The sequence below is a fragment of the Gossypium arboreum genome, chromosome 3 (assembly GCF_025698485.1).
Source record: "Gossypium arboreum isolate Shixiya-1 chromosome 3, ASM2569848v2, whole genome shotgun sequence".
Lineage (NCBI taxonomy): Eukaryota > Viridiplantae > Streptophyta > Magnoliopsida > Malvales > Malvaceae > Gossypium > Gossypium arboreum.
The window spans coordinates 121,039,572-121,111,660 of record NC_069072.1 but is presented as its reverse complement, the minus strand read 5'-3'; the positions used below and the strand labels follow the sequence as shown (position 1 = coordinate 121,111,660).

General features: G+C 34.3%; 1 protein-coding gene, 1 long non-coding RNA gene and 1 other non-coding gene across 3 annotated transcripts; 2 read left to right on the top strand and 1 right to left on the bottom strand.

Moving 5' to 3' along the window:
• Nucleotides 1–8,817: 8,817 nt before the first annotated feature.
• On the bottom strand, nucleotides 8,818–8,924 carry LOC128290869 (small nucleolar RNA R71). The gene has a single exon (XR_008280651.1). It is a non-coding gene; the product is annotated as a small nucleolar RNA R71 (small nucleolar RNA).
• A 28,142-nt stretch (nucleotides 8,925–37,066) lies between these two features.
• LOC128290389 (uncharacterized) lies at nucleotides 37,067–38,572 on the top strand. Its single transcript, XR_008280207.1, has 2 exons — nucleotides 37,067–37,096; nucleotides 38,206–38,572. It is a non-coding gene; the product is annotated as an uncharacterized LOC128290389 (long non-coding RNA).
• A 12,127-nt stretch (nucleotides 38,573–50,699) lies between these two features.
• LOC108471189 (GEM-like protein 1) lies at nucleotides 50,700–53,421 on the top strand. The gene is made up of 4 exons (XM_017772797.2): nucleotides 50,700–51,275; nucleotides 51,357–51,458; nucleotides 51,789–52,060; nucleotides 53,023–53,421. Exons 1-4 carry the CDS (start codon nucleotides 50,987–50,989, stop codon nucleotides 53,203–53,205), a joined length of 846 nt encoding a protein of 281 aa, XP_017628286.1. The 5' UTR covers nucleotides 50,700–50,986; the 3' UTR covers nucleotides 53,206–53,421.
• Nucleotides 53,422–72,089: the final 18,668 nt, after the last annotated feature.

Sequence of the window (72,089 nt, the reverse complement as noted above, 5' to 3'; positions counted from 1 at the left end):
GGACTATATGGTATGAAGGCCTCAGTGGAAAATGGAGTGCTCAATCTGGGTAAGCATATCATATTTTCTTTTAAGGAAAATACGACAAAAACGAACGGGAAGGCCTTCATGAAAAAATATTTCAGTAGATTCAGAGAAAGGTATCTATATAGGTAAAGGGCGTGGATTAGGTGGTAAATTTGATTCGAGCAATAGTGGTAAGGTCCTTAATAGAACTCTTAGGGGTCGTGGCGATAAATTCAAGATGTATGGGAATTCACGTATTCCTATCTCGGAGCCATGAATTCTATGGTGGAACTTATAAAGTCCCAAGTGGATGATGTTGACGATAAGGGTGTTTCGGCAAGGAATGGGACATGTTTGTAAAGTTCTTCTCCCTCTAATCTGTAAAGTTTGTATGCACTTAATTTTTCTTATGGTTTTGTTATGAATTTGTCAGTTTTTTCATTCAATTGTCAAGGTTGCGCAATTACAAAATTTTCACGTATTTTTTGAAAGTGCAATCTAGAATATAAGCCGAATATAGTGAGTGTGCTAGAAACAAGAGTTAGTGGTACGAAAATAGATATCATTATTTCCAAATAGGGTTTTTAGTTTTCTCATCGAGTGGAAATTATTAGGTTTTTCAAAAGAATTTGGGTTGGATGGAAGAATTTAGTTCAGGTTCAGGTTGTTCATAATCATCCACAATTCATTTTGGTACAGGTCTTTGGTCCTTCTCAGTGTCAACCTATCTTTATAGCTTTTGTTTACGGTAGTCCTAATAGACAAAAATGGTAAATGCTATGAAAGGTTTGATTTTTACTATTCCACCAGGTAATGTCCCTTGGCTTGCTATTGGGAACTTTAATGCTATCTTATCTGATAGTGAGGAGAAAGATGGACGGGTTATAAGAAGGAGATGACCTTTTTTGAGGGTTTTATGGATTCTACTACATTACATGATTTGGGATTTAGAGGCCCATCTTTTACTTGGTGTAGAGTAGGGATTTTGGAAAGACTAGAAGGAGCTATTGGAAATGTAACACCTCTAACCCGTATCCATCGTCGGACTAGGGTTAAGAGGCATTACCGTATATATCAGAGTATTTCGTAATCATTTCACAATAAAAAGTCATGCATCGTCATATTATAGTCATACATCAACATTAAGTCCCTTTCTTAGGTCAATGAAACCATAAACATGCATTAGAAAGAGGTTGGGACTAAACCGAACACATACAAATTTTTTTCGAAACTTAATAATTTTTCTAAGTTACAAAGGTCACACGCCTGTGTAAGTAGGCTGTGTGCCTTGCACGTCATTAAACACGCCCATGTGTCTAGGCTGTGGCAAAATAGGGCATACATACTGACTTAACCACACGGCCACAAGACACGCCCGTGTGTCTAGTCCGTCGTCGAAATTGACTTGGCCACACGGTCTGGCACACTCCCGTGTCTGTGCAACTGTGTGATCTGCCCAGACTCATTTCGAAATGGCCTTCAAGCAACACGACAGAGGCACATGCTCGTGTCCCTGCCCATGTGAGCAAAAATAAGCCATTTACAAGGCCAATATGCCACCCATTTGGGTCCTCCCTACAATTTCAAAATCAAGCATCATATATGCAACATTTTCAGCCAAATTCAACTCCAAACATGTATCAATCAATCCATAATATCATCAACAATTTCATACTCATTCTCTATATCAAAGCATATTAAAATCACATGCTAAACATTACAAAATTCCCAACCGTGATATACCAAAATGACTATTTCACTTGGTAATATACATATGTATATATCTTTAAACATATCACATTATTTTCCTTTTCAAACCATACTCAAATAACTAATGCATCATCAATGTTATACTCATCATATTACTTATAGGAATATGAACCTTAAGTCGAAAATACATCCAATATTTTATCTCAATGTTCAAGCTAAATCATATAACCAATTACACCATACATATGACCCATGAATCATACTTCCCAAAATGATCTTAATACATAACCAAATATAAACCATATTAGCATCATAATTAAGCCATTTTCGCATGGCTATATAAATACACAAATCAAATGAACCATCTCAAAACTAACCTGTACATACCACATAACCAAAACTCAAAGCTTTTTATTTATCGAAGCGATAACCGGATAGTGTGATGACGTCTCCAACAACTTCCAACCCAAGCAATTCTCTGAAACTCTATAGACATAGGAAAACAAAAAGAGTAAGCTTTGAAAGCTTAGTAAGCCATAAGAAAATAAATTATTTCAATAATATCTATAAACCAATATCACTAAACCTTATTTATCAAATTTCAATCACATCTACATTTATTGTACTTATAAATTCATATAACCATATTAAATAACTCCACTTATCTTATTTATCAATGAACATAAAACCATGGTTTCAAATTCGAATAAAAACCATTAACTCAATCATATAAGTCAAGCTCACACATATTCATTACATCGCCGATCAAACTATGTTCATTTATTACAAATCATAAATAAAGTTATGTCAACTTCTTTATAAACACTTCCAAACTCGAACATTCATAATTCCCTTATTCACATAAACCAAACTGCATATATGAATCATATAGCCAACTCAGCCATTTTAATTTCAGTGTCTATTCAAGTTTTCAAACCAAGAAATCATACATCAAAGCCATATTTCATATTTCATAAATCTCATGTCCGAAACATAAAACCACATATGGTCATATGATATATACTCACCTTTCATTTCTGAATTTCATTACAAATCACACATACCTAAATCGGATACAATGTCACATGGTTATTCATTTCTCGGAATGCTCGTTGAACTGTTCCGAATCAATAAGGATACTCGGATAGCACATAAGCTTGTACAATGCCAACGTCCCAGACGTGGTCTTAGATGTAATCAAATATCGATGCCACTATCCCCGGCAGGCTCTTTCACGAAATCATATATGATGCCAATGTCCCAGACATGGTCTTACACGTAAATCACAAATCGATGCCAACGTCCCAGACGTGGTCTTACACGATAACACATATCGAAATCCTATGTCATGACATATGTATCCTAACTATTCCTATGGTTCGTACGTGGCTTTTCAGACGTTGTCACATTATCAAAACTTTCTCAATTTCACCTATTCGAACAATCCATGATAGGAACATATTCTCCAAAGCTCGATTCAATTCTGCATCACATATATATATATATATATATATATTTCTTTAAAACTCAATTCATCACATATAATGCACATACATTTCAATCTAACAACATTTATTTACTTATGAACTTACCTCGTAATAACACGGACGGACCGGAACGACTATTCGATAATTTTCGACTTTCCTTGATCCAAATTCGATTTCCTTATTTCTTGATCTAATTCAATACAAATTCAACTTATTTAATTATATACTCAATCAAATTCATCCAAAAACACATAAATGGGCTAATTACATTTTTGCCTATGACATTTCATATTTTTCGTAATTTAGTCCCTATTTTAAAAAACACAAAATATTCAAAATTTGACCACACCCATGCTAGGCCGAATTTCACTAAGGTCCTAGCAGCATATTTCTTTCATTTATTTCACATTTTGACCCCTCAATTTACAATTTTCTCAATTTATTCATTAATACACATTTTTATCAAAAATCACTTAATTAAACATGAAAATCAAGCATCAAGGTTTATTCTTCATCATCAAAAAACAATTTAATCACATTATCAACAATGGAAAATCACAAATTCTTCATCAATTCTGAAAATTAAAGTATGGGCTAACTAATTTACAAATCAATGATCTCAAAAACGTAAAAATTATCAAAAACTGAGTAAAAACGAACCTTGAATCAAGCTTGGATCATGGCCGAATATTTGAAAGCTTAAAACCCCTTTTTCTTTCTCAAGTTTCGACAATGGTGATTAAAAAGATGAACAAATGATGTTTTGTTTTATTATAATACATATTATTCATAATTTACCTTTTTAACCTTTATAAATTAATATGAAAACTTTATAATCAATGTCCATAACCGTCCATACTTATGTTCAATGGCTAAATTAAAACATAAGGCCCTAGATAATAAAAACCATATTAATATAGCACTTTAACAATTAGCAAGTCACTTTTGTATTTTACGCGATTAAGTCCTTTTTCACAAATTGGCACTAAAACGATAAAATTTTCGTACAGAAATTTCACACATATCAATTCACATACTTTAAGCATAGAATATAATATTAAAATATTTTTTGACTCGGATTTGTGGTCCCAAAACTATTGTTCCGACTAGTGTCTAAACTGGGCTATTACAACTCTTCCCCTTAAGGATTTTCATTCCCGAAAATCTTACCAGAAAGTAGATTAAGAATTATTTTCCACATAGTACATTACAAATTCACACATGGCTTCAAATTTCATGTCTACTTAATCTCTCAACTAAGAATCTGATCTGTCTTTCGCTATACATCATATCAAGTTGAAACTGTTTGTAACTATACTGATTTACTTTCATTTTTTGCTCAATTTCCATTGATGAATTAAAACCCGTGAATTCTTTTTTTCACAAAGCTCTGTCCCGAAACAACGGAGTTCAATAATTGCAACCATACGATACCTCATACAATGTCATTTTTATAATGATATGTTAGCTTATCAAACAACAATAGTCTTTCTTAGTTGCTGTCAAACTCTAAAACACCGTGGCACATAAATATTTCGAAAATTTTCAAAACAACCTCGTACTCATAGCTTACTGTAGTTTCTCCAAGAATTACCAAATAAATTTTAGATTTTTAATCTGAAACAATGATGTCTGACACCATGTGCAATCTGACAATCTCTGTATGAGTAACTCAGCTAATTTATCAAAAGAGAAATCCAAATGTACAGAAAGACTTATTCAGACAGTTAACAATAATTCAGATAACATCTATCTCTTTCAATGATAAGAGATAATTCCAATACAAAATTCATCAAAATTCTATTTCACCAATACTTAGATATCAAAACATACTGAAGTAATCCTGAAGACGCTTAATAATTAACTTTAACCTGTTGATAACTCAGACATTTAAACGGGAGGTTAGAAATATTACGTTTTATACCCAGTATCAATACCACTTTCTCAGATTATCATGCATCTTGTTTCTCTTGTATGAACAATATAACTGACACTGTGAGCCTCTTACAACAATGGTTATATGATCTTAGAGCTTCTTGGTATACACACTCTATTTCAAAGCAACAAGCAATCATCAATTCCACATCTGAAGTTCTGAATTAGAAATCAATTTATGTTGAACCCCTTTTTAACTTATAATTTTATAACACCTTTCTAAGTTTTACGAATTCACTTAGTAAGCATCAATTTAAATTCTAATCCAACTAACATATAATTATCCTTTGATAAGATTAATCACGTATTCATTGCTCGTAAAGCACGCAAAAGTTTCTTATTTCAGATCAAAAACTATAATCATTTCCCTCAGATAATAATATTTACTTACAGAATCAAAAGTTGTTTGACAATTCGAGCTAGCTTTGCTGTGCCAAGTTCAGATCTCGCTCTGCAACGTCAAACATTTTAAACCCTTGTAATCATCAAATATATCACATAACTCTTTTCATGCAGCTTTAACCATATGGAATCACATGATATCTTTGTACACTCTATTATTACCCTTCAAATCGTTCATTGACGCATGACTGAAGATCATAAACTTTTTCTTCAAATTAGATTGAACCAATACTGATGTTTCGGTCGACAATATCTCTGTGCAAAAAGGAAAACTTCAACAATCGAACTAACTTTAATTTACCATAACATTTCTTAAATAGAACTGTTTCGATAGACATAATTTTGTATCAAGTCTTCAAGAATACGAATTCTTCCTTCAGACTATCCTTCAATTTACAGATGTGTGTTCAAAGTTTATTTCCAATCCGATGGATAGATTCAAACACATATAACCCAATTAACTTTTCAATCAAATACTTTTAGATCAGATTAAACTATTGAATCATGTATTTTCGAAGAAATCTTTTCTTCTCGTTAAAAAGAATAACCCAGACATATCATTATACATATGCCACTATCATCAAATAGAAATCATAATGTCATAATAAAATTGACGTCTTACCCGTAACAATAGATAATATCCCAGCTGTTAATAAATCATTTGAACCAAGAAGAAAATCAAATATGATTTGAACAACAACCAGTGCAGAAGTACTACTTTTATAGATCTGATAATGGTACTAGAGTACTTCCCAAATTTCAGAGCAGAAATTATGATTATAACAGATATAGCCATTCCCGTCAAATAGATATCTCTTATAGATAATCACATAGAATCATAAGAAAACCAGAATAGCGAAATTTTCAACATCTATAGCTACATTGAATATCAGAAAATTACAACCCATATAGAATGATATCAACTCCGATGATATCCCAGAAAATGTCCAGAAATAACAATATCACGCATAAATAATGGAATCCACAATAACAGAAGCGATATAATCTTCACATATTTTCAACAGAGCAATAGCCAGCAGAAACAGAGTATTAACATCATACAGATTTTACCGTTGACTTTCATATCCACATAATGGAAGAAATATTAGAGAAAGATATAGCAATATCGAACATAACTCAAACAGACCAACAATACTTTCGTCTATTAGCATGTTTAGCTAATATTCTCATACAATAAGAATTCCTTCTGAAATTAAATAGTCATTATAAACCGTAAATTATACATATTTTTACCCCATGTTTAATGTATTTTATGGATGAATTCTCATTAGAATTGGTGAATTCGATGCTCCTAATGCTTTAATTTCATATTTTATACTTAGGAGAGCATAGGAGAGTGAAAGGAATGAGAAACAGGCCAAAAACGGAGAAAATGGGCCAAGGTACGAAATCAACATGGCCTGGACCTCCTCACACGGGCAGACCACACGGCCGTGTCAATTTGGCAGGCTCGAGCACGGCCTGAAGTAATCAAACACGGGCGTGTGCCACGGGCATGTCCCTGCTGAGCCCAAGTTGAGTCCAATTCGGAAAAGGCTAATTTTGAGGGCTTCTAGGCATTCCAAAGCCTATAAATACACCCTAGAGGAGGAAGAAAAGGAGACGGAGAATAGGGAGTAAGGAATTACTCCAAGGAAGCAGATTGATTCATCTCAGAAGACGGATTCATCATCAAGACTGAAGATCTCTCCTCAATTCCATTTCAGGAGTTTTAGGTTTTCTTTATGTTTTGTATTCTTTATTCTTCTGAGATGTTTTCTTATTTAGTTATGAACTTAATCCCCTAAATACCTAAGGGGAATGAAACCTAAGATGAATCTTGTTATTATTTTCTAAATCGTATGATAAATACTTAACTTGTTCTTAATTATGTGTTCTTAATTCTTGTTTTGATAACCTAGGATATTGATTCAAGACATGCTCTTATTCAGAGGAGGAATAGACCCTATCTAAGAGTACATTTGTCATAATTAAGCGGAGTTGATTGCACGCCTAGACATAGGGTGACAAGATTTTGCCGAATTACGGTGAAACCTACTAAGGGGATCCATAGATCGAGTTAATGCAACCCTAGAGTGTTAATTAGAGAAAAGTCTCGGTTATTCAATCTAGGGATTAGACATTATTAGTCTTGAATAGGGATAATAACATAACTTAGGGATCTCTACGGAACAAGTTGAATGAATAAATCGTCCAATTCGGAGCTAGAATAACAAGTAAAGTCTAGGTGGATTTTTCCTTAGGTATTGTCTTAAGTCAATCGATTTTTCCCAAAAGCAATTCCCCACTTCTTTTCTCTGTGAGTTCTTAGTTTAGATAATTAGTTAATTCAAACAAAACCCCATTATTCTTAGGCTAGATAATAAAAAAACAGTTATTACTAGTACTTTTAGTTCCTTTGGGTTCGACAATCTGGTCTTGCTAAAACTATACTACTGTTCGGTAGGTACACTTGCCTACATTGCGATAATAGTTAGTTCAAGAACGAGTAATTATAAATATTTAAAACCTATCACGAAATATCGCGATCAACTTTTTGGCACCGTTGCCGGGGAACTAAGATATTAGGAACGCTCAATTTTTATTACTTTAGCTATTTATTTATCTTGCAATTTAATTTAATTTAATTTTATTATTATTTATTAACCTACTCTTTTTTTCTCTTGGCAGGTTTTCATAGTTTATGACTAGAAGAAACCCGTTAGGGCCACTACTTTTTGACGAAGAAATCGATCGCACAGTTCGTAGAAACCAAAGAGAAATAAGATGAAGCTTAAGATACACAGAGAATGAGCAAGAAGAAGATACTTAACCCCCAACCAAAGAGATGGCTGAAAACCAAGGCAGTCAGCTACCTCCTGCAATTGCGGTTAATCAAAATCCTACTCCACGCACTATGTATGACTATGCTAAACCTTCTTTAGCAGGAACTGAATCTAGTATAGTTAGACCTGCTGTAGCTGCAAATACTTTTGAATTAAAACCTAACACTATTCAGATAATATAACAATTTGTTCAGTTTGATGGTTTGCAGGATGAAGATCCCAACGCTCACTTAGTAAACCTTTTGGAATTTTGCAATACATTTAAAATCAATGGCATTTCTGATGATGCCATTCGTCTTCGGTTGTTTCCCTTTTCATTGAGGAACAAAGCTAAACAGTGGTTGAACTCGTTACCACGAGGGTCAATTACTACTTGGGAACAAATGACCAAAATTTTTTTACTAAAATACTTTCCGCCGGCTAAAACGGCTAAATTACGTGATGATATCTTTTCTTTTGTGCAGATGGATTTAGAAACACTCTACGATACATGGGAGAGATACAAGGACCTTCTGAGAAGGTGCCCTCACCATGGGTTACCACTTTGGCTTCAAGTACAAACATTTCACAATGGTCTGAACCCTTCGACTCGGCAAATGGTTGACGCAGCTGCTGGCGGAACCATCAACAATAAAACACTGGAAGATGCCTATGATTTTATAGAAGAGATGTCACTGAATAACTATCAATGGCAAGTCATGAGGACAAAGCCAGCGAAAACAGCTGGCATTTATAACGTCGATTTGGTCACCATGCTCTCCAATCAGGTAGAACTCTTAAATAAAAAGATTGATGGTTTTATTAATTCTTCACAAGTTCACCTAGTAATGCAGTGCGAAGCAAGTGTAGGTGGAACAAACCATTCGAAATACCAACCTTATGGCCACAACATGGATAACGAGCAATTAAATTACATGGGTAATAATCCTCGACCTCAAAACAATCCATATAGTAACACTTATAATGCAGGTTGGAGGAACCACCCCAATTTCTCGTGGGGCAGTCAAGGAAATCAAAGACCACTACATCCTCCGGGCTACCAACAACCACCCTACCAACAGGAAAAGAAGCCAAATCTTGAAGAGATGCTCTCAAAGTTCATATCAATGTCAGAAACCCATTTTCAGAACACCAAGACAACACTTAAGAATCAACAAGCTCGATCTAAGGGCTTGAGACTCAGATAGGCTAGCTTTCCAAACTAATCTCCGAATGACCATAAGGTAGTTTTCCAAGTAATACCGAACCTAACCCAAGGGAACAACTCAACGCAATTAATATTCAAGATGATGAAGGAGTCATTGAGCCTGAACTAGAATTGAGGCAAGAAACTGTGGTAAGCAAGGGTCAAGGTGAGGTATATCAAAATACAAACAAACCAGTGACTGTTGAATATAAACCTCGTATGCCATACCCCAACGCGACAAGGAAAGACCGCTCAGATGAATAATTTGGTAAATTCTTTAAACTCTTAAAAAATTACATATTAACTTACCGTTTATTGAAGCTCTATCGCAAATGCCAAACGCAATGAAATTTTTAAAGGAGCTTTTAGCAAATAAGTGAAAGTTGGACGAGGCGTCGCATGTGGAGCTGAACGCAGTTTGCTCAGCCATTCCCCAAAATAAACTACCCAACAAACTAAAAGATCTAGGGAGTTTTACAATTCCTTGCTTAATTGGTAGTTTAGACGTTAATTATGCATTGGCTGATCTAGGGGCTAGTATCAACATCATGCCTTAGAAAATGTTTAAGCAACTAGGTCTCGGGAAACCCAAACAGACTAGGATGAGCATTCAATTAGCAGATAAAACTATAAGATTCCCTAGAGGTATTATTGAAGAAGTGCTAGTTAAAATCGATAAATTTATATTTCATGTTGACTTTATTGTTCTAGACATAGAAGAGGATAGCAACACTCCCTTAATCCTAGGAAGGCCCTTTTTAGCAACTGCTAAAACCATCATTGATGTTGGCAGAGGTGAACTCACACTCCGAGTGGGAGACGAAACAATCACCCTTCACGCTCAAAATTCTGGCAACACATCAGGGAGTGAAGGTAATTATTTAAACCATCCTACTAAAATTAACAATATGGTGCAACCTACTTTGTAAAAAATGAGTCTGAAGGAAGCATACGAGTCGTTCTCAAGCAATAGTAGAGAAACTGTTCATGAAGATCGAAGATTACAAATCGAGGAACTCGATGAATGGCGAACACATAAACCAAGAACACCCGACAAACTGAAACTACGCCAAAACGAGCCCGATACCTCTCCAAATAAACTTAAGATTGGTGATAAGGTCTTATTAGATGCCGCGGATCCCCACATTGTCACTACCACACCGAATGAGGAAATCCCTCTTACGGTACTCAGTATTTTTCCATTTGGTATGGTGGAGGTGAGTCATCCCAAGTTCGGCATTTTTAAGGTAAACAACACTCAATTAAAACCTTATTTTGATGAGATTGATAGCAGGAATGAGGAGTATAAACTCCTCAAACCACCATGACCATTCACTGAAGAGGTAAGTCGAGCTAAGACTATAAATAAGCACTTTTCGAGAGGCAACCCGAGCACTAACAATATTAATTTCTTTAAATTTTGGTATTTAACTCCTAACTTACTAATAGAAATCTTGAATACAGGTGTTTCCACAACGACATGGCCAAGCACACGGGCATGCTTAAGGCCGTGTGAAAACAGGGCAAGGATTTCCCCAACACAGGCTACGATAAAATGCCACGGCCGTGTGATATGGCCGTGGTCGAGCCTGCCAAAACAACACGGGCGTGCGACACTCCTGTGTGGAAGAACCGTGGGCGAACCTGCCTAATTAACACAGACGTGGGAGAAGCGAACGAAGCTAGACACGACCGTTCGACACGGCCGTGTGAACCCACATGCCCGAGGAACACGGGCGTGTACTAAATGTCAGACGCGCCCAAATTTGAAATTCGCGAATCACATGGGCTGAAATTGGGGGACACGGGCATGTGACATGGCCGTCTGCCCCAAAATCTATAAATACCCTGCACTATTCACTTTCTTCTCCATTCAAAAACCTTAATCTTAGCCGCTGTAACTCCACACGGCCCTCCTGCCACGCCCGTGCGCTGCCTCCAACTTCGTTTTTGACGCTCAATCTCTCTCCCTTAGCGTTTGTTTACTCCTTTCACTTCTATTTTACTTATTACTAATGCTTATTATTAGCATAATCTTCATTGCTTTTAAACTATTTTTCATTTTGCTTATTATTTTTTAGTTTGCTTTCTTAGGTTAGTTATTATACAATGTATGTTAAAATCAAGTGATTAGGGAAACTTCATACCCATGACTTTACCATGCCCATCCTCATGACATTTCCATGCCAATATCTCTCATGTAATTTGCATTTTTCAATTATTTATCATACATTTCATGTTGTTAGGAAAGCTGCATTCTTGTGTCTTACACATGCCATTACTACATACAATGATAAAGTCACGAAATTATTATATTTGTTATGTTTGGTTGTGGCTGAAATTCGGGTTTTAAATTGAAAATTGTTTTCCTTCTACTTTAACCACTCATCAAGATGACTTGATGATTCTGATCGCAGGTACCATGTCATCTTCAAGAGGAAAGAAAACTGCCGTACTAGCCTCAAAGAAGAGGAAGGGAGCGCTCTCTTTTGCAGGTCCAACCGCGAAAATTCGTCACCCTCTCCTACAATTCCCCCGAGGGCCCCAGGAAAAGCTGCTCCAAATACTTCAGGCCCGACCCTTAATTTTGGGCCGCTGCATCGACTGGGCTGCCATAGAACAAGTTCAGATGGCTATCGCGATTCGGGCTCTCCTAACCACCGACCCTTGGGAGCTGTTCTTTAGGATTATTGAGCCGACATACCTCGAGCTCACGATGGAACTATGCTCAACGTTCCATATTCAGACCGTAATGACAAGGTACGATGATCCCGGCAAGGTTCAATTTCACTTAGACGGATTAATCTGCCAGCTAAGCGTCCCAGAGTTTGGTGCTGCACTAGGCTTATATACGGAGGAGTTCAGAGAGGAGAATGAACTACATGCTCTCAGTCGCCACATACATTTCTCTCCCTCGAAGTGCTGGCACACTTTGGCCCCTAGCACGGCCTCGTACAATCCTAGGCGCTCCAAGGCATCAGTTCTCCCACATCCCTGAGGTACTTACACGCTATTTTAGCTCACACGATTACAGAGAGGCGAGAGAGCACTGGCGTCGTCAACACCCACGACGTCTACTTCTTATAGTGCATGTCGTAAGGGTACGTCATTGACCTTGCCTATTTCATCGCCCTTACGATTTAGCACCAGACGGAGCGGCATAAAAAGGGGGTCATCTCCATTGGCCCCTACGTGACTAGGCTGGCGCGACACTTCGGGCTCCTCAACACCGCGGCCCAAGAATCATCCATCACCCTCATCGGTCAGATGTCTCCAGAAGGTATCTCGAGTATGCTTAGCATGAGGATGATAGAGAGGTGCCGAGGAACCTACCCTCCCTAGTACCGTCTCGCCCAATCTACTGAGGAGGAGGCCTACGAGGACATTCCTGATGATGTCCCCCCACAGCGGCTTCATATGCTGACATCTCTGAGTGCCTCACCTAATTCGAGCAGCAATGTTTTCAATGATTTGACAATATTGATGTTAATCTACAGCAGATTTGTCAGCACCTCCACATCTCATTTCCAGTCCCACCTCGTGAACCATCCAGCGATGAAGATGTTTAGAAATATTTATTTATTATTTATGTTTTTAATTTTTATTGAAACTACTTTTTATTTTTATTAGATTTTAGAAATTTTATTTTTAATTATTAATTTCGGTTATTTTTTTTGAGTAATTATCCTTCCTAATATCCCCTAAAAAGTTCCTGATTTTATCACAGTTCTATATAGCTCTTAAGCTCATCATCACATAGGAACTAAACCTCCACCAGGAAAGGTTCTCCACGACTACAATGTCCTGCTCACCCACGACCATAGCTACCACTAGAGATAATATCCTTTTGGTGTAGGACTTATGGCCTAATGAATTTCTACAACCGCCGGAGCATCCTCCTCCACTCTCGAACCGATTCCTCTCCAAAACTCCAGTTTGAGGAATTCATCATACAGGAAGTTTCACTTCTCTCCCTATCTTATTTTTACACTCTAATATCTATCTTTGTACATTGAGGGCAATGTACACCTTAAGTGTGGGGGGGTATTTATTTCGTTATCAGAAAAATCCCTGAATGATTACCTTGTTCTCTTGAAAAGCTTTCATATCATATTTAGGATAAATTTTAATTGATTTATGATTTTGATTGATATATCTTGAATTAAAACATAGACCTTTATGCATTGATTGTTTAAACTTTAAGACATTAGAGAATCAAGTATGATGAGTTGACTTTTAAGAATTTAAAATTATAGGTTGTTTCTCTAAGTCTAGGTATTACTTTGAATTGGAATTCACGAGTCTAAACATCAAAAAGCCATAATTTTTTTGAGATTTTTGAGCCTTTTGAGCATCTATTAATCCTTTCATGCTCACTTTTATTAGTACTTTGAATGCGTTAGTATTGAACTGTTATTCTAGAATTTGCTTGATTATGCATGTCGAGACCACACCATTTGATTTGATATATCAAAATGATTAAGGCACTTAGGATTAACCCACGCATGCTATGAAAAGCATACCTCCATGATTAACCCTTAGTAAACCCATTTGAGCTTAACAAGCCATTCATTGTATTAACCTCAATATTAACCTTTAACCTATTATTGTTGAAATCCCCTAAATTAATCCCTATTTTTGTCAAGATTTAAGTTGAATGGATTGCTTAGCTATGTTTTGTTCTTAATAGTTAGTCTATATTATTTTAACTTGTTCTAAAAAAAAACTATGTATACATATCTGTAATTTCATATTCTGAGAAAAAGCTCTGTTGTACGCAAGTGAAGATTAACTCTTTTTCTAGTTAGGCAATTTTTAAATTCAATCTCGATTCTAACCCTTTCTTTCAGCTTGTGACCACACCCCCCTAACCAAGCCTCACTACAACCCTCTAAAGACCTTTTGATTGGTGTATCATCTTAAATTATAGTGGTGGAGATTTGATTTTCATGCAAGCCTATGATAATGACTTTTCATTTTTGACTATTGAGTGCTTCATTTATTGTCCTTAAACACCTCGAGTGATTTGAGTGAATCTTTTGTGAGGATGTGAAACTCTGTGATATTCCGAATCAAAGGTAATTACTTAGATGCAGAGAGACACCTATGTTTGCATGATTAAATACTCAATGTATGATTACCTATGGATTATTCTGAGATATTATCGATAGAAATTATAAGTTGAAAAGAATTTATTTTGATTATGAGTTGAGAATTTTGCTTGAGGACAAGCAAATGCTTAAATGTGGGGGTATTTGATAAACCGTAAATTATATATATTTTTACCCCATGTTTAATGCACTTTATGGATGAATTCTCATTAGAATTGGTGAATTCGATGCTCCTAATGCTTTAATTTCATGTTTTATACTTAGGAGAGCGAAAGGAACGCGAAACGGGCCAAAAACAGAGAAAATGGGCCAAGGTATGAAACCAACATGGCCTGGACCTCCTCACATGGGCAGACCACACGACCATGTCAATTTGGCAGGCTCGAGCACGGCTTGAAATAATCAAACACGGGCATGTGCCACGGGCGTGTCCCTGTCGAGCCCAAGTTGAGTCCAATTCAGAAAAGGATAATTTTGAGGGCTTCTAGGCATTCCAAAGCCTATAAATACACCCTAGAGGAGGAAGAAAAGGAGGAGGAGAATAGGGAGTAAGGAATTACTCCAAGGAAGCTGATTGATTCATCCCAGAAGCTGGATTCATCATCAAGATTGAAGATCTCTCCTCAATTCCCCTTCAGGAGTTTTGCGTTTTCTTTATGTTTTGTATTCTTTATTCTTCTGAGATGTTTTCTTATTTAGTTATGAACTTAATCCCCTAAATACCTAAGGGGAATGAAACCTAAGACGAATCTTGTTATTATTTTCTGAATTGTTTGATAAATATTTAACTTGTTCTTAATTATGTGTTCTTAATTCTTGTTTTGATAACCCAGAATATTGATTCAAGACATGCTCTTATTCAGAGGAGGAATAAACCCTGTCTAAGAGTACATTTGTCATAATTAAGCGAAGTTGATTGTGCGCCTGGATATAGGGTGACAAGATTTTGCCGAATTACGGTGAAACCTAATAAGGGGATCCATAGATCGAGTTAATGCAACCCTAGACTGTTAATTAGAGAAAAGTCTCGGTTATTCAATCTAGGGATTAGACGTTATTAGTCTTGAATAGGGATAATAACATAACTTAGGGATCTCTACGGAACAAGTTGAATGAATAAATGGTCCGATTCGGAGCCAGAATAACAAGTGAAGTCTAGGTGGATTTTTCCCAAAAGCAATCCCCCAATTCTTTTCTCTATGAGTTCTTAGTTTAGATAATTAGTTAATTAAAACAAAACCCCATTATTCTTAGGCTAGATAATAAAAAGACAATCATTACTAGTACTTTTAGTTCCTTTGGGTTCGACAATCCGGTCTTGCTAGAACTATACTACTGTTCGATAGGTACACTTGCCTACATCGCGATAATAGTTAGTTCAAGAATGAGTAATTATAAATATTTAAAACCTATCACGAAATATTGCGATCAAGTCACATATACTTCTGAGGATAAATGTGCACATAGAATGTCCAGATAAAGTCATAATAACTGATCGACTATAACCACTGCACTCAGCCATCAATATAATTCAAACATTATTCAACTATCTAATTCTATCATGATTAAGTCCATATTATCCCATCAATAGCAGAAATCAATTCAAAAGAACTTTCAGTTAATACCTTTCTTTAGATATCATACCTGAATACTTTTATTTCATCGTATTCAACTTCTTTGTTAACAGTGACTTTGCATAATTTGAATAGTCTTCAGAACTTTTCAATATCTTCTTTAGTACTATCTTCATTTGCCGTTTCATTCACTTCTCTAACCATATTATTAATCTTCCGAATACGGACTTTTGTAATTCCACACTTGTAGGCTTATTCAACCTAAATCTTATAGATTTCATTGTAACATTTTACGGATAAGGGGGGTGAGGGTAGTAAATCCTCAAATTTAATTCTCTCATACATGCACTTAACACATCCATCACAAATAGCCAGTTCATTTCTAATTTCACATTCTCAAAACATTTAATAAACATTTGCTTTTAATCACATTTGTTCTTAACACATAGTTCATATGCCAATTCAAATCACTAATTCATGATCAAAGCATTTCATATAATAATCATAATCCAATTATCTTAACCCATATGCTCATATAATTATAACATTTATCAATAACAATTTGTCATACTCTTTGATCCATACCTTTATGAGTTTTAACTCATAATCAACACATTTCCGTTCAAACATTTGAGTACACATTTCGTACTATCAGAATTAGCTCGGTTGAAAAACTTATCTCTCTCATCAAAATAATTTTCATTAGAGTCGAGAGATATCACACTATCATCGGTTAAATGTGGCATGTATAGCTAGACTCACATACGTTATGGTAGTCCTAGAACCGACTAAACCATATATTTAATACCAACCAAATGTAACACCCCTAACCCGTATCCATCACCGGACTAGGGTTAAGAGGCATTACCGGATATATCGGAGCATTTCGCAATCATTTCAAAATCAAAAGTCATGCATCATCATATTGTAGTCATACATCAACATTAAGTTCCTTTCTTAGGTCAATGAGACCATAAACATGCACTAGGAAGAGGTCGGGACTAAACCAAACACATACAAATATTTTTTGAAACTTAACAATTTTTCTAAGTTACAAAGGTCACACGCCTGTGTAAACAGGCCGTGTGCCTTACATGGCATTAAACACACCCGTGTGTCTAGGCCGTGGAAAAACAAGACATACATACTAACTTAACCACACAACCACAAAACACGCCCGTGTGTCTAGTCCTTGGTCGAAACTTACTTGGCCACACGGTTTGGCACACGCCCGTGTCTGTGCAACCATGCGATCTGTCCAGGCTCATTTCAAAATGGCCTTCGAACAACATGGCAGAGACACACGCCCGTGTCCCTGCCTGTGTAGGCAAAAATAGGCTATTTACAAGGCCAATATGCCACCCATTTGGGTCCTCCCTACAATTTCAAAATCAAGCATCATATATGCAACATTTTCAGCCAAATTCAACTCCAAACATGTATCAATCAATCCATAATATCATCAAACAATTTCATACTCATTCTCTATATCAAAGCATATTAAAATCACATGCTAAACATTACCAAACTCCCAACCGTGAACATACCAAAATGACTATTTCACTTGGTAATATACATATGTATATATCTCTAAACATATCACATCATTTTCCTTTTCAAACCATACTCAAATAACTAATGCATCATCAATGTTATACTCATCATTTTACTTATAGGAATATGAACCTTAAGTCGAAAATACATCTAATATTTCACCTCAATGCTCAAGCTAAATCATATAACCAATTACACCATACATATGACCCATGAATCATACTTCCCAAAATAAGCTCAATACATACATGGCTATATAAATACACAAATCAAAATGAACAATCTCAAAACTAGCCTATACATGCCATATAACCAAAACTCAAATATTTTTGTTTACCGAAGCAATAACCGGATAGTGTGATGACGTCTCCAACAACTTCCAACCCAAGCAAGTCCCTGAAACTCTATAGACACAGGAAAACACACAGAGTAAGCTTTGAAAGCTTAGTAAGCCATAAGCAAATAAATCATTTCAATAATATCTATAAACCAATATCACTAAACCAAATTTATCAAATTTCAAGCACATATACAGTTTTGTACTCGTAAATTCATATAACCACATTAAATAACTCCACTTATCTTATTTATCAATAAACGTATAACCATGTTTTCAAATTCAAATAACAATCGTTAACTCAATCATACAAGTCAAGCTCATACATATTCATTACATCGCCAATCAAACTATGTTCATTTATTACAAATCATAAATAAAGTTATATCAACTTCTTTATAAACTCTTCCAAACTTGAACATCCATAATTCCCTTATTCACATAAACCAAATTGCATATATGAATCATATAACCAACTCAACCATTTTAATTTCATTATCTATTCAAGTTTTTGAACCAAGAAATCATACATCAAAACCATATTTCATATTTAATAAATCTCATGTATGAAACATAAAACCACAATTTCATATAACGAGCATAAATAACACATCATTCATTTATATACATTCATTATTTGTTGTCATATATTTCACATATGGTCATATGATATATACTCATCTTTCGTTTTTGAATTTCATAACAAATCACACGTACCTGAATTGGATACAATTTCACATGGTTATTCATTTCTCGGAATGCCCGTTGAACCATTCAGAATCAATAAGGATACTTGGATAGCACATAAGCTCATACAATGCCAATGTTCCAGACGTGGTCTTAGATGTAATCAAATATCAATGCCATTGTCCCAGATAGGGTCTTACACGAAATCATATACGATGCCAACGTCCCAGACGTGGTCTTGCACGAAAATACATATCAGAATCCTATGCCATGACATATGTATCCTAACTATTCCTATGGTTCGTATAGGGCTTTTCAGACATTATCACATTATCGGAACTTTCTCAATTTCACCTATTCGAATAATCCATGATATGAACAGATTCTCCAAAGCTCGATTTAATTCGACATCACATATATATATATATATATATATACATTTCTTTACAACTCAATTCATCACATATAATGCACATACATTTCAATTTAACAACATTAATTTACTTATGAACTTACCTTGTACTAACACGGACGGACTGGAACGACTATTCGATAATTTTTGACTTTCCCTGATCCAAATTCGATTTCCTCATTTCTTGATCTAATTCAATACAAATTCAACTTATTTAATCATATACTCAATCAAATTCATCCAAAAACACATAAATGGGCTAATTACACTTTTGCCTATGACATTTCATATTTTTCGTAATTTAGTCCCTATTTTAAAAAACACAAAATATTCAAAATTTGACCACACCCATGCTAGGCCAAATTTCACTAAGGTCCCTAGCAGCATATTTCTTTCATTTATTTCACATTTTGACCCCTCAATTTACAAATTTCTCAATTTATTCATTAATACACATTTTTATCAAAAATCACTTAATTAAACATGAAAATCAAGCATCAAAGATTTATTCTTCATCATCAAACAAAAATTTCATCACATTATCAACAATGGAAAATGACAAATTCTTCATCAATTCTGAAAATTAAAGCATGGGCTAACTAATTTACGAAGCAACGATTTCAAAAACATAAAAATTATCAAAAACCGAGTAAAAACAAACCTTGAATCAAGCTTGGATCATGGCTGAATATTTGAAAGCTTAAAATCCCTTTTTCTTTCTCAAGTTTCGGCAATGGTAATTAAAAAGATGAACAAATGATGTTTTGTTTTATTATAATACATATTATTCATAATTTACCTTTTTAACCTTTATATATGAAAACTTTATAATAAATGTCCATAACCGTCCATGCTTATGTTCACTGGCTAAATTACAACATAAGGCCCCACATAATAAAAGCTATAGCAATATAGCACTTTAACAATTAGCAAGTCACTTTTGTATTTTACGCGATTAAGTCCTTTTTCACAAATCGGCACTCAAACGATAAAATTTTCATATGAAAATTTCACACATATCAATTCACATACTTTAAGCATAGAATATAATATTAAAATATTTTTTGACTCAGATTTTTGGTCCCGAAACCACTTTTCCCACTAAGGTCTAAACTGGGCTGTTATAGGAAATGATGCTTGGCTAAATGTGTTCCCTAATAGTTTGTTCACTCATCTTCCAAGGCTTAAATCTAATCAGAGACTGTTTTTCTTGTTTGTGAGGCCAAACCTTAGGTTTTCCAAAGAGTGACCCTTCATGTAACACCTCTCACCCGTTCTGGTTGCTGGAACTGAGCAATAGAATGTTACGAATCAATACTATTCAATACAAACAATTTAATATTTAATTTTAAACTACTATTAACACATAGATAATAAGTTTATACATAATTCACCAATTTACATATCTTTCAAACATAGTAATTTGAAAACAGTAAGAATCTATTTGTAATAACTTAAGCATGAAAAGGGTTTAAAGAGTAAAATTTCAAAGTTTAAAAGTTAGTATCGATATTTCATAGTTGGTATCGATACTGTATCAATACCTTACGAAAAATTGATACCAATTTATGATTCTGTTTACTTTCTCAAAACTTAGGTATCGATAATTATTATGTGGTATCAATACTGTATGGAAAAGTATTGATATTGAAATAAAAATTTATACAAATTTAGCATTCTATTTATTTTAAAACTGTTTATATGGTCAGTTATCAATACGAAATGCCAAAATATCGATGCCTTATTTCAAAAGTGGTAAAATCTCATCTTTAACAAATTCATTTCATGCCAAGTTCATCCATGAAACAAAATACTATAATTTCACCTATGCAAACATCCAAATATCTAACCAATGTGCCTCAAATGGCACCTCAATTCAAACACCTAATAAATACAAAACCAAGGCTATGTTCTCATGTCACAAGCATACACCAGATGTTTTGCATTTAAGCTCAAAGAAACACATATTGACTCATATCAAAACTTACCATTCCTCTTACCATTTAAAACATATTTATTTATACCATAACTCAAACACTTTATAAGGTTTATACCAAGTGATAAACTAGCACAACAAGACTAAAATACACCAAGGTCTAAAATAAGATCACATATAAACACACAATCAAGGCATATACAATTTTCCACCTATTACATGCCATATAAGCCAAAGCAAAACACTTTCAAACTATCCACAAAATTTACCACTTCCATCTAACAAAAAAATATATTTAAATATTTACATACCACAGAGGACCACCATAATACTAAATAACCCAAACCATCATATTTAACCTAGGTACATACCAAAACCAACAAAAAGACTATTCACCAATATTTAAGTTCGGGATCGTTGTTGGATGCTGAGTTGAGGATAGATCTATTAGATACCTAACTTACGCACGGGAAAACAAACGTACGCTGAGTATAACTCAGTGATATTTCTATAATCCAAACATTTAAGACATAATATAAATACATTTAAATACTAAAATTAAATGATACTATGCTAATTTCAATTCAAATATGCAATTTCATAAATACATTTATTTTGCATAATATATTATGCTAATACTAAAACATGGCATTTTCAACTCATACATATCCATTTTCCATTTTGGTTTTAAATATACATTTCATTCCATATCACTTGCTATTTCAATAGCATTTTTATTTCACTATCACTTGCCATTTCAAAATCAATCATTTAAGTTTACCAATTATTTTCCCTATTAACACGACTCGGACTCGGACAAATACACGGACACAACCAACACACTAGCTTGGCACCCAGAACCTCATCGGATAAATCCAAAGCAAATAATTGTGCCCAGCTCTATAATAAGTTGACACCCAGTGTCTCATCTGTTAAACTGAAGCAACTTGGCACCCAGTGCCTCATCAACTCGTAATCAAAGTAACCATGAACTCTTTCTATCCTATGACATGTCATCTATATCCAACTTAGCCCGAATAGTTAATAGGGTAGCCATTTCATATTTCCATACCAATCAATGTCTCCACTTCACATTTATTTAAATTAATCACAATTACAATTATTTCAAAACATTTTGTCAATTTACACACTTAAAAAGAATACATATATTTTTCAAATATTTACAATCAAATTCTCATAACTATATATTAATTCAAGTAGCCCGATAGAATAAGAAATCTTACCTCAGTTACTTTCCATGAAGAAACAAATAAATATGTAGCAATTTATAATTTAGTTCAGATTATAGAAACACAAATCGTAAACTCCGAGCTATTCATCGACAACCTTGTCTTTTCCCTTCTTTTTCGAGGAATATAGGTCGATGTTAGCTATGAAAATAAATAAACCATATATATAGTCAATACAGAAACAATCTCTCATTTAATTGCTAATTTAAACAACTTTTGTGCTTTACTCAATTTAGTCCCTAAAACCGAGACTAACCTAACTTCCACATTTAACCCCCAAATTTTTATACCAATTTCACTCTGAGTCAAATTTAACTCTTTATTCCTCAATTCTACCTCATAATTTCAAAATTTTCACAATTTAGTCCATATTTCTCAAAATCAACATTTGGCTTCACAATTTAGTCCTTTTTCACTTCTAACTTAAAAATCTATCAAATTAATTCCTAAAGCTTTAACTACTCAACAATAGAAACATCTAAAATCTTAAGCAGTACTGAAAAATAGGACATGAGTCAGCTAGCTCATGATTATTAAATATTTTTATTAAATATTTACAGAGTTATAACATAAATGAATTGAAATTAATCCCTTCTCTTTTGCTTTCAAAATGTCTAAGATGAAAAGAGATTAGGATTTCTATTTCAATACACTTTCTCGTATTTTATTATGGTTTATTTTTATGTTTTACTTAATTAATTATAACACATATTAATGTTAACATAATAATATATATTTTATAAATAATGTATTTATGTACATCATGATCGTCAACCACACTAAAAAAAGGTATATTTTCCTTTCAAGTCTCTTAATTATGGTTTAACTTATAATTTAATAATAATCACATTTTTACCACTTAAATGATCTAGTCCTTGCACTCTGATTAAACACTATTTCGTTGAAATTATCTAACTGAATTTCAATTCATTTATGTTATAACTCTGTAAATATTTAATAAAAATATTTACGAGTCTGATTTATGAAAATTGGGTTCTATAACTACATTTTCCAACACTACTGACTTTTGGGTCGTTACACTTCAGGTTTCTAGCTAGTTGGTTGGAGCATCCAAGGTTTTCAAATTTTATTAAGAATCAATGGGGTTTTAATGGTAATGTGGCTGACTGCCTATCTAATCTTTCCGTTGAACTTAAGAAGTGGAATTGTACTATTTACAATCGCTTAGGTACTTGTAAAAGGCACTTGGTGAATAAGCTTCCAAGTATTCAAAGAATGATGGAGTTCTTTGATTTTAGTATGCTCTTTCAGTCTGAGATGGAAACTCAAGAAAAATTAGAAGTGTTCTTAACCATGAGGAACTTCTTTGGAAGTAGAAATCTAGATATGAGTGACTTAACTTGGGAGACCGAAACACCAAGTTCTTTCACTGTCGTACTTTTTAAAGAAGAAAATAAAATCGTATTACTAATTTGAAGAGTGATAATGGGTCATGGATCTATGATGACAAAGCCCTTCAATCTAAAGCTATCAAGTTCTTTCGAAATTTGTATTGCGATCAACTAGAACCCATGAATAGTCTACCCCTTAGTTATTTCCCTGTTCTTGCTACTTGTGATATTCAGTGTCTAGGGAAGGAGGTGTCAAATGATAAAATTAAAATATAACTTTTTGATATGGCCCCGTTGAAAGCTTCGGGAAGTGATGCTTTTTAGGTAATTTTCTTTCAAAAACACTATGATTTAATTGGTTCAAAAATTTGTAAGTGGGTTAAAAGAGGTTTTTGCTGGTAAGAATATTGAGCCTGAGCTAAATAATACCATGTTAGTTCTCTTTCCTAAAGTTCTTAGTCCTGATAACTTTTCACAATTCTGTCGTATTAGTTTGTGTTTCGTGATGTATAAATTGGTGATTAAAGTAGTTACTAATTGTTTCAAAATGGTGTTTCTTAATATCATTGGCCAGGAACAAGCAAGTTTCATTGCAGGACGTAATATTACTAACAACATACTGATTGCACAGGAGGTCGTTCATTCGATGAGGAGTAAGCACAAGAACATGATGTGGATGACTGTTAAAATTAACCTGGAAAAAGCTTATGACAAAGAACAGTAAGAGTTTATTAGGGCTTCTCTTAAGGCTGCAAGTATTCTAGACATGCTTATAAATGTTATAATGTCGACTCTTTTGAGTTCTACTATATAGGTGTTATGGAATGGTGTTCCAATGCAAAAGTTCAGGCCGACGAGGGGTATTCAGCAAGGTTGTTCGCTTTGGCCATATCTATTTGTTCTTTGCATGGAATGGCTCGACCATAACTTTCATCAAGCTATAGATGATGGTCTTTGGCGGTTTATTCATTTATCGAAATTTGGTTTAAGTCTCTCTTATCTTTTCTTTATGGATGATCTTGTCATTTTTGGCCACACAGATCTCCAGCAAACTTTGATCCTTAAAGATATTTTAGAGAGGTTCTGTGGGTATTTTGGTCATCGAGTTAATGCTCAGAAGACTGATATTTATTTTTTTAAAGGAACAATGATAAGTTGAGTGAAATTATTGGTTTTCACACGGTGCTTAATCTTGACATTTATTTGGGGGTACCTCTTCTTTATGAAAGGATTCCAAATAGTACCTTAAGTTTATTGTTGACAAGATTCAGAGTAAGCTGAACGGATGGGATGCTAAGAGATTATCTTTAGTTGGTAGAGCTAGCTTCTTGCAATCAATTTTGCTATTTGTTCCTAAATATTTCATGCAATCCATGTTGATTCCTAAGGGATTATGTGATGAGATTGAACATATCGTCAGGCAATTTATTTGGGGGACATTTGATAGTAGGCAGAAGATGTATTTGGTCAATTGGCAGTATGTTTGCCAACCTTGTTCTTGTGGAGGGCTTGGCATTAGACATTTGAAAGACCAAAATACCTCGTTTATGATGAATTTAGGGTATAACTTAGTCTCCAAACTGAATGCCTTATGGGTTCGAGTTCTTCAATCTAAATATGGTATGAAAGAAGCTTTACTAGATATGAAACACCCCATACCCGTATCCTACGCCAGGGGGGGATACAAGGCGTTACCTAACTTGAACTCATACTTACAACCAATTTCGAGTCCTCATGACTTGGAAAATTTAAAACTTTATTAAACTTATCAATAAATTCTGAATATGGCTTACGAGGCCCAAAACAGACATCGAAAGTCATTCGGGACCAATCTGGGTCCTTTTGACAACTATAGGAAAATGTCACTTGACACAGGGGCACACGCCCGTATGGGAGGGACAACACGCCCGTGTGAGCATTCCAACATGGCCGTGCTGATGGCCCGTGTGTCTCACACGACCTAAGCAAGACAGGGACACGCCCATGCTCTCCACCTATATGGAATTAATTCTAAATGCACACCTACAGGGGTTTTCACACGGCCCGGTACACGCCCTTGTCCCGTGTCCTTCACATAGCCATGAAACGCCCGTGTCCTAGCCCGTGTGCAAAAACCTGGACATTCTGTTTCTTACGTTAGCAATTCTTAAGGGTTACACGGCCAAGTCACACGCCTGTGTGCTAGGCTGTGCCTTTCACACAGCTGAGACACACGTCTGTGTCTCTACCCGTGTGTTTACTATCATGTATACTGACTTGAAATTTTTACTTGCAGAGGACACAAAACTGGACCACATGCCCATGTGGTAGACTGTGTGTCACACACGGGCTAGACACACGCCCTTGTAACTAACCATATAGAAAATATAAGGCTATTTACCAAGCCCCATTGCCACCCTTACATATGTCGTTCTATACAAATTCCAACCAATACCAAAATAAGCATAATTCCTATAACCAAATCAGCCGTAATAGACATTCATTCAACCATGATAATGCATCTTTTATAAATTCAAAATGAATGTTAGCCATCATTCAAGGCTTAATACAAATTAAAGGGTTTCTAACCCAAGCCAATACATATGGCCAAACCTCAATGGCACAAAATAATAAAGTCTAAGTCCTATACATGACATATTCAAAAATATAAATCCAACTATACCAAATGCTTCGGTTGATAGTGTGATCGATATCTTTGACTTCTGGTGATCCTTGAGCTAGTTAGTAACCAGATCTCAAGTCTATCTTGGAGAACATCGTGGCTCCCTTCAACTGATCGAATAAATCATCTATCCTTGGCAAAGGATACTTGTTTTTCACTGTTACCTTATTGAGCTGTCTATAGTCTATACATAACCTCATCAACCCGTCTTCCTTTTTCACAAACAACACTGGTGTGCCCTACGGTGAATAGCTAGGTCTCGCAAAACCTTTATATGTTAACTCTTGCAACTGTACTTTCAACTCTTTCAACTTTGTTGGGGCTATTCTATACGGAGCAATAGAAATGGGTTCCGTGCCAGGTACCAACTCGATTCCAAACTCAATTTCCCTCTCTGGTGGTAGTCCGGGTAATTCTTCCGAAAATACATCTATAAACTCACAGACCACTGGTACCAATTCTATCTTCAACTCAGACACTTGAGTATTCAACACAAAAGCAAGATATGCCTCATATCCTTTCCTCAAGTATTTTTTAGCCGACATAGATGATATTACCACAGACATTTTATTCAGCTCATTTGGTCTAACCCAAAGGACATTCCTGTCTTCACATTTCAACTCGATAACTTTTCTCCCACAATTCACTACAACACTATGAGCAGTCAACCAATCCATCCCAAGGATTACATCAAATTTATTGAACGATAATAACATCAAGTTAGCCGGAAAAAAAATGACCCCTAATAGACAGAGGACAACCTCTGCACACTTGATCAACTAGCACATGTCTACCTAAAGGATTGGACACTTTTATTACAAACTTAGTGGAATTTACTAGCATGCTCATGCAAGATATCAATTCCATACAAATATAGGAGTAGGTCGACCCTAGGTCAATTAAAGCAATAACAAATATTTCATGGATAGAAAAGGTATCCGTAATCACGTTGGGAGACTCTGCCTCTTCACGGGCACAAATAGTGTAAGTCCTTGCAGGCGCTCTACCCTCGGACCTCGCTGTAGCATCTCTTGGTGCACCTCTACTAGTAGCCCCGCTTCCAAGGTTCTTTTATGGTCTACCCCTCAATGGGGCACTACTTGCCTTCGCTTCTTGCTTTTTCTCTCTATCTTCTATTTCGGGGCAGTCTCGGATGAAGTGGTTCAGTGACCCATATTTAAAACACCCTCTTTCTTTACCTCGACACTCGCCGAAATGGCGTCTGCCACATTACGAACACTCTGCCCTATTTGGCCGAGAACTACTGACACCCGCGACAGAAACGGTCTGACTCTAGAAGTTGCATTCTGTCGGTTCTTATTTCTATTCGAAAACCCCCATCGAAGCATTCGATCGGGTAGTGAATTCCTTCGATCTCTTAGATGAGAACTGATGTGACTTCCCCATCTGTCTTTTCTTGGAATATCGCGACTCAGTAGCCACTTTCCTCTTCTCTTTTATCAGCTCATCTACCTTGCATGCTCTCTCAATGAGCACTACAAATTCTCTTAGTTCTAGGATACCAACAAACACTCGAATATCTTTATTAAGGCCATCCTCGAACTTCTTACACATAGTGGCTTCTGTAGACACTCATTTTCGTGCATATTTACTGAGCCTCATAAATTCACGCTCATATTCCATCACCGCCATTGGACCTTGCTTTAGCTCTAGGAATTCCTTCCTCTTTTGATTTATGAATCTTTGGCTAATATACTTTTTTTGAAATTCTTCCTGGAAGAATTCCTAAGTGATTCTCTCTCTCGATATAATAGACACGAGAGTATTCCACCACTGATACGCCGAATCCCATAGGAGTGACACTGTACACTTCACACACTCTTCAGGTGTGCACGATAGTTCATTGAATACCCTAATGGTATTTTCCAACCAAAACTTTGCTCTTTCTGGGTCATCATTTATACTAGCCCGAAATTCCTCAGCCCCTTGTTTCCGAATCTTATCCACTGGAGGTTTCTCCCTCCTAAACATGTCCGCACCTTGCAGAGCTACCAGGGCATATTGAGGGATCGGAGGAGGTGGGGGAGGTAGAGTGTTCAGATTCACACGGATGAACTCCGTGTACCAAGCATCAATCATTCGGAGATAGGCTTCTCTATCCCCTCCGCCTTGGACCATAGTCACGGGCTCACTCTCAACTGGCGCGGTCCCTTCGGCGGGAGCCGGCGTATTACTCTCCACATCATTAGCCGTAGTTCTATCTGGATCCATTTACTATATGAAAATACAATTTATTATCGTCAGAAGTAGTCACACTATCAATATATAATTATGACATGTATAGCTAGACTCATACTCTCGCTAGGTTAGTCCTAGAACCGACTAAACCATAGCTCCGATACCACTAAATGTAACACCCAATACCGGTATCCTACGCTGAGCGAGATACAAGGCATTACCTAACTTGAACTCATACTTACAACCAATTCCGAGTCCTCATGACTTGGAAAATTTAAAACTTTCTTAAACTTATCAATATATTCTTAATATGGGCTTATGAAGCCCAAAACACACATCAGAAATCATTCGGGAACATCCTAGGTCCTTTTGACAACTATAGGAAAATGTCACTTGACACAGAGGCACACGCCCGTGTGGAAGGGGAACACGCCCATGTGAGCATTCTAAAATAGTCGTGTTGATGGCCCATGTGTCTCACACGGCCTAAGCAAGATAGGGACATGCCCATGCTCTCCACCCATGTAGAATTAATTCTAAATGCACATATACAGGGGTTTTCACACGGCCTGGCACACACCTGTGTCTCTAGCCCATGTCCTTCACACGGCCATGACACGCTCGTGTGCAAAAACCTGGAAATTTTGTTTCTGATTCAGTAATTCTTAAAGGTCACATGGCCAAGTCACACGCCCGTGTGCTAGGCCGTGCCCTTCACACGACTGAGATACACCACCATGTCTCTGTCCGTGTGTCTACTATCATGCATACTGACTTGAAATATTTACGTGCAGGAGACACACGGCCGGACCACACGCCCATGTGGTAGACTTTGTTTCACACACAGCTTAGACACACGCCTGTGTGCCTACCTGTGTGGATAATATAAGGCTATTTACCAAGCCCCATTGCTACTCTTACATATGTAGTTCTATACAAATACCAACCAATACCAAAACAAGCATAATTCCTATAACCAAATCAGCCACAATAGACATTCATTCAACCATAATAATGCGTCTTTTATAAATTCAAAATGAATGTTAGCTATCATTCAAGGCTTAATACAAATTAAAAGGTTTCCAACCCAAGCCAATACATATGGTCAAACCTCAATGGCACAAAATAATAAAGTCTAAGTCCTATACATGCCATATTCAAAAATATAAATCCAACTATATCGAATGCGTCAGTTGATAGTGTGATCAATATCTCTGACTTTCGGTGATCCTTGAGCTAGTTAGGCGGCACTGTAAGGAAATAAGAAGGGAAGGAAGTAAGCATAATAGCTTAGTAAGTTGCAGATAAGTAAGTATACACCATTTATCAATAATAAACATGCTCATAACACCAAGGTAGGCATAAGCACAACTTACTCATTACCATCCATACAAGTCACGTTATATATTGAGCTCATATCTCATACGTACCAATTAGGTACCTGTACCACTCACAACATGGTTATACTTTCCTCATTAGCTTAAGAACATAACTTTCACCGTTGAACCATTTGGAATACTACCGGATATTACATAAGCCCCAAGCATAGGGTAAGGTGCCGATGCCATGTCCTAGACACGGGCTTACACTGGCTCATATCTCAAGTCGATGTCATGTCCCAGACATGGTCTTACACTGACTATCATCTCGTAGCCGATGCATATCCCAAACATGTCTTACAATGGCTTACGTCTCGAGGCCAATGCACGTCTCAAACATGTTTTACACTAGCCCTCGTCTCAATATCGATGCCATATCCCAGCACTAGCTCTCATAATGTGGTCGATGCATGTCCCAGACATGTCTTACACTAGCTCACACACGAATGACTCAAATGTCATGGCATGAATATCCGATTTACTTCCTAAGGTTCCAATGGAAAATTCTACTATCTCATTTACCATTATACATTCTCAATTTCACAATCAAGTAATTTATGCTGTAATAATTCAAGCACATATAATTAACAATGTAGTTGTATTATTTATATACAACTTACCTCGGATTACAAAATGTGGCGACTAGCCGATTTAGTTGATTTGCTTGGTTTTCCCTCAGTCTAGTTCGGATTCGGTATTTCTTGATCTATAATAACAAAATGCACTTATTTAATCACTAAATAAAATTAGACAATCAAAAATTCACTTATTTGGTAAGATGACCATTTTGCCCCTAGACCTTGACAAAATAACCATTTTACCCTTAGGCTCGAAAATTGATTTTTATCGAATTTATTTATTTCTCAAGACTAACAGAACCTCTTTGACTCTTATAGCAACACCAAATTTCCACTATTTCACACATTTATTATCTATTTTACAACTTATGCATATTTGTCCTTTTAGGTGTTTTCATGCTAACACATTTCACAAAAGTTGTTTATAAGACACCTAAGACTCATTTTCTTCCATAAAAACTCAGCAAACATCACAAATCCTTTCATGGAAAAACCCTAGACTCTTAATCATTTTGCAAAATATTACTCTCATTTGAAAGCTCATGCTTCAAGGGCCTCAAAAGTACAAAAATATTTAAGGGAAGCCATTAGGATCACTTACTTGTAAGGCTTAAAGTTGTTGAAATTTGAAGCTCTTAAAACCCCATTATTTTCTGAAAATTTCGATGGAGGAAGAAGATGAAAAGGGATGATATCATCCTTCTTTTATTTATTTCTATTTTTGGTCAAAATAAGCCACTTAACCCACCAAATTTTAAAATTTTGTCTCCTCTTTGACTCGATGGCCGGTTATGCTCCTTTAAAAGGGTCTAATTGCCCTTTAAAATCCTCAAATTTTAATTCTCTAATAAAATAACACCTTTAGCTATCAAATTAGGATTTTTACACTTTATGCGATTTAGTCCTTTTTCGCAATTGGGCTCATAAACGTTAAAATTAGCTCACCAAATTTTTCATGCACTAATATAAACATACTATGACTCTATATTAATAATAAAATAATTTCTTTGACTTCAAAGTTATGGTCTCGAGACCACTATTCCGACTAGCCCCAAAATTGAGCTGTTACAAGATAATATCTTGCGAGGGAGATGTTTATTTCTTTGGAGGGTTATTTCTAAGGCATGGCCTCTAATTTGCAGAAGTTTGCTTTGGCCAATTGGAAATGGGAATAATATTATTTTTTGGAAAGACTCATGAATCCCAAATATGGGGTCTTTGATCTATCAAGTTCCAATCTATGCTAATATGAATTTGGACTGTCTTCTTAGTGATATAGCCACTGGAGAGGGGTATTGGAATTTGGATCTTTTTCGTCTTTAACTACCTGATGATATAATTAGACTTATTGTGGGTATTCCTTCACCCCATCCATTTGCAGGTTTTGACAGGATTATTTGGGCTCATACTTCAAATGGTATTTTCTCTCTCAAAAGTGCGTATTGGCACATTCAGGAATGATTGTGGAATATAAAGAATGTGAAGTGGAACTTGGCATGGAAATTTCAAGTGCCCCATAGAGTCAGACTTTTCATATGGCGTGTCTTGAATCAACGTTTTCTTACTAATGTAAAGCTTGTTAAGCGGGGTATAGGGTATGATAGTTCTTGTGGTATATGTGGTCATCATTCTGAAGACATATTAAATGTTCTCAGAGATTGTCCGACAACTAAAAAAATTTGGACGCATGTTTTTCTGGATAGAATTAATGGGTGTTTCTTTACAGGTGACCTTATTAAGTGGTTAAAGTCTAATTTATAGAATGCTGCTAAATCACTAGTCGATGAGGTAAATTGGTCTTGTTTATTTGGTTTACTTATCTAAAGGATTTGGAGGGATCAAAACCTTTTTCTTTTTCAGGGTGTCTCATGGAATACATATGAGATAGTTAAAATATCATATATTTGGGCAAAACAATTTTCCTCTTTTCACAAGGAGGACGTGTCTAGAAAATAGGAGTCAAATTTAATTACTCATATTCTAGAAAATTGGATAAGCCTTTGTACTAATAGGACAGTTCAGATTGCTTCTAAAAATGCTATAGCAGGGAGTCATAAGAAATGAAAATGGGGAGTGGATTATGGGATACAACATATATTTGGGCAAATGCTCAGTTCTTAATGCTGAATTGTGGGGTATTCTAGATGGATTGACCCTCATTCACTATAGAAGATATGAGGGTGTGATTATTCAAATAGATAGCTTGGAAGTGGTCAAGATCATTCAACATTCTTCCTTGATGAGTTCGAATTCTACTCTTATTAGATGTATCCATCTTTTTCTGGTGAGTGTAGAACTTTGGGTCATACAACATTTTCCTATAGACTAGAATAAGGTTACTGACTGTTTAGCCAAGATGGCCTTTGATACAAATCATGGCCTGAAGATATTTGAGGAGATTCTAATAGAGGTGCTAGCACTTTCTTCTACTGTTCAAGTAGGTGACAGTCTTTCTCAAAGAACTCTTATGTAGTTAGATTACTATATTTGTTTTTCTTTACAAAAAAATAAAGGTTGATAACTCATAATAATTAATTGAACTTGCTAGTTTTATAAACTTCATAATTACTCATGTAAAAGAATGTAAATTACAATATTTATAAAAGTGATAATGCACGCACCTGCTATACATTTTTTTTTTTATTTGATTATCATTTTCTTTCTGTTTTCAACATAATTCTCACTTTGTTATTTGATGGAATTTCTTGATATGGATTCTATTGTAGATTTACAACAATTGTCTTTTTATAACATGTTATAGGTGTTTTGCAATCATCTCTCTATAACAAGTTACTATAGCAAAACAGGCTTTTAGCAACGTTTTTTGTGGCGTTTTGACCAAAATGCCGCAAAAGTTATACATTAGTGGCGCTAATCGGAAAACGTCGCAAAATTTAGAGCTATAGCATGAGAAAAACGCCGCAAAAGGTCAAGCATTAGCGGCGTTTGTGAGAAAAACGCAGCAAAAGGTCTAGCAGTTTATTATTTAACTAGTTTCTTTATATTAATTAAAATACAATTTATTTTTAATTGAATATTTAAAATCTTCAGAAAAAATTAATGACACATAGAAAAATTTGAAAGTAAAAACATAGAAAAATATATGTTAAAAATGAAAAAATGAAAAACTATTATTTAAAATAATTTTAAAGTTTTTAGGTATCTGATGATTGTTCTTAAATTTATATATTAAATAATTTCGATATAATTGTAAAAGAGATAATATTAATTTTAAAATTTTAAAACTATCATTATAGTTTATGGTTATGGTTTAGGGTTTAGTGTTTTACTGTTTAAGGCTTAGGGTTTAGTATTTTTAGGTATTAGTGCTTATGTTTTAGGGGTTGGAAGTTATTGCTTTAGAGTTAGGATTTTGAGTTTATGGTTTAGTATTTTGGGGTTTATGTTTTTAAAGGTTAGGAGTTAGGCTTTTAGGGGTTAGGGGTTAGGGAAGTTAAGCAGATTGAGTCTTAACTCAATTAGTATGAGCATTGTTGTCAATATAAGAGAACATGGGTTTCAGTGTGTTGAAATGCATTATCCTCCTGTTTATGAGTTGGGGAGGAAATATGAGTAGTACATTGTAGATATAATATCAAAAAGATTTTGAGAAGTTAAATTTTATCAAAATCAATTTCGATAAATTCTATCAGCTACACAAAAAATTAAACTTGTGGATACAAACTCTTCGTAAGGAAGTTTAGTTTCATTTTTAAAATTATTTTCAGTACACAAATTTAAAATTTTATAAATTAAATATATTGTTTGAAACAAAACAAACTTAATTTAAAGGAATTTAAGAAATAATTAAACCTTTCAAATATAGAAACAAAGAAGAAAATTGGATTGAATCTAACTAAAATTAGGGATTTAGTACATGTACTTCAATTTGATCAATTTTTGTCCTTACACTTTTTGAATTGGTGATTAGTATCGTACGTTTCAATTTTTTTTATCAATTTAGTACATGTACTTCGATTTGAGCAATGTGGGCTTCTTAGTTCTCTTAGGATAATAGGGGGATTAAATGCTCAAAAAGTTAAAACCCACATCCCTAAAGCTGGGTTTGCATAATGATAAAATTCACTATTAATATTTACTCATTTTATCACTTTTGTCTTATTTTTAGATCAATTTGACTTTCAATCTTCGACGGCACTGATGTGACAACTCACGTGCTAGTCAATTTGTATTCCATTGTTGGCGCAAATATTTTTTTAAAGAAATTATAAAATTTTTTAAATTTTGTTGAATTTTTAAATATTTATTAGTACCAAAGGCATTAGCGGCATTTTTCCCATAAACGCCGCAAAAGGTAAACAATTTTACTTTAGACAAAACGGCGCCATTTTTCATAAAAAATGCTGCAAAAAATAATTTTACTTTAGACAAAACGACACCATTTTGTAGTGGCGGTTTTAGTGGCATTAGAGGCGCTAGGGGGTAAATGCCGCAATAGGTCGGGCTTTAGCGGCGTTAGAAGAAAAACGCTGCAAAAGGTGTACAAGATAAAGACGCCGCAAAAAAATCATTTTACTTTGTACAAAATGGTGCCATTTTGTATTGCACTTTTAGTTGCGTTAGTGCGCTACTTTAAAAATGCCGCAATAGGTCGATCTTTAGCGGCGCTATGTGAAAAACATCGCAAAAAAAATCGTTTTACTTTATACAAAACAGTGTCGTTTTGTATGGCACTTTTACTGGCGTTAGCGGCGCTACTTTAAAAATGCCGCAATAGGTCAATCTTTAGCGGCACTAGGTGAAAAACGCCTTAAAAAGTCATTTTGTTTTAATTGAAACGGCATCGTTTTGCTCTCATCATTTTCATCTCATATACCCGAAATCCCTAAATTTTCCCCCTAAACGTTAATCCCCCAAATCAATTTATTTTTTCCCGAAAATTTAAAATCCCTTTTTGGAAACCCTTAAACCTAAATCCTCACCTAAATCCCTAATACCTAAAATTCCTTTATTTTTTCCCCCATTTTAGTTTCCCCAAATCCCCTTCCCCGAAATCCCTAACATTTCCCCAAATATTTTTTTCCCAAATCAGTTCCCCCTCCCGAAATATTTTTCCCCAAATCAGTTCCCCAAATCACCGTCGACAGCTCTCTACATCGCTGTTGGCAGCCCTCTGCTGCATCTCTGTCACCAGCCGTCTGTTGCTTCACCTTGTAAATTTCATTTGATTTTGTCTTGTTATTATTATTGTTGCTTTTTGTGTATTTGGAATGGAAAATAGTCAACTACTTCGTTGCTTTGATATTGGGCAGCAACCTTGTTTTGTTGTAATTGAATTATTATATTAAATTATGTCTTCATATGTTTGGATAGAAAGTAGCATCTCAATCAAATATGATATTGGATTTTGTAGGAAATGGGGATATATGCATATACCATAAGTTTCGTAATTGAGTAGTGGGCTCTGCTTTAATGTTGGTTGATTTTGATGAAGTTGGCCTACTGTTTATCTCACCACCCAAATGGCCATCTTGTTAGAGTGTGGTGAGACTTTGTTTATTCCTTAATTTCAATATTATTTAAATCATTTAACCTTATTCCATTAAGCTATTTTATTTAAAAATAAAATAAAAATATAAGGAAGCCCTAAACCCTTCCTTACATGAATCTTGTTCAATAAAAATCATACTGGTTTATACTAAAGTTTGAGTTTTGGTTTAGATTAATTTTTTTTTAAAAACAGAAAAAATTGTTGAACTAAGTTGAGGTGTGCATATTAGAAACATAGATATGTAGTTTATACCCAAAACAGAGGCAGTGAAGATGTGGGGATGTGTTGCCCTTATCCTTATCTTTTGTTTTTCTACCATAATTATCTCTCAACTTGCTGTTGTTCCTTATTTTCAAGAATAAATTGAAATCACATTTGGTTGTTTGGTAGTTGAAGTCTCCCTTCTCACATGCAACTATTTTTATTACTTGTAGCTTATAAACAACATGCCTTGTAATTGATCCATATGAATGGTTATTGCAAAAAATATATTATTTAATTGAAGGATAAAAGCATTATTTTAATACATATTAATAAAAAGTTAAAGTTATTAAAACATAATTTTAATTTTACCCAAATATTATGTTTATTTTATTACAAGGTAAACAATAATTTTGTCTTGATATGTTCTTTTAAAGGAAATTAAATAAATATGCAAATTTTAAATATCAATCTTTTGAAATTTAAGAAAATAAGTCATTTTAAAGAGAGAAAATGAAAATATCATTTCCTTTTTCTCACAATCCCAGGTTTTTCTTTTTTCTATATGAAGGACCACTTCGTTTATAATTCATTAGTTTTGTATTTCTTTTGTTTATTCCATTGATTTGATTTCTTGGTGGTGACAACATTGATTTGAAATTTTCTTTTGTTTGTAATAGTGATTTAAAGCACATAAGTGGTTTGTCATCCAATTTTCTGCCATCCAGTTTTTTGTTATCTGCCATCCAATTTACTTAGCTTCAATCCACATTGTCTCAGGTAGACAGCTCTGTTTCCTTTCTTTTTTTGTTTTTAATTTTCTTATCTGAATTTTGAATTCTTGACAAACCAAGGAAAAAAGAAAAGGGATCTGCCAAAAAATATCAACGCATTGAAATGGTTTACTTGGTTATGACACTTATACCATCTTCTCTAATAATTTCGTGGATTATTATGACTTCTAATATTAAGTAAGAAATTTCCAAAATAATTATGAATTTGCAATGTAAAGTATAGCCTATTTTTTCTTGGTATTTAATTATTAGTTTATATTTTTGCAAGTAATACATGCTTGCTGGAAACAAGGAAATAATGTTTCATGAGTTTTTGCAATTCAATTTGAAGACAATTAAGTAAACAAAGACTTGGAAGTTAGAGCAACAACACTTAGATAAGAATTAAAAAGATTAAGCTGTACGCCACTGATATTTTGGAAATTTATTCTCTAGAATTTTGACTTTGAATTGGGAAAAAATTCCATTTCCATTTTATTTTATATGGTAAATATGCACAGGCTAGTTCAACAAGTTAACAATTTATTGTGACATCACCTAAGATATTCATAAGTATAATGATAGCATTGGAGAACGAAGTGGGTTGTTGGGGGGGGGGGGGGGGTTTGAGAGATAAGAAGGAGTGGTTTATTGATAGTAGCTAAGGGATCGGAAATGGCTGAGATAATAGCCATTAAAACAGTCGTTTTGTTAATAAGATAAGGTTCAGGGCCTCTTTATTTTATTTTTTATTGCCCTTCTGTTAATGCCCCATCACGTTAACCATTTTTTGCTTCAATCTTCCAATTTCATACAGCTAACACTAATAGATATAGAACAGCTATTTTAATTATTTATTTAGATGTTTCAAAATTATGCCATTGAGGTCATCCTGTCTTGTTTACAGATGTGAAAAAGTGAATGGTATATTCGAATTTCGTCCCTTTATTAGAGCCAACAAATAAAAGCTTTTAATTAATATATTATGTATTTTTATAATGTGATTATTTAGTTAATCTTATTAAAATGTTGGCACATAATTAATTGTTTTTGTTAAAGTGTTGGCACAAAATTTTTAATATATTCAAATTTTAATTCTCCATTACGAGATTTTAGAGGTTAAGAGATCAAATGGCTTAGATGCAAGCGAGCACAGTTGAGCAAATTGCTCAACTTAAAGCGGAGGCAGCATCGAGAGAAGTAGAGGTTCAAAGAAAATATGAAGAACTCTAGCTACAACTTAAAGCGGAGGCAGCAGCGAGGGAAGCAAGGGAAGCAGAGCAAAGCAAAAAATACGACGAACTCCAGCAACAACTTCAGAATATGCTGAAGATGTTTCAGCAGTCACAGAATCCACCATCTTAGACGTTTGTTTTCTTATTGTAAGAATATTTTAACATTATAACTTTTAACATTATTGTAAGAATATTTTTGTTATTTCATTTTTTAATTTAGATTATATATCTTTCGTTGGATTTTGAAAGTATCATTTAGATTTGCTATTTTTGGTTGGGTTTGATGTTACAGGAAGGGTTGTATATGAATGAAAATAGGATATTAGAAATCTGCTAAAGTTAGTGACCTTTTTTTGTATAAATGCTGCTAAAAGTCATGTTCTTTAGCGGCGTTTACGGTAAAAGCGCTGCTAAAGGTCATGTTCTATAGTGGCGTTTGTAGGAAAAGCGCTACTAAAAGGTCATGTTCTATAGTGGCATTTGTGGAAAAAGCACCGCTAAAGGTCACATTAAATGTCACATTCTATAGAGACATTTGAGGTAAAAACGCTACTAAGGGTCTATAGCGGCGTTTTTTCACATAAACGCCACAAAAATTTAGCGGTGTTTTTTGCTGCGCTTAACAAGCGCTATAAATAGTTTTAGCGGTGCTGCTTTAGGCCCAAAAAAGCACCGCTAAAAACCTGTTTTGCTGTAGTGAGTAAAATCTTGGCAAACCAAGGAGGCAGTTATAGATAAAGTTGATTGTACTTAAACCTAGGTGATAAAAAGAGAGATGTATATAAATACTTATTGTTTTATCCAAGTATCTTATTTAATAGACTTCCCTTTATTTTGAAAAGAATGTATTGAAGAAAAAGTTATAAATATTTCAATTTGAACATAAATTTATTCACAATTCGGATAAAAGAATAATTTAAAAATAATTTAAAGCCAATCTAAGATCAACGACAAAAAATGTTTTCAAAACTGTCAAGAAAAGTTACTTTTAGAATATGCTTTTGAGAAATTTGAAAATGTTTAGCATTGATGTAGAAGAAAAATTTTGGATGTAAAATGTCTATTTTAAATATTATATAAAGTAAAAAGTATGTATTTAAATGATATACAAATTCGTTAGTATTATGATATATGAAATATATACACTTAAACTATAATAAAATTATAATTTACTTGAATATAAAGAATCCTTATTTTGACGTGTATTTATCATTATTATTATTATTATTATTATTATTATTATTATTATTATATATTCAACTTAGATTATAATACTGATATATTAAAATAATTTATATTGACTTATTCTTAATAATAAGATATATGAATTACAAATTTTAATTATTTTAATTAATTAATATATATGTTTGTAATATTTAATTTGAAAAATATAAATAATATTTTTAGAATTAAAATGAGAAGTAAATTTATAATTTGACACCTTAACTTTTAAAATCTCAAAAGCTAGAATATTTAATTTTTAATTGATTTGAAAACCAGTTTTAAAACTAATTTAATTTAAAAAACTGTTTATTTATCATTAATTTTGGCTTAAAATATACTTTTAGAACATAATAGTAAATACATAATTAGGAAGACATGAGTTGACTTACTAATATTAAACCTGACGCGAAATAATGTATTAAACACCTAATATTGAAGTATAATATACAACATTCAAGTAATTAATATTATATAAATATAAAATATTTTAAACATTTACCTATGAAACAACAAAATCCATAAATATAGAGAGTTTAGGTATCTAAAAGTGTTGTAGATTGAGTATTAATCTAAAAAGTGTTGTAGATTGAGTATTAATTGATTAGCATAGGTATTGTTACTAATGTAGAAGGATGTGAGTTCGAATTGGAGTTCGAATGTATTGAAACATATTATCTTCCTATTTACGAGTTAAAGAGGGGCATTAAATACTTTTAGATATTGTCTTAAAAAGAACAAATATTATCAAAATTTTTAATAAAATTATTTAAAAATATATATATATATATATCTAAAAAGTGTTAAATTATATAAAATCCCAATCACAACTTTCATCGTTATTTTTGTTATAACGACAGTTTCCCTGGCTTTTCACGTCATTTCTTAGCTTTTTCTTTTAACTTTGTCAACCAATTTAATGATAATGCATAAGTGCACCTTTTTCTTCTATTTTTTTTTTCAAATAGGTCCACGCAAAGATTAATATTTAATAAACAAATTAACTTATATTTAAAGTTAGGTTATTACATTCCATTTTAAGAAATGGTATTTTTTTTAAATTTAGTCTAAATATCTCAACTTCTTTTCTCCAAATTATAATTTACTTTGGGTAAATTCTACAAATGGTCACCTAATTGTGTCTATACTTTTATTTTGGTCATCTAACTTTAAAATGTTCAATTTAGACACTAAAGTTTGAATTCATTCTTGTTCTGGTCATATGCAATTAAATTGATAAACGAAAAGCCTTTTTTTATTGGTATAATAATATATTTAGTCCTCAATACTTACATATTCTATCAATTTGATCCTAATTCTAAATAATTCAATAAATTTAACATTTCACATTTACAATTTCTATCAAATTGATCCTTAAAATTTCAAATCAAAGCTTTCAACTTTTAAAATAGAGGCATTCCACATCTAAAAATTTGTAACCCCTCCAAAAAAAAAAAAAACTTATCTCAACAAGCGGACCTTTTTTCAAGCTAATTCTTGATACCAATGAGTTTATCTTGAAATTTTATTTCCTTTTTCCCATTAGTTTTCTTCTAAATTTAATATTTTATAACCCTTTGATTAATAAAATTTTGGCTAAAGAATATGGAAAAACCTTAAAAAAACACTTTAGATTTAATCTTGTTGTTAACGGTATGATATTTCCATCAAGGTACATAGAAATAGTCCTCAAAGTTGGTCCTTGAAATTGGAAATTAAATCGAGTTAAAAAATATGGCTTTGAAAAATCCAATTGTTCAATCAATAATTATATAAGAAAAACTTATGAACATTTAATTTTTCATAAGAAAAAATTATGAAAGAACTAATTGAATTTTCTTTTGTTACATTGATAATGATTTTTTTTAATTTTATAAATTGATTAAGAGATTATTACGTGTTCTATTTGTTTTAATTTTAAATCCACAATAAGCAATGTGTACTAATAACCTGATTTAGCGTCAAACCATTTACCTACTTAATTAAAAACTAAAATTATGCTAGTCAAAGTAAACAATTATTTTTACAAATATTAAATTATTTATATAATTTTATTATATATTATATTTTTAAATTTGTATTTTCTATTATTTTTAATGGTGTTTAGTTAATTTCTAATATTAACTTCTTAAAAATATAAACAAAAAGGTTATGTACCAAATTGGATTGTAGTGCCCCAAAATTTTAGTTTTTGAATTGTAAAATCTTGTTAAGTAATTTATTTTGCTTTAGTGGTTAAGTGTTGTGAATAGTGTGTGTGAGGTTTTGGGCTTGAATTCCTTTTCTTTAAATTTTGTTAAATTTTGCGCAACCATTGACTTTGGATATTAGGTTTATATATTGTTTTCACTTAATTAATAAAAAAATGAGACTGCTGATTCAATGGTAAGACTTTAGCTTACCCAAAGGTTCTGTATTCCAGTTCTTGTGCATGCAAAATAAAAAATATTTTTGATTTCCTTTATCTATATCAGCCAAGGGGTAGAAGTTGTATGGAATTTGAATTCTGGGGGATATCTGATAAAAATCACTAAACGAATTTAGTGGGAAAGTGAGTATTTTTTTAGGTTTTTTTCAGAATTATCCCAATTTTTTTCCAAAATCCTCCTAAATTTGTCATCCTCTTTCCCCATCTCCTTCTCTATCTCACGCTTCAAATTCATCTCTTTGCTCCACATACGTTTGTTCTCATTTTTGCTTCTGTATTTTTTTTTTCAATCTTCTACTTCTTGTTCTTATTTCGCCATCATTTCTACGATATTTGCATGGTGTCAATAGAGTTGATCGTAAGTAAGTTTGGTGTAAGTATCAGTACTTACAGTTGCAAGGTTTTAGTTTTCTTGGTATTCAATTTGCGTTTTGGTGCGTTACAAAATTTGTTGTTTAATAGTTATGGTTTTCTGATAGGAGAAGGACGTGAGGCTTATGATGTTTTTCTAGAGATCTAGGCTCAGCTTAGGCGGTTATGCTTGCAAGGATAAGTGGAGGAAAATTTCGGTTAAGGGTCGGTTTAGTTAGTTTGTATTTATTGTTTATTCACGTCTGATTTGGTGGATAAATTTAGTACAAGACTTGTTTATTAGTTTTTTTTAAAGATGTTTAGGTGATGGGATCCTCGCTATTGTGTTCACATCGGAAAACTGACAAGGTATGTAACGAAAACCCTGAAAAATAGCGAACGACGTGATGTTGAAAAGCTCACTATCGATGTCACACGGTTGTGTGGACCATATAAGCTGGGTTATTTAGGTCGTGTGGGCCACACAAATATGTGCCATATTGTGTGGACGACATAGGCTCAGCCAGTTAGGCCATGTGGGTCCAATTTTTGTAAAATTTAGTTAAGGCCGTATTTAAAGTGTGATTTGAGAATAGCCATTTCGTAGGCTCTGAAATATGTTATGTATGATTTATAATTATGAAACATGATATTCTACTTCTGTTTATTTGAATTTTGAAAGCATGATTTTATAATCTGATGTGTTAGTGTCACAGGGCTAGATCTTTCATCTCGCGATCTTTGTAGCCTTAGGCGATCTGTTAGTCCAAATTTTCCTAAGTCAGCCTTTACTCAAGTAGGGATTCCTTAAAAACTCCTCCAAGGCACTAATTTATATAGCGAAAGAAAACTTATGCCAAAAGAAGCCACAAAGAACAGTTTTGTAACTCCACATTACAAACTCCCATAGTTAGGGCCTCCTCGAAATTTACCGTCTTGATCTTCCTATTCGATTTCTTAATTGAGAAACCAAGTTTCCCCGCAGCCTTTTCTGATATGAATAAGTTTGATGCTCCCATATCAACAAGAGCACTCCTCTTTTGACCTGCAATGTTGATGTCTACAAATATCAACCCTTCTCTACCGTTCCTTTTCTTAGGAATGAGCACCATCGAATTGACCCTCGATGTCTTTTTCTAAATAGGTTTCTCCTTTTCTAGCTCATTATTCTTCTTGATAGCCGAAAATGAAGATACCTTTGGCCAGTCCCTCTTCATATGCAGTCCCTTACAAAGGTATCATCTCAACTTTCCCCTCTTCTTTTTTAGGCTATTATGTCTCTACTTCCCATTTCGTGGCTTCTCATTACCACCATTGCTACTACTATCATTTTCATAATCGCTATGTCTCTCTTTATCTTCCTTATGGTACCTATCATTGCCCCTCTCACTGGGCTTGGAAGATTCAAACTTGTCTCTTCTCGGAACAAGTTCCACTAAAGACTCTACTACCATCATGGCATTAGTAAGTTCCTAAACTCCTCGACATTGCAATTCTTGTTTCACCCATAGTTTCAACCAATCCGCAAAGGAGAAAAATGCTTTATTCTTGCTCAAATTAGAAATTGGGAGCATGAGTTCACTGAACTCCCGCCCATACTCCCTAACTGTGCCTTGTTGCATAAGCCGCCGCAACTTTGCTCGAGCTTCATCTTTGGTATACTCGGGTTAAAGCTGTGCTTTGAACTCCTTTTGGAACTCCTCCCAAGTCCCAATCTCAGTCCTACCACGTCTCACATTAGTGGACCTACGTCACCACCATAACAAAGCAACGTCAGTAAAATACATAGCAATACTATTTACCTTTATGGCATCATCCTTGATGCCCATCACACGGAAGTATTACCCCATGGCCCAAAGAAAGTTGTCCACTTCACTTGCAAACCATACCCCTTTAAACGTTTTCGGTTTGGGTACATTCATTGCCTGCTGCTTTGAAACCAACATTCCATTACCCATAGTAGCCTTGAAAATCTTGAGCTCCCCCTGAAGCTCATTGATCTATTCCTTCAAAGTTGTCACCATAGCCTTAAGAGCATCATCCTTTTTAGCCAGGTTATTTTTTGAGGAACCGATAGTATCCCATACATATTCTCTAAGCTGCTCTTTCATGGACTGCAACCCATCAGTGATTCTATTATCGACTTCGTCGATCCTCTTTTTGACGTCCCCTATGGACTCCTCTAGAATGATGACTCGACCATCCAAAGCTGAGAATAAATCCCTTGACCGAATCACTTTTCTGGCCTTTCCGTGGGTCTCCATTGGCTCACTCTGACTGACAACTTCTTTCGACATCCCAACAGTGCCTTCGAACTAATAGCTCGAATACCACTATCATAGGGCTAAATCTTTAATCTTGTGATTCGTGCAGCCTTAGGTGATCTGTTCGTCCAAACTCACCTAAGTTAGCCTTTACTCAAGTGAGGATTCCTTAAAAACTCCTCCCAGGCACCAATTTATATAGCAGAAGCAAATTTATGCCAAAATAAGCCACAAAGAACAATAGAAAGCCACAAAAAGAATGCACACGAGGCGTTTGAGTAAATGCTCTCAGAATTCTATTACTCTTAAGAATTCAGTTTATAATGGATGATTTGAAAGTGAGGGGGAGGCTCTCTATTTATAGTTGAAATCCCCCAAAATCGACGGTTAAGATTAAATTATATCAACGGACGAGATTAACCTATCCCTTAATTTTAGGGATTTACAAGATTACATCATATCATATCCAATCTACAAGATATGATTCCCCTACTTACTAAAAATAACCTAAGTTGCCATATCTTCATTATCGGGCTAACCAAGCTTCAATCTGATAGACTTCTCTAACAGTTCTTTGAATCAAGCCAATTCTCGTAGGCTAAATGTTCCCAATCTAATCGATAGTACTCCATGGGGCGCATCTTGTACCATGGTCACAGGCTTTGCACTTTGACCCGTGACATTAGCATGTATGACATGTATGTATCTAATATCTGATTAGTATTGCATGAATATTAGGGTGGGATATTGATAAGACAGAGGAAGTGTTAGCAGTTTAATAAATTTCCTTATCTGGTGGCTAATACCACATATTTGTTCTGGTTGCATTGCCACACTTATCTATTTTTGGCAGCTTGACTGTACTGTTCTGAAAAATGACATACGCTCACTTATAGGTATGTAGGGTTGGATGGGAATTTATTACCCTAATTAGTGTGTAACGATGAACGGAGATGGTGTGTAGCGAATGGGGGTAGGATCTGATTCTATATTTAATTTTGCATCTGGTTCTGTATATGAATATGAGTATAATTATGTAATTGGACTACAACTGCATACGTATCTATTAATTTATATGTTTCTAATTTTTTTGTTGGGTTGAGTTTCACACTGGGCTCGTAAGCTCACCTTTTATTTAATCCTTTTAGGTAATCAATAAACCTAGGAGTGGATGGCGTACGGGAACTCGAAATAGGATTTTTTTGATAAAGTGGTTTAAATGGACTTTATGTTTAATTTGGACTTTTCAGACTTTTGAATTGTAAATTATTTTGCACTTTACTTTCGTTTTAGCGTGCTTTTCCGAATTAATTAGTATTAAGTTTCTAATATTAAAATTCTATTTTGTCTAGTTTGTCGAATGAGAAAATGTCCCCGATATAAGATTCTTTTTCGAACGAGGGTTATGGTTGTTTATCGCGCTAGATAGCTTCTCTTCGTAGTGTTCGAGCCAACTTTTCTATTTCTAATTCAAATTCTAGAGTTTCCAGTTTTGACCTTGTCATAAGGAAAACAAATGGAAATTAAAAAAAATATTTCCAATCCCCGAAATTGGTGCCAAAATTTAATGGATGTCGAAACCACCAAATAAAAATTCCTACGACAAAATAATACGAAATAGTAGTATAGAGTAGTAGAGTCAAATCCACAGGGATTGATTGTCTAATTTCAACTTTTCTTATTAATAGAATTGCTGTCATGACAATAGTCGTGCCCATGACTCGTGACGAGCTTAGTGAAAAGAAAAAGAAATAAAATAAATAAGGGGGAATGAAAATGTTTGAAAAGTAAATAATCTGTAATTGCAGCAAATAAAAATTATATTAATCGAAAATAAAATAAGTAAATGGAATTAAACTTCATAAGAAATTATATAAAGTCTTATCCTTAAACTCAGTTAATCCCAGTTCTGAATCAATCATTAAAAATGAGTTTTCTACTTCAAACCATAGTGGCTAAGAACGTCCTAACCACCAATTTTTCCTTTCGTAGTTGATTCCGATACGACCTGCAAACTAACCCTTACTGACTGTCTAACCACGATACACGTGTTCGCAATTCAAGACCTTAGTAGTCTTGCATTTTGAAAAACCAAACTTGGATCAACAACCTCAACTACATGGGTCATTTAAATTCGATCATTATTTCCTTTGACAAAAATCTCACTAGTATGACCCTTCCAGGATACACCAATTTGTTCACAGGAATTCGAATAAAGCACAGTCGACTCGACTTCCCAACTGTACACCAAACAAATCCAACCCAACACACACTTTTTTAATTGAAATTGAATTGACTTTAAGGGACAAATTTGTATTATCCTATATTCCGAAGAGATGGTGAATACCGTTATGAAAGATTTTTAGTGCAGATTCATTTCTCACGATTTTGACCGGAAAGAATACTGACCTAAAGCTAAGTATAAGTTTAGTAAAACATGAAATTAATCATACTTTGTTGGTTTATGTAAATGATTTTCAATGAAATTTATGGACCGTGGAAAGGGAAAGAGACTTAGGAAGTAATTTAGCCAAAATTAAGGAATGGAAAGAGTATGACAGAATCCTTGCACTTAGTCATGGCGTTTGAAAGAAAAGAAACGAAGAAATCTTATTCAACTTCCAAGTGTATTCAAGTGTGTTTTTCAAAAACCACCAGAGACCTTATTTATATATATATATATATATATATATATATTATAAACTAAAATTAGCCTAACTCACCTAACAACTAATTACATGAAATCACATTCATATCAAATTTTTTTCTAAATATGAGTTTTACAAATTTAAAAATCTGATTAGCCCTTAAATGTCTCTAATTTTCTAATTCGACTTCCTCTTTTATTGCTTGTGCTCAATTTAGTCATTTTTTGCTTGTTTTTGAATTAAAGCGTCTGAATTTCATTTCTAATAGAATTTAAAGATAAAATCACCAATTTAGAAAGAATTAATTCGATTTGAACATGTAAAATATGAAAAATAAACATGTTATCAGCAAGTGTGAGTTCTGGTTGAGGGAAGTTACTTTTTTAGGACATGTAGTTTTTTGCTAAGTGTATCCACGTGGACTCGAAAAATATTGAGGCTGTTCTTGAGTGAAAATAACCTAAGAATGTGTTTGAGATTTAGAGTTTTCTCAGTTTGGCAGGATACTATTAGAGATTTGTAGAAAGGTTCGCGCTTATCGTAACTCCCTTGACTAAGTTATTGCATAAGAACGTGTTGTTTGTGTGGACTGATTAGCAGTAATCGAGTTTTGAGAAGCTTAAATCTATTTTGACTTAGGCACCCATTTTGATACAGACTGAATCTGGTAATGAGTTTGTTGTGTTTAGTGATGCATACCACACTAGGTTGGGTTGTGTATTGATGAAAGAGGGTAAAGTGGTGGCTTACGCATCCAGACAACTTAAGTCTCATGAAGGAAACTATTCGATGCACGACCTTGAGTTAGTTATGGTTGTCTTCGCATTGAAAATTTCGAGGCATTACCTATATGGTGAGAGGTGTATTATCTACACTGATCACAAAAGCCTTAAGTACCTTTTCACTCAGAAGGAGTTGAATATTAGGCAACGTAAATGGATAGAGTTGCTTAAGGACTACGACTGCATCATAGAGTATCATCTTGTAAGGCCAAATGATGGTCGATGCTCTTAGTCGAAGATCGATGTCTGAGTTGAGGGAGATGTTTGCTCGCCTAAGTTTGTTTAAGAATGGTGGCTTTTTAGCTGAGTTGCAAGTTAAACTGACATGGATTGACTAGATTTGGGGTAAGTAGTTATTGGATGAATCTCTGGTTCTTCGGGTTTAGCAGGTTAAGAGGGTAAAACTTTTGATTTTTTATTTAATAGTGAGGGTGTGTTTTGCTTTAGATGTCGAATTTGTATGCCAAATGATACCAAGTTGAGGTAGTCCATCTTACGGGAAGTGCATAGTAACCTTTATGCTATGCATCCCGGTGGAAATTAGATGTACCGTGATCTCTAAGAGTTGTATTGGTGGCCCGATTTGAAACGAAAGTTAATTGACTTTGTGTCTCGTTGTTTGATGTGCCAACATGTTAAGGCTGAGCATAAACTTCCATCAGGTTTGCTTCAATTTGTTAAGATTCCGTTGTGAAAATGAGAATGGGTAACTATGAACTTCGTTAGTGGGTTGCCCTTGACACCCACTAAGAAGGATTCTGTTTGGGTTTTCATGGATTGATTGATCAAGTCTGTTCATTTCCTTCCGGTTCAAACCGACTATTCTCTACAAAAGTTGGTGAAATTGTACATTTCCAAGATTATAAGACTTCATTGGGTTTCAGTGTCGATTATCTCAGATCAAGACCCTTAATTTACGTCTCGATTTTAGAAGAAACTGCATGAGGCTTTGGGTACTTAATTAGACTTTAGTACTTTGTTCCATATAAAGACTGATAGGCAATCTGAGAGGGTGGTTCAGATACTGGAGGATATGCTATGGAGTTGTGTTATCGACTTCTGTAGTAGTTGGGAGGAGTTTCTGCCACTCGCTGAATTTGCTTATAATAATAGCTTTCAGTTCAATATTTAGATAGTACCGTATGAGCTTTATATGGTCGTAACTTTCACACTCCGATATGTTGGATTGAGTTGGGTCAGAGGAGGATTATGGGTCCAGATATGGTTTCTGAGACTGAGGATAAGGTCAAATTGATTCGGGAAAGTCTTAATTCAGCTTCTAACAGATAGAAGTCTTATGAAGATCTTAAGAGAAAAGATATTGGGTTTGCTATGGGAGATCAAGTTTTCCTTAAAGGTGTCTCTGTGAATGCATTATTTGAAAATGAGAAAATTTTCAAGACATATGTTAATATGAGATGCTATTGTCCCTAAAGACCTTTTTAGTATCATGTAATCATATTAGATCTTGACCAGAGCTGAAATTAAGGTGGGTTAAATTTCTAAATAGGTGGTAAGTTTTTTTTAGTTTAGAGGTGAAGTTAAAAATTTTTTAACAGTAAAATTAAGTTAGGTATTTTTATAAGAGCTAAAATATATTATATTATTTTATTATTTTATATTTTTATAATTTTTAAATAATTAAATTAAAGTTCTATCATTTTAGGAGATAAAATATAAATTTTACTATGCTTTAATTTATAATTTTATAAAATTTAAAGGGTCAAACATATAATTTTTCATTTTAAGAGACTAAAACCTTTGCCAACACTTTACGCCGCCCTTGTTATTACTGTTTCTCTACCTACAAGGCTTGAATCCAAAAATTTATTTAAAATTATCAAATTCTTTACTAGTCAAAACTCTTATTTAGGAGAATATACTTAAGTAAATAATTATATAATCTATAGGGTGTTGAATTCTTACTCTAATTTCTTTCTTTATTTTTTAGAAAATTGCATATAGATTCAAAAATTATGCAACCCTATTTTTATGATATCATAGTGCTATTTGATTTTTTATATTAATTAGGCATTCTATTACACACGTATATTTATGAAAATTACATATTTAAAATATGAATGTTAGTTTTAAAATAATATATAATAAATAATAAAATATATGATTTGAAACTAATTAATAATAATATATGAAATATAGACGATATTAAAATTAAAAAGATTAATTTGTGAGTAAAATAAAATTTAAACACATAAATACTCTATATTAAGAAAACCAAATATATTGCAATCATTTATTATGATGTTATCATCAATCTTTAGTCGTTGTCAAGTTAACTTGTAACACCAACTTAATCAACAATATCATTAATATATAAACTATATATAATATAGTAAAATGTAAATATCATAATAAAATAAAAATTTAATTTAGTGGCGAATTTAATGTTTTATTGATATAAGTAATGCAAGTTTAAATCTCATAACATGTGAATTTTTAATTTTTAAAAAAAATTGAAGAAATTTTAAATAATATAATTTATTTTAATTAAAAATATTCACAAATTTTATAATTAAATTAAAGCATGATTGACTCGTAGTAAGGTTTAAATAATAGAATAGATGTGAGGTAATAAAAGAGGACAAGAATATAGATTTATTACCATACAACTTAATCCGACAAAGCCCAAAGAGACACAAAATCCTAGTTATAAACGGGCTTAGTACAATGTTTGGGCTCAAGTTGAAAGGCGAAGCGAAAATCTAGGACGTATAAGGCCTACCGAGTCGGACGTTACCGGATATTATTATGTCGTTGTCGTTGTCCTGTCGTGTGGCCATCTGCCAATTGCCGGCTGCTCCTTCCAATTTCAAATTCAAACCAAAACTTAACGTAACCAAATTCAACCCCACGACGAATCAATCCTACAATATTCCCTCACGATTTGACCCCTTAAAATATTTTCCATTTCTGTTTCTTCTGATCCCAACATCCATATATATAAATCATGAGCCAGCCAGAGTCCGATCCTAGCAACATCCCCGAAGCCAAACAGTCCACAACATCCTCGGACTCAACCCGAGTGCCGCCTCTCTGTTCCGATTACGCTCCGTACCCGAAATTAGACCCCAAGCACGTCGCTCCTCCACCGGAGAATTGGACTAACGTTTCCATGGGTTCCCAGTCGCAGCCTAATCAAGGGCCGGCGACGTTCTCTGGCAGCGCTGCTACCACCATGCCGGCTGAGTCGAATCCTTACGTTTCTCCTGCTCCGGTTCGATCATCTTCCGTCAAGAGTAACCCACTTGCTTCACCTTCTACTAAATTTGTTCTTTTTATTTGAATACCATTCATATTTAAGCCCTTTCGTTTAGCAGATAAGATGGGAGCAGTGAAAGAGGTGTTAGGGAAATTGGGAAAGAAAGCGGCGGAGGATACTAAGAAGGCAAAAGAGATAGCTGGGAACATGTGGCAACATTGTAATTATTTCTCTTTATTGACCACCCTTGGTTCCCCTGCACGATAGACTCAGTGACTCTTGAATTTTTAATATGAATTTTAGGTAGTGTTTGAATTTGGATTTCAAAAATAGTGTAAATCATGGATAAATAAATATATGTAAATATCAGATTAGTTTTCAAAATTATGGATTTGTTGAATATCTATTTAATAGTTTATACATTTCAAATGTATAGCATTAGGGTATTCTCAATACACGATATCAGTTGATTGGATTATGTTATATGAAGTATATATAATTAGTAAGTTTATGGGGTTTTTTTTTTTTGTTGTTGTTGTTGTTGCAACAGTGAAAACTGGGCCAAGTTTTGCTGATGCTGCTGTAGGAAGAATTGCTCAGGGTACCAAAGTTCTTGCAGAAGGTGGTTATGACAAGATTTTCCGAACAACATTTGAGACTGCTCCTGAGGAACAGCTTCTGAAGACTTATGCATGTTACTTGTCCACCTCGGCTGGTCCTGTTATGGGAGTTTTATATTTGTCAAGTCAAAAGCTTGCTTTTTGTAGCGACAATCCTCTGTCTTACCAAGTTGGTGCTCAGACTCAATGGAGCTACTATAAGGTATAAGAGCTTATGTTATGCGTTTCAGTTGGTCAAGTCATTGCATCTGTGTCTAATTGGTTAGGGTTGAGTGTAGACTGATTTTTTTAGATTTTACATTCCCAGGCAGTTCCATATATCACTAAAAGGACATGAATTATGGATTTTTTTCCCTTTATTGATTACATGTTTTGAAATTAGCATATCGGGGGCTCAATGCTTGATGATTCTATTTCTATCATCTATGTGGTTCCACCAAAAGTTGCCGATCCCGGATGCTTTGTTAGATTAAACCTTTGCTTTTAAATAAGCATCTGCAGTTATGACTTATGACCTGTTCGAGTTATTTGCTAAAGTTTTGTAGACCCCTTGTTTCATAAGGTCTTCATCATCTTTGATTTGTTCTTTTTCCTGCTTGGTTACCGTAGTGCTAGTTTTTGAGTTAGTGCTTTTGTAGTTAAAGCTGTGTTTGCCTTAACTTATTAATAAGGAGAAGTTGGTAATGGAATAGGTAAGGCTATTGAAATGAGTTGTAAAATAAGTGATTTTTCTGAGGTAGTTTATGTACCCCATCTTAATACGAATGTTAGATATTCCGTAACTTGTGTTTTGTTTCTTCCTTTCCAATATCCTTCAGTGACAAAATCCAGATATAGAGTTTCTACCTAAATTGCTTCTAACTCTTTTTCTGTAGCAGTACCCTTGTTTGATACCTTTATGCAACACATATCCGGACATGATTCTTCAAGGAATTCTCCAAAAATATGGAAATATTTGAATGTCCTCCTCTTGTTTGGTTTATCAGGATATATGTGTATGTGATTTGTCAAAGATACATCTCTGCTTGTCCGTGTTTGTCAAATTTTGATCCCTGATCGCTAGAACTATGAAACTGGCATCTTACCAACAAGTGACTCAGCTGTTTGGCAAATTTTATTGATCCTTAATTAAACTTGTTGTAACGGTTATTAATGTGATTTTAGGTGGCTATTCCATTACATCAACTAAGGGCAGTGAATCCATCAACAAGCAAGGCAAACTCAGCTGAGAAATACATCCAGATAATATCAGTTGACAACCATGAATTTTGGTTCATGGGCTTTGTACACTATGACAGTGCTGTTAAAAATCTTCAACGACCATTGCAGCCAGCCCGGAGCTCATGATGTTAATATGTTGAGCCAGATTTGTCAGAGTTGAAATAGCATAGTCTTGTTTTACATTTGCATTTATATTCCGATATTCCTTTGTTTCCTAAACTCGTCAGTTGTTGGTGGATATGTTTTACTGATGTCTGTAAGGTATCGGCTTGTTGAATGGTTTAATACTAGATGTGTGTTCATTTATACTTTTTTTTTTAATATATACATTACCTTTTACAATACCAATGATTCCTTATTAGTATTTATATATTTATAAAAATATTATATACCAAATTTAATTAATAAATAATAATTAAGGTCGAACTAGATTGGATTGACCAGGAAATAAATTTACCTTATTCCAGTTCAATTGCAATTTTTGACTAAGCCCTTCAATGAAAGGTTAATTTTCCTCTCCCTAATAATTATGCAAATATAGTCAGTCCCCACAATTTCCTTCTTTCACCCTTTTTATCTCCTCCACCTGCCCTCAACCTTTTTTAAGAATCCTAGGAGAACCCGAGTAGTTATTAGTTTATAGTCCCCCTTTTCTTGGACTAACAGATGTACCAAAAAAGAAAAAAAAGAAGAAGTGGGTCCTATTTTCGTATTTACTCATTCCTAATAAATGTATTGGTTAAATGGGATGGCTTAAAGCTTAAGCTGATAGGAGTCCAGTATTAGTTTCAACACGTCTTGAAATGTGCATGTCATTGTCAGATTAACTTTTGATAGATTTGCGCGTGGACCAAAAAATGAATAAATTTATAAAAAAAAGCTTTGAGAGTGGTTCAACCATTACATTTAAATTTAACCAATATCTTACCTTCAATTTGATGCCTCACAATAAACAGTGGGGGGAACTTTTATGGGAGAATCTGGCAGCAATTGCTGTGGATGTTGAACATCTGTGGTTAATCGCGGGTGACTTCGATGCCATTTTGAGTTGTGAGCAAAGACGAGACGAGTTTGAGTCATGTAAAGCGGGATGTAGTCGTTTTAATTCCTTTGTGTTTCTGTTTGGATTGACTAATTTGTGTTTTTAGGGTTATATGTACACTTGGAGTAGGGGAAATCTTTTTCAAAGGTTAAATCAGTCGCTTTGTAATGATCAATGGCAAACGATTGCACCAAACACTTCTATTCATCACTTGCATAAACTAAAATCTATTCGTAGACCGCTACTGGTGTTAGTTAATTCGGTAAGGAGAAGAGAATGGGAGAGATATTTTCGGTTCCTAGCTAGCTGCGGAGTTTCGAGATGCTGTTGCAAAGTCTTTGAAAGCCAACGGTGATGTAGTAGAGAATCTTGAAAAGTTCATGCTTCTGGTGTAGGACCGAACAAGACTGTTTTTAGAAAAATTTTGATTGAAAAAAAAGAAAGCAATTAGGGAGTTAGACTGTGTTCAACGAGCATTAGAGTAGTGTACTTCTATGCGCCTCAGGTTAAGGGAAGCAGATATTCGGATGGAAATTGAGAACATACTAAGCCAAGAAGAATTATTGTGGTTTCAGAAATCGAGGTGTGAGTGGCTTGCTAATGGTGACTGAAATACAATTTTTTTTCATAGTCGTACTTTAATAAGGTGGAAGTAGAACAAAATTGAAGCATTGAAGATTGAGGGGTCTGAATGGTGTTATGATGATGATCTCCTAAAACAACATGCTATGGAACATTTTTCTTATCTTTATATTGAGGATAACTATTCAATTAAGGATTTCCTTGCCAAGGGGCTTTTTTCGAAATTGGGGGATGATTTAATTGGTTCATTGAATGCTGAGATCAGTATGGAGGAGGTTCATTAGGCCTTCTTTAGCATGGCACCTTTAAAAGCACCGGGAGTCGACGATTTTCATGCAAAATTTTATCAAGCAAACTGGGACATTGTAGGTAAAAGTGTCTACAAGATGGTTCATATGGTGTTTATGAGGGGAAATTTGAATCCAAAACTTAATAGAACATTATTGGTTCTAATTCCTAAGAGCATTGCTGCGGACACCACTGATCAATTTCAACCTATTAGTTTATGCACTATTCTGTACAATATCATTACCAAAACAGTTACAATTCATCTTTAGCAGTCGATGTAAGTATTGGTGAAACAAAACCAATCCAATTTCATAGCATCATAAAGTATCTCGGACAACATCATAATCGTTCAAGAGGCATTTCATACAATGAAGAACACTAAGAGCAAAAAGGGTTGGATGAAAATAAAACACTAAGAGCAAAAAGGGTTGGATGAAAATAAAAGTTGATTTAGAAAAAAACTTACGATTGGGTTGGTGGGATTTTTTGCAAGATGCACTTTATGATGTTGGGCTGTCGAATTATCTTGTGAATACAATCATGTGTTGTGTATCTTTGGTATCTATGCAACTTTAATAGAATGATTCTCTTTCCAAGATGTTTATACCAACCAGAGGTGTGCGACAGGGAGACCCCTTATCTCCATACATTTTCATTCTAAGAATGGAACGCTTAGGTCAACTAATTGATTTTGCTATTGAACAGAAGCTTTGGGAATCGTTAATGCTCTTTTGCAGAGGACCAACAGTGTCCCACTTGTTCTTCATAGACGACTTAGTACATTTTTGCAGAGAGGATAAGAAGGGAGCCAATTGTCTCAAACATGTTTTAGACACTTTCTGTCATTTCTTTGATCATCGAGTTAATCAACAAAAAACCTGGGTCATATTCTCTAAAAATGTGGCAGAGTAGGAAACTACAAACCTTTGTGACAAACTCGACTTTACTAGAGTAAGAGATTTGGGGAGTTATCTTGATGTACCTTTTTTCCATAGTAGAGTTGGAGTTAACACTTTCCAGTTTATTCTAGACAAAGTTCGGAACTAACTTAAAGGTTGGGATGTTCAAAAGTTATCTTTGGCAGGGTGACTTACTCTAGTGAAGTAAGTTTTTCTGATGATACCTAACTACTTCATGGCCACTATAAGAATTCCCATTTCGATATGCAAAGAAATTGAAAAACTGGCTCACAGGTTTTTATGGGGGGCTTCTTCTTTAAGGAAGAAACCATCACTTGTTAGTTGGAAGGATTATTGTAAGCCTATGGTGAATGGGGGACTTGGGATTCGACAACTACAAGATAAAGAAAAAAGCTTTTTCTTATGAAGATTGGATATAATCTAATTGTCAATATTGAAACATTATGGGTTCGAATTTTGAGGAATAAATATAATAAATATAACATTCACAGATTGATATTGAGGGATATTCGTCGTAGCAATTGGTCATACTTATGGCAGTCTTTAGCCAATATTTGGGATGAGGTGAAGAAGGGGCTTGTCTGATCTGTACAAGATGAAAGATTGGTTAACTTTTGGAATGATGTATGGGTGAGGGATGTAGGGCCTTTGAAGCAACATATATTGGTCGGGAGGATCTTGACTAGATGATCCGGGTATACGGTATTGTCTTATTAGAAGGTGTCTAGAACTTAAGTGGTTGTCATCGGTTATTCCTTGAGGAGTTGTAGACTATATTCTAGCCTGTAATCGCCATTGTTGGATGCGGGGCTTGATCATATTACATGGAAATGGATGTCAGTTGGGAAGTTCTCTCTATCGGAGTCATATAATCACCTTTTTGTTGCTAATGCTTCAAGCCAAACTGAAATAGATGCACTAATATGGAAAGTTGTTACACCGCAAAGGATTCACGTACTTCTATGGTTGCTTGTCCGAGATAGAATTCTAACCAATGAGGAACAAACAAGACGGGGTATGGCTCATATCCCTTTTTGTGAACTATGTGAAACAAACAAGATGGGGTATGGCTCATATCCCTTTTTGTAACCTATGTGAAAGTGTGGAGTCTACAATCCATGCTGTAAGGGATTGTGGGTTTGCAAAAATAGTTTGGAAATACATTTTACAAAGAAGAGGTTGAGGGGTTTTCTTCAGTATAACATTACAGAGATGGGTTTTAACACCCCTCGCTCGTATCCGACGCTAAGATAGGGTTCATAATGCCACCTGACTTAAACTCAACCAACTATATAAAACTGGGTCGTGAAATCTCAAACAATTTAAAAACTTCTCTTTTCACAAGCAATCAGTCTCATTTACGGGCTTACGAGGCCCAAAACATACATTCGGGGTGGTTCGGAACCAAACCGAGAACTTTTAAAAAACCCTTAGAAAATTTCATGCATCAAGGCTCCACACGCCCGTGTGGGTATAGAACATACGTCCGTGTGCTAGGGACATGCCCATGTCTTGAACCCGTGGCTGAAAACCTGGGCATTCTGCCAAAACCACACGGCCCAAGAACACACCCGTGCCCTATAACCGTGTCCTTCACATGGCTGTGTCTCTTGCTCGTGTACCACTAGCATGCATACTGACTTTATGACACGACCTTGGCACACGCCCGTGTGGCTTGCTCGTGTACTAAAATGACTTTAAAGTTTTAAGTACAAGGGACACACGACCATAACACACACCCATGGATGTGAGTCGTGTGTCACACATGGCCTAGACACACGCCTGTGTGTCTTACTCGTGTGGACAAACTAGGCTATTTCCCAAGCCATTTTGTCACCCATTTTGCACAACCTATGTAAGATCATGTCAATATACAAATTTCATCACAATGGACACCAATTCATCCATAGACAGAACATTATATGCATTCATCAAAATGAATAATAGCCATTATTCCAGACTTGATACAAAGTGAAGGGCCATTGGCTTAAGCCAAAAAAATACATGAATAATTCTCTTAATAATACAACTTCCTAGTCTAGCCCTATACATGCCATAATAAAAAATATAAATCCAATTATACCGAGTATTGTGACTAATAGTGTGATCGATATCTCTGACTTTAAGGGATCCTTAAGCAAAATGGCAATACTGAAAGAAAAAGGAAATGAAAGAGAGTAAGCATAAAGCTTAGTAAGTTGCATATAAATATATATACAACCGTAACTTCACCATTTATCAATTATGTTCATAGCTCAAAGGTAAGTATAAACTGGACTTACTCATTACCATCAACTCAAATCATATTTTCTAATCGAGCTCATTACTCATGTATACCAAATAGGTACCTGTAACACTTACAACATCATCATACTTTCCTTATTAAATCTCTTTCTTAACTCTTAAAGTTGAACCTTTTGGAATACTACCGGATATTCTATAAGCCTCAAACATGGGTTAAGTTGCCGCTGCCATGTCCCAGACATGGTCTTACGCTGGCTATCTCTATCGAGGCCGAAACCATGTCCTAGACATGGTTTTACACTAGCTCTCATGTATATGTGCTGATGCATGTCCCAGACATGTCTTACACTGGCACTCACCTCTACCCGATGCCATGTCCCAGACGTGGTCTTACACGGGCTATCATGATGCGGCTGATGCATGTCCCAGACATGTCTTACATTAGCCCTCATCTCAATGCTGATGCCATGTCCCAAACATGGTCTTATACTGGCTCTCACATAACCCAATGTCATGGTCCGGTTTGTTTCCTGGGGTTCTTACTGGATCTTTCAACTTTTTCAATCATAAATACATATGCTTAGTTCCAATTCTAGGAATTTATGCTATATCAAATCAATAACAATCAAATACATGCATTAATAATATAGTTGTATGTAAAATACAGCTTACCTCGGTTAACAAAAAGTACTTGACTAATCAGCTTAATCGGATTGCTTGGCTTTGCCTCGGTCTAGGCTCGGTTTTGGCAAATCTTGATCTATAATAACAAGATGCACTCATCCAGTCATTAAACACAATTAGGCCATCTAAAATTTACAACTTTGGTAAAAAACCATTTTGTCCCTAGGCCTTAGCAAAATGACCATTTTACCCCTATTCCTGAAAATCGATTTTTATCCAATTTATTCGTGTTTCAAGCCTAGCTAAAATCTTTTTACTACTAGAGAAATCCCAAATTCTCACTATTTCACACACTAACTACCTATTTTGCAACTTATGCAAAATAGTCCCTTTAGGTGTTTTTATGCTAACACCTTTTCACAAAAGTTGTTTATAACACAACTAGGACTCATATTCTTCCATAAAAAATCAGCATATATCACAAATACATCCATGTCAAAATCCTAAGCTCTTGACTATTTTGTAAGATATCACCTCTATTTGAAAGCTTATGCTTCAAGGGTCTAAAAAATGTGAAAATCTTGAAGAAAACTCATTAAATCACTTACTTATGAGTGCTTCAAGTTGCTGCAGATTTTTGAGCTTTCAAACCTCTCCTATGGTTGGTAAAAATCGGTAGAGAAGAAGAAAATAAAGAAGAAATGGCCTTTGTTTTGTTTAATATAAAACTAGTCAAAATTGATGACCTAATCCTCACCTAACTTTGACCTTCTTCTCCAATTTGTCTCCCCATGGCCGGCCAAGCCATTGAACAAGGGTCTAATTGCCCTTTAAAGACCTCCAATTTAAGTTCTCTATCTATCTAACACATTTGGGTACTAAAATGCAACTTTTGCCTTTATGCGATTTAATCATTTTTCGCAATCGGGCTTGAAAACATTAAAATTAACTCCTCAAAATTTTCATGCACTAATATAATCGTACTATAACCTTGTAAAAATAATAAAATAAATTTTCTATCTTCGTATTTGTGGTCCCGGGACCACTATTCCGACTAGCCCCTAAATCGGGTTGTTACATGGGCGGTGTGGAATATCAAGAATGAACGTAATTTTCTATTCTACAGAAGCGAGTGGGTTGCCTTCTTCTCAATTGTTAGCTAGCAAGAACTAATTTATCTTCAATAAATCTAGCCAGAATAGTTATGAGCTTATCACCTCGATGATGGCATGGACAAAATCATTGAAAAATAAAAAAAAAGCAATTAAACAGTTGGCATGCAAGTCTGTGACAAAAAAAGATGGAAATTACCAACTCTTGGATGGGTTAAGGTCAACGTGGATGGTTTGGTGTGAAAAAGAAGATCAAGGGCAACAATAGGTGGGGTGGTGAGAGGACCAAGTGGTGGCTGGCTGGTGGGTTTCAGAATGACAACAGGTATGTCTGATATCTTTAATGTCGAAGCCCGAGCTATCCTAGAAGGTTTGAAAATAGCTTGGGGTTGAGGCTTTAGAAAGTAGAATTGGAAAGTGATAACGCATTATTAATTGATGTTTCTCAGAACAATCTAGCAGCAGTAAGTAAAATTGGTAAAATTAGAATGATACATGATTTGTGCTCCAAGAATTGGCAAATTAAGTTTCGACATATTCAGAGGGTCGGGAATAAAGTTGTTGGTCATTTAGCTAAGGTGGATGGAGACAAATTAGATCATTTGGTTATTCTTAATGATCCACTACATTCCGTGAGAGGTCTGTTGCAGGTGGATATCCATTAAACAATAATGGAAGATGGTATAAGGCATTAAGTTTGTTCTTTTGTAGGCATGGCCTAATTTATTTTTTATACACAAAAAAATGAATACTGGGGGGGGGGAGGGAGTTGTACATTGTTTCAACAATAGAGGTATTGCACAAGGAAACAAACTTCATTAATGTTATTGTCATTCACAAAAATAGAAAACCGAGAGACCATCTTTCAATTTTGATCGATTAGATCAGAGTTAAAGAAATTTCTTACCGGCTTCTAATTGGAGTTTGTTATTAATGGTGTAGGGGTCGAAGGTTTCTCTCTGAAATGAGACTTAGACAGAGAGACATTTTATCCCATATATCTTTTTATCATCATTGCACATGTCTTTCCATGCCTCCTCAAGAAAGTACTTGTGGATGGTTTTTTGAATGATTTCGGAAAGAAGGGACATTTCTCCACTCCCACTTGCCTTTTCTTCCAAGGTAATTGCCTTCTATCCGAAGAAGCTAATGACAGCAAAAGTAACACCATCAAAATCAACTTATACACTCCAATACATTCTCATCCAGGATTTAGGTTTGAACTTTTTTTTTAGAAGAGCAACCATAAACCTTGAAAGAATAAGTCTTTATAAATAATAATTTTATATTTATTTTACTAAATTTATAATTAATTTTAATTTTTTATAATGTAGAACCATAAATTTTATATTTAAAATATTTAAAATAATTAAAAAACTATATAACAATTATTAAAAAAAACACACATTAGGAAGTTGCTGCTCTAGTTGTAATTGGGCTTACAACTGCCAGTGCCTCTACTACTAAGAGAGCCAAGCTGATTGCACATCTTGATGATAAGGAGGCTTGCATTGATAAACAAAGCTTCTTGGATAAGTAGATTAAGGGTGGGTTTGGATGGGTGGTGGGGGTGCGATGCGGTACATTTAGCTTACTTTTTATCTCACACTGTAGTGTAGCTACAATATCTAATCTCACCGCCATCGCTATTTTTACACTAACCATAGGTAAACACACTACCCATCCAAACCCACCCTAAGCTACTTAATAGGAAATGCTTGAGCTCTTTGTTACAAAGTAGAACTTCTTACTTGTGGGCCTGACAAACCTTTGGATTTTTTAACAAAGAAACATTTGTGATATGATCTCAGGTGGTGAAGGAGAAGAATGTTTGTGTTAGGTTATGCACTTACCCACTCTATATTCCTCATTACTCGATCTAACCTTCCAAAAAGTTTGCCTTAACTCTATGTGAATCAGGTGATGTGTCTCATGTGACTAACTAAAAATACAACAAAGGCAAGTGCACCTATCGATAAATAGTATAGCTATAGTGAGTAGAGATATCGTATCCACAAGTACTAAAAGTATTAGTAATTACCGTTTTTCTATTATTTAGCCGACAATTTGCAGTGATAGGTTTTAAACTAAAATTACTAAACTAATTTAACTAAGAACTCAATAGAAAATAAATTAGGAAAATAACCGAATAATAACCAATGAGAGAAACAATACCTAAGAAAGAATCCACCTAGACTTCATCTATTATTATGAACCTGAATTAAACTATTTATTCACTTGGTTCCTTGATTCGTAGAAATCCCTGAATTATGCTAATATCTCTTTCGAGAGTAAGAGAAACTGACTCTAGGTTGATTAATTGAAATATCTTTCTAATTAAAACCCCTATCGTCGCAATAACTCCATCTATGGATTCTCTTATTAGATTTGACTCTAATCCGTAGATTTATTTCATCCTATTTCTAGGATTGCATGCAACTCCACTCAATTATACTAGATAAACTCTTAAACAGAGACTTTTCCTCCACTGAATTAAGCACATTAAAGATGAACTAATATATCAGAAATATTAAAACAAGAAATAAGCACACTGAGAACAAGGATCAAGATTTATCATATAAAACATAAATCAAATAATAAAATTCATCTTAGGTTTTATCTTCCTTAGGTATATGGGGAATTAGTTCATAATTTTGAATAAAAACATCTCAAAGTCAGATAAACTATAAGGAACAAAGAAACTCATAAAAAACTTTGAAAGAAATTAAAAGGAGGTCTTCGTTCTTAATGGAAATTTTCTTCAGAGATGACTCTAATGGTGTTCTTCAAGTTGTTTTCTTCAATCTTCTCTGCTGGCTTCCATATCTCTTCTTCTATTTGGTATTTATAGACTTTAGAATGCTTAGAAAGCCTAAAGATTGTGTTTTTCCACGCATTTGGGATGCAAGTTGCGAAATTGACATTGACACATGGACGCTTGTCTAGCCCATATGGCTTACATAGGTGTGTGTCCAGCCTGTGTGGAAAGGCCCAGGCCATGTGGCTACTAAAAACAACTCTATTTGTCCAATTTTGGCTCATTTTTCACTCCTTTCGCTCCCAAATGCTCTCCTAAGTATAAAAACATGAATTTAAAGGATTAGGAGCATCACATTCACAAATTTTCATAATTAATCATCCAAAAAAGCATTAAGAATGAGATTAAAATATGTTATGTTTATCACTTATCAAATATCCCCACACTTAAGCGTTTGCTTGTCCTCAAGCAAAATCCTCAACTCCTATTAAAGTTAATATTTCTCAACTTGTACTTCTTATCAATAATGTCTCAAAATAATTCGCAAATAATCATGCATTGGCAATTCAACTAAAAGGGCACTAAAGACTCAAGCAATCCAAGCTAACATTTTTAAAGCATGAAAACATAGGTATCTCTGCTTATTTAAGTAGTTACCTTTAATTCACAATCAATAAGAATTGACATCCTCACTAAAGATTCACTCACAACACTCATAGGTGTCTCTCCTTATTTAAGTAGTTACCTTTAATTCACAATCAATAAGAATCAATAAACATGTACTCAACAATCGAACAAAAAATGTCATTACCATAGGCTTGCTTGAAAATCAAATCTCTACCACTATAAAATGATATGACACAACAATCAAGAGGTCTTTAAGAGGTTGTAATGGGGCTTAGGTTAAGGGTAAGGAATAAGGCCAAAAATTTGGTTATAATCAAGATCGAGTTGATAAATTACCAAACTAGAAAAAAATTATAGTAGCTCGATTTAGACCCTAGTCAGAATAGTGGTTTCAGGACCACAAATCCGAGTCAGAAAAATATTCTAATAATATTTTCCATGCATATAATATGTGAATTGATATCTGTGAAAATTCTGTGATTTAATTTTATCGTTTGTCTGTCGAATTATGAAAAAGGATTAAATCACAGAAAATGCAAAATTGTCCTTCTATTTGAATAATGGCCAAATTGATGTGTCTTTATAATTGAGAGGCCCTTATGTGGTTAATAAACCATTTGAATAATGGATGGGCAAAAATGCCTATAGTTAATGGAATTTTAATGTTATTTCATTAAGGGCATAATACTAAACTGTTATTTCATTAAGGGAATAATAGTAAACTATGTATAAATGATATAATAAATAAAAGAAAACATGAAATTGGTTATATGTTCATCTTAGTTGCCGAAAATTGAAAGAAAAAGAAAAGAAAATAAGCTTCCTAGGGTTCGGCTAAGGAAATTGATAATTAAGGTATGGTTTTTGATTCGTTTTTGATAATTTCTACGTTTTTGTGATCGTTGCTTAGTAATCTTTCAAGCCCATGCATCAATTTCTGAATTTGATTATGATTTTAAGAGGTGCCATTGTTGATAATATAATTTTTATGAAGTTTGATGATAGAAAATGAAAGATATGTGTTAGATTTCTATGTTTTGTATTGGGATTTTTGATGAATTTGAGTATTTTGGACTAAATTGTGAAAATGAAAAATTGAGGGGCTAAAATGTGAAATAAATAAAATATGTGGGCTTATATGAGCTAAATGAAAATTCGGCTAGGCATGTGTGAATGAAATTATGCATATTTTGTGATTTTATGAAATAGGGACTAAAGTGTTAAGATGTGAAAATATGAGGGCTAATTTGTAAAATACCCTAAATATGTGTATATTTGTTGATTTGAATGAATGTGAGATTGAATAAGTCAAATTTGAATTTATATAGATCAAGAACCAAAGAAAACGGAATTAGATCATGAAAGTCGAAAGTCGTTGAATAGCCGTTTGTTTCCGTTCATTCCCGTACGAGGTAAGTCTATATACAAATAAATGTGTTTGAGTTGATTTATTCATGTTTATGTGATATTGAATTGTGTTGAATGGTTATAGAAGCTGAATTTGTGATATTGAGAAAGTTTCAATAATGTGCCGACGTCTGAAAGCACCGTACAAACCTTAGGACTAGTTAGGATACATATGTCATGACATAGGATTCCAATATGTGTTTTTGTGTAAGACCATGTCTGGGACGTTGGCATCGATTTGTGATTTACATGTAAGACCATGTCTGGGACATCAGTATCATATTTGATTTCGTGTAAGACCCTGTCTTGGACAGTCGCATCGATATTTGATCACATGTAAGACCACGTCTGGGACGTTGGCATTGTACGAGCTTTTCCAGCTATCCACGTATCCTATTTGATTCTGTACGGTTCAACGGGAATTTAGAGAAATGAATGAATATATGAAATGTGTATCCAATTCAGGTACGCTTGAAGTGTATATAAAGTTGAAAATGAAAAGTAAGTATATGTTAATTGTGATTAAAAGATGATATGTGATGTTCATGAAAGTGAAATATGCTATATATGAAAGTGAAATATGATTTGTACATGAACAAATGAGTATGATATGTTTCATACAATGCATATATGAAATAGTCATGAATTTTAAATGAATGAATTGAATTATACTTGATTCATGAGTTGAATTTATTTGTATATGGCTTACTAAGCTTTCAAAAGCTTACTTTGTGTGTGTTTTCAATTATTTTTAGATATCGAAGCTATCGGGAGCTCGGGGATAGTCAAGGATCATCACCACACTATCGAACTCTACTTTGGTACCTTTTGAAAGTGTAAATATTAAAGTATGACATAGTCTAGATAAATTGAGATATGTTTTTGAGTTAAAAATATTTAGCCATATGATATGGCTTGGTTTTGGTTGTGTTTATGAATGACTTTTGAGTATAAACTATGTGATGCAATATTCCCAATATGATGTGTTCATAGATGGCTAAAGAGAATTGGTCAATTTCGTAAGATTTTGGTATTTGCTTATTTAAGGAATTGGTTAGATTTTGGCATGATTTGGTATGGATTATAAGCATGAAATAGGTTGATAATAATATGACATGAATGATGTATGTTTTGGGATTGAAATTGGTTGAAATTATGATGCAATTAATACTTGTAGGGAAGACCCAAAATGGGTGGCATATTGGCCTTGTAACTGGCCCATTTTTGCCCACACGGGTAGGGACACGGGCATGTGTCTTTGCCATGTTGCTCGAGGGCCATTTCGAAATGAGCCTGGGTAGACCACACGGTCGCACACACAGGCATGTGCCAAGTCGTGTGGCTAAGTTAGTTTCAAGTAGGGCTAGACACATGGGCGTGTGACTGGCTGTATAACCCAAGTCAGTAGCCTCACTAATTTTCACACGGCCTGGCACACGGGCGTGTCTTGTGGCCGTGTAGACAAGTCAGTATGTATGCCCTGTTTCACCCCAGCCTAGACATACGGGTGTATCTAATATCGTGTGAGGCACATGGCCTGTTTACACGGGCGTGTGACCTTTGTAACTTAGAAAAATTGTTTAGCTTAAAAAAAATTGTCTGTGTTCAGTTTAGTCCTGATCTCTTCCTAATGCACGTTTAAGGTCTCGTTGACCTAAGAAAGGGACTTTATATTAATATTTGACTATGATATGACGATGTATGACTTTTGATTGTGAAATGATTATAAAATGTTCTGATATGTCCGGTAATGCCTCATAACCCTAGTCTGGCAACGAATACTGGTTAGGGGTGTTACAAAAATAAACAAATGCTGAATTAAAAGAAATAGCATCAATCAAAACTTATTCAAGAAAAAAAACAAGCTTCTCAATAAAATATGAAATTAACTGTTCAAGCTCAATCATCAAAGAATTAATCAACATATTTTTTTTCGATTTTTTTAAAAAAATTGAGAACAAAATACGATTCAATAATTCAAACAAGGGAACATAGTTAGGTAACTAACCAAATCAAATCTCGACAAAAGGTAGTCAATAAAATGAGAAAGAGTCACAACGAAAAAAAAGGAATACGGGTTAACATTCATGGGTTAATAAATAAAATGTGTGTTAGGCTCAAAGGGGTTCTCTAAGGGTTAATTTAAGAGGTAGGCTTTTTAAAGGTTAAGTGGGTTAAAACCTAAGTGCTTCTACCATCTCAGTATATCAAATCAAACGTGTGGTCTCGACATGCATAATAGAAGCAAGTTCTAGAATAACAAATCAAGTTAACACACTTATAACCAATAATAGAATGAACATGAAAAATGTGTGCTCTATAGGCTCAAAATCTCACAAAAAATCATGGTTTTGATGTCAAACTTGCAAATTTAAAACTTCAAGATAATACCTCAATTAAGGGAAACAACCTAAAATGTTTAATTCTGAAAAATAACTTATCATGCTTAGCTCTCTCATGTCTTTAACTTTAAATCAACCAATGCAAAAATATCTACAAATTGATCGAAAACACATCAACAACAATCCCAAATCGACAAAAAATCACTCTAATTGAAGTATGAGAATAGTACTTAAGCACAACAAATAATTCAGCGATTTTCTAATAATTATATGAATAACCTCCCCACACTTAAGATGTACATTGTCCTCAATGTACAAATATTTAAAAGCATAGAATAAGTATAATATTATAAGAGGGGGAGAAAACTGAAACTGCCCTGAATTATGGATGAAATCACCAGAATGGTGAAAATTGAAATTGTATGCAAATCTAAATGGAGTGCATGATTCCGAGCAAACTAATAAGAAAATAAACACAAATAATGAAGAATATTAAGAGGTTACAAACTCGATTAGAAATAACTATAAAAATAAAAACATAGTTCAAAAGATAATAAACGAAAGAAGTCTAAGAAAATAAAAATAAAACAACTAAAAACAAAAATAAAAATTTTATAAAATAAAAAGAAAACTAAAAAGAAAGAAATAAAATCAGTGATCTTCGTCGTCAGAGGCATCAAGATCATGAGGCACCAACGCTGAAGAAGATATGTGGAGGTGCTGACAGATCTACAGCAAGGTCACAATAATACTGTTGAACCACTCAAAACTATGCTGCTCGAAATAAGTGAATTGCTCGGAGAGGTTCACGAGGGTAGCAGTAGAAGTAGTAGTACAGTGACTTAGAGGTGGATAATGAGATGGATCCTCGTGGTGGAGAGGGACACCATCAGTGAAGTCCTCATTCTCATCCTGAGGGTCAAAATGAGATAATCGATATCGAGGTCCAATCCACATAGTCGCTTGATCATTCTTATGTGACTTATACTCGATAGTCCTTGTAGGGACATCTGTCCAACTAGTGTAAAGGAGGAGGACTGCTCTAGAGTGTCAAGGAGGTCGAAATGTCATGCGAGGTGAGTTACATAGGGCCTAAGCAGATAGGACGGTTCCTACTGCACTCTATTTGATGGCGGCAAGCTAAGGTGATGAAATAGGCAAAATCAAAGGTGTGCCCCATGGCCATGTTCCATAAAAAATAAGCGTCAGTTGTATTGATGATGCCAGTGCTCTCCTTTAGGCCGATCAAAGTGTAACACCCTTATCCCGTAACCATCGCCGGAATAAGTAAGGGGCATTACCGGACTTGTAACTCATGACAGAACGGTAAAACTTTTTTTTTTTAAGATCATTCATTTGGATAAACACTAAACACGGCCAAGGATAAAATGTAAACTTCTATAAGTAAACATTCAAAAGATGTCATTTTCGCATGGCTTATATACAATAACCAAATTATTCTTTCGCTACTAGTCTATTCTATACATGCCATAAGATAATCCAATCTCATGGCTACCGTAATGGTAGATAGTGTGATGAAGTGCTGACGATCCCCGAGCTAGTAGTCAGAATCCACAACCTACAGACCAAAAACATGAACGAACAGAGTAAGCTTTCGTAAGCTTAGTAAGTTTTAAGCAAAACAATAATTTTGTTGAATCAATGACGTTTTTCACATATACTTAATCTAGATAAAATCTCATTTGACCCAATATACTTAACCAAAATTTCACATAATTTAATTCGCCTTTCTTTAGCCCTGAGCTTTAAGTCGCAAAGTGTTTTCATTCAATATCTTTGGTCATTCATTTCAACTGTTTGATGAAGTTAATCTAGAGCTTCATCTCGAACTATAATATCAATAAACGCATCACTTAACTCTCACATATATATACTTTCGTACAATAGTGATCTAGATGGTCGAATATTTCCAAAGCACATTCTTCATCAATTGAAGATGGATTCACATGGTAAGCACATTCTTCACCAATTTACAACTTTCAATAATCCTTTCCACTTGTTCATAATCACATCCATGTTTTCAAGTATTTCAACATGACAAGTACTAAATTACTGTAGGCACCTAAAGAACCAAACATATTCCTTATTACATATACGTAAGTTTACAGAATATAATCCTTACCTTGTACTGGCACATCTAGCTGAACCTAACCCGTACTCAAATCATAAGGCCTTTGGGCAGAATATGCACTAATACATAAGAATATTTCATCCCATACTTCATTATACAAGCATACCAATACCAATTAGATCATTCTCATATTTGAAGTTATAATATTGATCACATTTACATACCTTTTTGATACTAATAATTCACTTTGAAATCAATCCACCGACGAGTAAGTAATACGTGCTGAACATCTTTAAATACGTAATACTTATTTGATGGTAACTTATCATGGATACTCAATATCAAAGTCTTACTTGAATCTTGGTCTTCAAAACCGGATATAGTACGAGCACGAAGCATACGAACATTAATTCAGAATAATATTCCCGCATAAAGCCTGCGGGATCTTAACCCGGATATAGAACTGGCACAAATGCCCTTCGGGACTTATCACATTTATACACTTTCACATCCATCACATTGGCCATTCGGCCTTATCAAATATATACACCTTCACATCCATCACATCGGCCATTAGGTCTTATCTCATATATACACTTTCACATTCATCACATTGGCCATTCGGCCTTATCACATATATACACTTTCACATTCATCACATCGGCCATTAGGCCTTGTCACATATATACACTTTCACATTCATCACATTGGCCATTCGGCCTTATCACATATATACACTTTCACATTCATCACATCGGCCATTAGGCCTTGTCACATATATACACTTTCACATTCATCACATTGGCCATTCGGCCTTATCACATATATACACTTTCACATTCATCACATTGGCCATTCGGCCTTATCACATATATACACTTTCACATTCATCACATTGGCCATTAGGCCTTATCACATATACATATCTTGTACATCAATTTCATCATAACAAAATTGACTAGGTATACTAGTCATTTACGACTTATAGCTTCACTTTAATACGGATTTGGTACTTTGATTACCAATATTTAATCGATAGCTTATAAGCAACTCAAATAGTTTTATTAAGGTTTACAACATAATCACAAATTCAGCACAAGCTGTTTTTCCTGAGCAACAGTCATTAAATTATTCGTAAATGGAGCTACGAAATTCCAAATGAAGTGCCGTTAATTTTCCCTGAAAATAGACTCATACATATTTTATCCAACAAATTTTCAGAATTTTTGGTTTGGCCAATCAATACCAGATTTTTCTTAAAGTTTCGCCTATTTCACTGTTTGACTATTCTGACCACTCTTCACTACGAATCAAATTTATCATTGTACAAAATTCAAAATATGTTCTAGTTTGTTTCATTTGAAACTAGACTCACTAAGGAATCTAGCATATAAATTTTGTCTTTTAAAAATGTTTGTACAATTTATAATGATTTTCTAAAAACAGAACAGAGGATTACAGTGTCATTCTGCACTGTCTCACACAACTTTAAATATCTCATTATCGGAAATTCCTTTGCTGACACGGTTTCTTTTATAAGAAACTAGACTCATTAAGCTTTAATTTCATGTTTTATTCAGCCTCTAATTCAAGTCCATAAATTTATGGTGATTTTCTAAAATCACATTACTGCTGCTGTCCTAAGTAGATTATTTCAAATTACACTTAAATTTCCAAGCTCAAACACTTAAGAACTTACCATTTGAGCTTAGAACATATCATGGCCCATCATATCTTATTAAATCAACTCAATATGTTCTATTATGATTGAATTTACTCAACGTTTAATCACTTAAAACGTACCTCGGAAGTGGTCGACGACTAGTTATCCCACGGCTATTCGTTTACTTTCTCTTTTCCTTTATCCGACTTTGATCCTCTTTGCTCTTAAGCTTAAGTGAAACAATAGATTGGCTTAGGTACTTAACTAATATTATTCACTTGACAATCACATTTGGCAATCACATATCATTTTCAATATGTATTAATTAATAAAACATGCCATGACTCGATTTCATGCTTATTTAATCTATATCTAATTCACATTCACAAGCAAAGAGTCACTTAATTTATCATTCTTTCTTATACAAGAATTTAATCATATTGCCAAATGTCCTTATGTGTACATGGTACATACATAAGGCATACATATACATAATTCATATTCATTCCATTTAAGTACTTAAAACTTACAAAGGAATCAAACTCAAATACTTAAGAACCTACTTTTCAAACACACCTATAGCCGAAACATATGTATATGAATATAAGATTTTCCCTCATTTGAAGAAAGCACAAATAAATAATTCACTCTCTCACATACCCTTTTTGCACTTCACATTATCCTATCCATTCAACACTTTCACTAAGTGTAGCCCAATATCTTATTCAACAACTAATTCGGATAACACATAAAGAACATCTCAATTTATATTCATTCAAAATCAAGCTAAAACTAAATTTAATTACTCAACTTAATATGCGGCATTTATCTACCAATTCAAATGACAAGTTGAATTCATGGTCGAATGCAACAATCAACCCAATTACACAATCAATTTATCACTTAGGAGCTAATTTGAATAATTCTCATACAACTATTATCAATACAGATTAATTGTTGTATAAGCCCCCACATTGCCGATTTTCACAATCAACATAGTCACAAGGGCTCACCCTATCCACTCAAAGTTCAATTCACCAATTAAGCAAATGCTATTAATGCTAAGAATTTTTTTTTTTTACAATTTATCCTAGTTTGCGAAAGAAATTATGCCCTAATTCATGAACTTAAACAACATTGGCCAACTTTCCAAGCTCATTTGAGCCATCAAGCACATTTAGTTTGTTCATACTCAACTAGAATCAATTATCCTCCCAAAATCATCAAACATACAAAATATACCCCATTAAGCTCATGACCGATTGCTACATGCTTCATGAACACAAAAATTTTCACATGGGTCTTGTTG

What these genes read in the sequence shown, in the direction of transcription:
- LOC108471189 (XM_017772797.2), top strand. Translation starts at nt 50,987, where the DNA reads ATGAGCCAGCCAGAGTCCGATCCTAGCAACATCCCCGAAGCCAAACAG. An exon ending in TCGATCATCTTCCGTCAAGA is followed by an intron (nt 51,276 to 51,356) that starts GTAACCCACTTG and finishes TTCGTTTAGCAG; the next exon opens with ATAAGATGGGAGCAGTGAAA. An exon ending in TGGGAACATGTGGCAACATT is followed by an intron (nt 51,459 to 51,788) that starts GTAATTATTTCT and finishes TTGTTGCAACAG; the next exon opens with TGAAAACTGGGCCAAGTTTT.